This window comes from Malania oleifera, chromosome 2 (assembly GCF_029873635.1).
Source record: "Malania oleifera isolate guangnan ecotype guangnan chromosome 2, ASM2987363v1, whole genome shotgun sequence".
NCBI classification, from domain to species: Eukaryota; Viridiplantae; Streptophyta; class Magnoliopsida; order Santalales; family Ximeniaceae; genus Malania; species Malania oleifera.
The window spans coordinates 15885332-15957420 of NC_080418.1; the positions used below are offsets into that span (position 1 = coordinate 15885332).

Sequence of the window (72089 nt, forward strand, 5' to 3'; positions counted from 1 at the left end):
CGCCGCAATCCTATCCACGAAGCGACGTGTGATCGACCTGTACCACGCGTAATATGGATCCTCCGGACGCATCGGGCCATCTGCCCGGACTCCCTCGACAATGTAGTTGCGCCTATGTACCCACATACTCACATACATGGCGTGCTCCACGCCCAATCTGTGTTCCCCCGACCGCGACCATCAATCTCGTGCAAGTCCTCCCCACGTACATCGACCCCCGAGGTACAGAAGCGACCGGGAATGCCCTGTCGAAAGCCAAACTGGCGCATCACTCGGTCTGGGAGATGCCACTCGACAATATGAAAACATATGAGTGGCACTCGGGCAACCTAGAGGTCCGACCCAACTGCATAACCAGGTGGTAGGTCGGCAACAATGTCATCCGTGTAGGGCGCCCATACGAACTGCGCGTAGACATATAGTAAATGTCAGAGGTGGGACGGGAATATATGAAAATCTTGAAATAGCCCTAAATACACATAACGGAGGCTACCTCATGCTCCCGGTGCATGTCCAACTCGAATCTGTACCAGGGCAGCGTGTGTTGCGCAACATTAGGCGCCAACAACTGATCCCTCCACCTGTACACAATAGAACGTAAGTTAGTAAGGTCTAACCACTACTACGTACTACAACTGAAGCAAATTATTTTCAGTTGAGTTACTAACCTCCTCACGAGTGGAGTTGGGTCAATCGGTCGTCCGTACTCATCCCTCTGAATAAGACGTCGGACACCGCGGCGCGTAGGAGCTAACGACGTGAATCTCTCCCACGCCCAAACCTGTAATAAGCGGAGTGCTCCTCCGATCTGTGAGTGCGACACGTTAGCGGCGCGGCACATCTCCCGGTACAGCCAAGCTAACGTCGCAACACCCCAACTATAATGGCGTATCTCTGCTCGCTCCGCGAGCAGTGGAAGGAACATCAAGTGTGCGTAACTCCCCGATAGGTCGCAGAACAGCGTCCCACATATCAATCGCATCATTTGGGCACGTGCGTGACACGCTATAGTCTGATCATCAGCATCAGCCGGAAGCTGGCGAAACATCTCCCCCTCTAGAAACCGCATGCGAATGCGGGCACCAACAAGCTCACTGTCTGGGGGCACCACTCCTAACAATCTCTCGCACATGCGGCGAAGTCCTCCCCCCTGACCGACGCCTCCATCCTGTACTGGTCCAGCTGTACGACCAGTGACGGGCAACCCATCAATCGGTAGCCCAAACAACACCTCGACATCCTGTAATGTGATAGTCGCCTCCCCGTGCAACAAGTGGAAAGTGCGTGTCTTTGGCCTCCATCGCTCGACCAACGCGGTCACAAGATGCCAATCCAACTGGATATGGCCAATTTGATATATCCCATAAAAACCCGCGTTACGTATCTAATCAATAATGCGAGGGTCTGCGCCTATCCTATCCTGTACGCTCTGACTGCCCCCTCGGCAATATAAGACGTCAGCATGCGAATCGGTCCACGCCCGACTGGACCGGTGCCGATCGCCCATACACAGTACAGTAGTATCGGACGGCTCTAGATCGATCCTGCAAACAAGCCAGAATATTGAAAGCATTAACATAGAAAGCATAAGAATTGAGTATCTGTCCCCGGTGCTTTGTATGGTGGAAACGAACAAAAATCTCAAGGGTTATCCTATATGTGTACAAATGAAAATGTCTCACCAAGTTTTCATCTGAAGATACACTATTCTCGATTGATGGACACAGTGACTCAATTGCTCAGAGACAAATTGAGCATGGAGCATTCGCGTGTTCACCGAGAAATTAAAGCGGTCTGAGGATTTAACATTTGGAAACAAATTTTTCATAAGGAATTAGCAGGTGAAAACTTGTCGTCACGCGAGGAGTAAGAGTACGCAAATCCCAGATCACCTATGAGTTATAGGTCAGTGCGAAGGTCCAGCTGCATCCCCAGGTTGGGTCCTTCTCAGACATCTTGTGCGGTTATGTCCTTCTTGACTGCATATGCTACACGTGATTTGTTTCCGACCTTCCCGAGCATCTATCTCGTTATGTATACGTGAGCTCCTAGGCCGACCTTTATGTCTAGCGTATGCAGGATTTGCCTGCAAGTTTGGCAACGAGCAAGTTGGCCAATATGCCTCATGCATGATTGGATAAAATTCTGCAGCATATGTTGCGTAGTGCTCGGCAGTGCTCCAATATGGTTCAACAAACTGGCTCACATTTAGTCGTGTCTCGACACAAGCTGCAAGAAGGTGCGAGCAGGGATAGTGTAAAGATTGCCACTTCCCGCAGGAGCATTCGCGCCTCTGGATGCTCAAAGTTTGGACATTGTTTCCTTTATGGGGTCCCCGCTGCGCGGTCGTGATGCTAAAAGTACCCCTAGATCGGTTGAACGTCGTGACTCGTTGTCCGGTCGCCTTCAGCTTCCTTCTTTCCATCGCTAGCAATATATGCGGAGTTAACGTATTTCCTCCAGATATTGCATTACGAGCAGACTCCCGTCGGCTATTAAAGTAATGGGCAACGCGATAAAATGTTAGTTGCACGAGAGCCGTAATGGGAAGGCTACGTGCGCCTTTTAGGACGGCGTTGAAACATTAGACCAGGTTGGTGGTCATGTTTCCATACCTCTTTCCACCGTCGTGGCACTGAGTCCACATATGAGGAGGGATCTGATCGAAGAACGACTTGGCTGGCTCTCCACCCTCGTCGAATATCCTCTCCATCCAGGTGTCAAATTTTCTCACCTGATGCTCCCTTCCGGCTCGCTCAGCCATTCGCTTCATATTGACACTCCGCACTTTCGTATTAAAGTTGCTTACGACATGTCGAAGGCAAAATCGGTGGTGCGCACGTGGTGGTTGCCAATCAGGATTGTGCTGCACCGCAGCGATAGTCCCTGGATGTCGATCTGATATGAGGCAAATGCCGTCCCTATCGGTAATCAAACGCAAAGAACACAGAAACCAATTCCATGTGTCGAGGCTTTCCTCTTGCACAATAGCGAATGCAAGGGGAAATATTTGCCTATTTGCATCGGGGCACGTCGCAATAAGGAGTTTGCCCTTGTACTTACCGTACAAGTGTGTCCCGTCCACACATATAACGGGAGGGCAATGACGAAAACCCTGAATAGATGCTGCAAATGACCAAAATACGGATACGAAGGTTGTGCTGTTAGTGCTACCTGGAACCGGAGTTGACTACCACCTAACTGTAGTCCCAAGATTGTATGCGCGCATCGCTTCCATCCACTTCGGTAACGTTTCATACGATTTCTCCCAATCACCGAAGACTTGGGCTATTGCCTTATGTTTGCCCAACCAAACCTTCTTATAAGATATTGAATACCCGAATCGACGATCAATGAACTCCTTCAATGTAGCGATCGACATCGACGCATCTCCCCTGTTCATATTCACTATCTCCCCAGCAATAAGGGACGACGTGATTTGGTTATGGTCCTGCGATATAAGTTCATTCAGACACGTATGCGGACCACTATATTGGGTGATTTCGAAAAAACGGTGTATCATCCGATACATGGCACGCAATCTCCATGTGCAATCGTGGTCCTTACACCTAGCAACCCACAACTCAGGAGTAGATCGCACCACGTGGAAGTCATGGTGGGTGCGAGTGTGATATATTCGCACTGCGGCGATCAACTGATCCTTCGAACCGAAGAGCATCCCCTTACTCAACTCAGAAGATTTTTCCCAACGAGTGACGCGTATGGGAAGCTCATCGACTGCAGTTAAATCTGCAGCAGCTAGGTCAAAATGACCGTACATCGGAAGCTCGCCGATGAATTGCGTGTCAAACGTTGTGTCGTCCGTGTCATGGTGAGGTAAGTTCACATCATTGGGGACATCATTTAACCCTTCACCCATTTCCTGCTCGTGCATGTGTTCGTCTTCAATATGAACATCATTCATAATGTTCATGCCCTCGTCCAATGCGTCTTTCGCAATGGCAAACAACGATGCTGGTACCGCACTCGGGACATCTTTGCAACCTCCCTGCGGAAACATCTGAGGAACAGGTGCTTCGTACTCCGACGGTTGGAATGACGGTCTCGAATATTCATTAAAATCGACCGTGGACGTAGCACGAACCTCCCTACCAACATCGACCTGATGTGTTTGTTCGGTGTCTTCACCGACTGCACCCAATTGCTCCGCGGGCTCATCTGGTTGCCTAACTGCAATTACACCCACTTGAGGAATAGTCTCGACATACAATTGCATCGTCAAATATGTCTCACCGACACAGTGTGTGTCCAATACAATGCGCAACCCATAATCATCTGATATCGGAACAGCCTCGTAGAACGCTGTATTATTTACTCTCGCGCAGGGTATCTTGCGGTCACCCGCAATGCATATTGATCTGGATCAATATGCAAATATTTATATATCTTCGTATATAATTTACTTAATTTACACTTACGACCAATTCGAATAAGTCGAACTGGCCGACTACTATACCTAACACCATCTGTTGCGGTTATAATGTTCCCCACTATATATTAAAATACCGTGATAGATCACTACTTGACGCTTCTGCATTTGGAGCGGCGATAGGGGAAAATAAAAACAAAAACCTAGCAAGAACAAAATTGTATGTATAAGTGATGTGTAAATGAGACGAAAAAAAAGACTAAGAACTATAAACAAATAGAGTATACAAATTCTAATGAATGAATGAACTTAGATTTGGACCTAACTTTCCCACAAAGAAATAAATAGGAGAATTCAGCGTCTATGAAAAACCAACATGAATATGTATTGATTTTCCCATATTTTTTTTTTTTTTTTTTGGGGACATATTCTTCAGATTTTCCCAAAATGTAATTCACTAGAATACCAAAGAACTATGAAATGGTGCTCTTAAGAGTATTTTTTCCAAAAAATGGAATACCGTACTATGCCTCATTATGGGTGGTGTTGCCAGTTAATTGAAGTTCAATTTTGTAAGTAGCCTTCTTGCTTTGCTGGTTTCATTTGCTAATCAAAACACCCATACTCAAAGGAGTTGAAGGATCTTTTGAAAAATGTACTTAGAAGCATAAATCCCGTTCATGAAATGGGAATGTGGATGTCTTATGGCAAGTGCTTAAAAGGTGAACACTGCATTTAGATCATATATTGGTGAAAAATACAATAATTGGGGAGGGAAAAAACTCATTAATACTTCCTTTAATTATGGGACCTTTTAGCTATCATTATCTACCGTGTACCCAGTCAGCGTCATCGACGGTGACTGTTGGCTGGTTCCCATCGTACCGTTGGATCTGAATGGTGCTCTGTCGACTGGGCCTCCTCAGGCACCCCGCACCCTAGGATGTTATACATATGGGGCTTTGTTCAGGAATTTTTTATCTAATTTGATCCCTAGGAATGCATTTTTTAAAATACTGCACCTACCAAATACCGGGGTAATCCAACTAATTGTCTTCGGTACTTCCGGATTCTAAATGATGGTCAGCTGTTCAAGCAACCTTCTATTTTTGGCAGTTATGTGCAGTGTAGGAGTTGCCTCTATTTGCATATTCGTTAAAAAGTCATTGGGTCTTTACATAGGCTGGAATAATGATAAGGATGGGTGAGTAACCTTTCATAGCTAGAGCGTGTTGTGATTCTGGAACATTGCCTTGTGTAGTTGATTTGGCGTGAATGTAGAATTGAGTAGATTGTTGGAAACCACAAGGAGTAGGCTTGTCAGTATGGTGAACAAAATTATAACAGAAATTTAGCTAGGAGGCTTGGAGAACTAAGAAAACTCACTCGAAGAGAACTGCAAACCTTGCCCACATGATCATCTTAGTTCTAGGAGAGGGAGAAATAATTGACGTCCGACGCAATTCACATATATTGGATCTTGATAGGCAGACAAAGAGTATAAAATTTTATTTAATTTTCATAGCCCACCACACACACATTCCCAAAGCAAACTTTTTTTTATAGGCCTACACCACACATACATATATATAAGTATTATGGAAAAAATCCCCCCCGAAAAACTAGTGTCAAAAACAAGTTTAAACCCTTCTCTCGAGATGGTTAAAATTGGCAGTCCGCATGTATGAGAGAGAGATTATTGGAATATGTAAAAGGTACTAATAATCAATTCTTAAGTATTTGGAAAAAGATTTATCCTCTGATGTAGTTTTTGAAATTGAGAAGGAGTAGCATCCAACAATATAGATATCATGAATCATTGTGCTGTGCTCGGCCAAATTTATTTGTTATGAGTTTTTTTGAAGAACCAATTCATAAATTAAAAATAAATAAAACTATGCCGTTAAAGATGAGAATGTGACAAGGAAAACATGATAATATAAGAGTTCGTATGTGGTCTTTTTGTTTTTATTTTCAATTTAACTGTTTATGAAAAAATGAAATAGAATTCAAATTAGATATAATAAGCAATAGAGAATTATTTTTAACAATTTCAATTGCATATAAAAAAATAATTGTTTAAAATAATTTGGATAGTACAACAAATTAATAAAATAATTATAATAAATTGTATTTTTTTTTAATATGTTTATTATATATTATTGGTAACTTTATTTTTTATTATATATTTAAAATATCAATTGATTTTAAAAATAATAAATAAAATTATTTATTAAAAAAATAACATTATAATTAATTTTCATAAATATTAACCAAACATATGTCAAATTTTAATTTTTCAACTAGTCCTAAATTAACTGGTTGAAAGAAAAGAATAAGGGAAGAGAAAAGCCTAAAGAGTGTTCAATGTAGAAAATAATTCTCAACTTCAGATTCTCAAAAAAACATCACCCATATTTTTTTTATTCTTTAACATTAATATAAGAGCAGAATTTTTTTTAAAAATTTTCAACATAATTATTATTAACCCGAAAAATAAGGTATACAGATTCCTAGGATCTATACATATGACAATACAATTGATAATTAGAATGTGCACCTCACATTAACTCAAAGCATCAATTAAAACCATACAAGTTGATGTCATGCTTCACACTTAGTGGATGTGCCCAATTATATTCAAAAACAGTACAAGAAAAATTAAGAATGAATACAAAATTTAAACTTTTATAAAGTAACCCCATATGATCTAATTATAATTGCACAATTAATTCAAAAGAGTAGAAGGAAATTCAACATATTTAGGAAGTGGGGAAACTTCAACAATTATAGTGCAGGAAAAACTAATGCATTTTATAATGAAAATAACAATCGTTATATAATTTATAAAAAAATAAATAAATATTAACAACAGTTTGAATGGAAAAAAATAAAATATTATCAGCAAAAAATTAATTAAAATACCCAACCAATGAAATACAAATAAATATTATCAGCAAAAAAATTCCAATTTAAAACCAAAACAATGAAATACAACCTTAAGTAATGTTTGTCAACGAATCTTTTAACACAAATCACAAACCTTTATGGATTATCAAAGCTTTCGATGAAATCAAAATAATGGAAAAAAATGTAAGCATTGACATGGAACACATGAACTTACCCCATATCCTTATAAATTTTCGATTTGATAAAGCCTGCCAACGGTCACTGTCGGCTCCCTTCAACGGTCACTGCTCGGCTTCCGCAACAGGTACTTGTTCGCGCAACGAAAGAGGAAGAAGGGCGCGGTTTAATTGAAGCAAATCTCGTTATTGGAGAAGCGAGTATAGCGAGATGCCAGCGGCGGAGCCGGGTGGAAGGGTAATTCAAAAGCGCAAGGTGGGAGGCATTAATATCCAAAATAAAAATCTTGCTACTTGGAGTAGCGAGGATTTTCACGCACAAATGGTGGTTGAGAGATTTACCACGCGTCAAAGCGGCTGGCAGAGCATTAATTCTCCCAATTAAATCTCGTTACTTGGAGTAGCGAGATTTGTGCTTTACAAAAATAATCTCCAGTGACACGTGGTAAATCTCGCTACTTGGAGTAGCGAGATTTGATTAAAAATCGCTACGTCAGAGTCATTTTGGGAAATACTTCCCAGAATGAGGTATTATTTAATATATTTTTTTAAAAAAAAGTTAAAATGGGAAAAAACTCATCGTGCTTGATTGCTTGTCAGTTGTAACTCAATAAAAAAACTAAAAAAAAAAACCATTTCCATTGCTTTTCTACTGTTTAGAAATTTATTTTTAATTTTAATATTGTTCATTGTTTCACTGTGGTCTCGCGGCACTCACTCATAAAGAGGTGACCGAATAACCAGAAGCCAACTAAAAGTCTCCCAATCAATTACTTTCATCAATTCTCTGCGTTTTCCGGTTCCTTTTCCCTAAAGTTGTCATCAAGAAAATTCTTCAGATTTGTCACGCTTCGAAGATCTTCACGTGATTGTCGAGGTGAGATTCCAGCTGAAATCTTTTTTTTTTTTTCTCGATAATTTTCACCTCCGTTTGGACATTTGGTTTGATTTTCATTCATCACGTGATTAGTCAAAAAAGTCCGATCGTTCTGCGCTGTTGTGTCAAATTTATTGTTTTGATTTTTGGCAATTTTTGATGTGTGAACCGATACCGATTTGCAGGAAGTTGAATTGTAAATATTTGTGCGGAAATGATGATGCAAAAATAACATTAGCCTCAGAATTTTGATGCGCAACTAAAATGTTATTTTTGGAACATGGAACAGCTCTGCAATTTTGTTCTTTTGATCTCGAGTTAGGCAAAAAACTAATACTGGAGTAGTTTAATTTATAGTTTCAAAACTAACCGTGATTGTTCTTTCTTGTATGTATGTTTACTCAGACAGCGGTTAAGTGTGATCCTATAAAAATGGTATTTAAATATTTCATGCTGGCTTCTGTCTTTATGTTCTCTGAAAGTGTCGTTTGAACAAGTTCACAATTCACGCATTCTTGAAATCGGACTATAATTTCATTTTTATAATATAATAGACAGCTGAAAAATTAGTGAAATATTTAATGTTCTCTTCCATGCTAGAGTTGTAATTTTACCCTGTCTTGAAAGATGTTGTTTGTAGAGAACATTGAGGAGTCCGGTAGTTCTTCATTTCTGTCAGAATATGCACTAATGTATATGGAACTGGAAAGCTTATATTTAAATCTGAAGAACTAGACTGGAACTTCTCTCCCAAATGTCAAATGTGAAAGATGTTATACAGCCTAGATGATTCACTTTTTCAAAAATCTGGTGAATGGTTTTCCTCTGGACTGCTGCCCTAGATAAGCTGGAAGCACATTAGAACACAAATGATAGGAAGCATGTACTTTGTTGACATGTTTGACAAAATGGAGGGAGACCAAAAATGTAAAATTTTTCCTGCCGCTACAAATGTTGCAGTAAAGTTTAATCATGTTCTTCAAGTTAAGATTGGCAATGAGTTGATAGTGAGGTAGACTTAGGGATCTTCTAAAAGGATGGGCTTCTTTGTATGCCAACTTTGGATACTTTTGAGTTTAAAAAATTGACGAGGATTTAAGCTCAGAGTTGATGAGACCTATTTGGGAGCAGGTGAGGGCTTTATGGATTTAAAGGAGCTGAATGGTATAAGGCACAACCTGTTTCTTTCAAAGAACTTTAGGGTGCAATTGAGTTATAAGAGGCTTTTGTATGAAAATGAGAGAAGCCTGAATGATTCTCTCTTGTTTGTCGGAGAGGTCTCTATAAATAAAATATTTATTTTTAATAATTTAACTAAGAGAACATCTAAGATTATTATGAAACTACCTCACACTTTCTCCAAAGTTTAAAAGGCTTGCATTAGGACGTCTGCTGCTCCCATTATAACTGTGTGGGAGGTAGAAAATTTGTGGATGCAGGATTATTGCCTGTAATTAATTGCTTTGTTTTTGGGTTTCAAAGCAGAGAAGTTCAAATTATTGTAAATACGAAAAAGGATATAAAAAGGCAACTAAGGATGGGACTTGGAGAATGATGGAAGATTTGATTGAGGTGTTGGAAGGTCTCGTGTTGACTCTGGGAGGTGAGTGCTGTATGTATTTTCCTGTCTTTATGTGTACGTCCTTGAAATCTTAATGTAATGGTGGGAAAAATAGCGGAATATTTGAATCTGCATAAAATACTTGCAAAGTCTTTCCCACCTTGCACAAATAAAATAGAACAATAGGCTAGAGATATAGCTACTAAATTCCAATTTTAGAAATTTAATCCAGCAACACAACAATTAAATCACCAAATAAATCAACAAATAATCGGCAAGAATAGTAAAGCAATAAAACGCCCAAAAACAAGACACCAAAAATTTACGTGGAAAACCACCAAATTTGGGAAAAATCACAGGACCTCCGGTCTTGGCCAAATCCACTAGATAAGAGAAAAATACAAGGGTCCACAAGTTCTACAAGAGCTCTCAATAACAATGGCTATTGAAACGAATCATAAACAGCAAATCATAAACAGTCTTACTCGGGAGCCGATCTGATAAAAAAGAGCTGGAGATCAATAAAAGACTGTCTCACCAAAAGGTAAAATCCGAAGAAGAATACCATGATCAAAAGTGATCAAGTTGAAGCCTTTGATTTCATGTAATTGGATCTATTTGGCCTTCCGATCAAGTACCCAAGTGAGTTTCTTCTTCCCCACGTCATCTTTTTCATCAAGATGCAGTCAGTCCTCTTTTTCTTCTTTTCTTTTAATTTCCAGCACACCCACTCACACACACAACCCAAGTTTCCTTTTATTATATATTCATTTTTTAAAAAAAAATTTACAAAATTTCCCCACCTCTTAATGCCTTGAGCAGGGACGCCCAACAATCTCCCCCTCCCGACTCATAGGGAGAGGTCTCAAGCTTCCTTTGAAGCAACACCTTTGTCATCATGTCAGCCCCATTCTTAACTCTGAATTTTCTCAAGTTGTAGCAACTTCATCTCTAGTGCATCTTGAATCCAGTGGTACCTCACCTCAATATGCTTCAATCTTAAATGAAATGTCGAGTTATTGCTAAGCTGAATTGCACTTTGATTGTCACAATGCAACACATATTTTTCTTGCATGATGCCTAGCTCCTTTATAAATTTTTTCATCCATAGGAGCTCCTTTGAAGCTTCAGTTATGGCGATATATTCAGCCTTTGTACTTGACTAGGCAACACATTTTTGTAGTTTTGACTGTGATGGGGATCAATATGTCCTGTGTATCCCTTTTACTGATATGATGACACGTGGACGACCTCCTGATGTCCACTCCTTTGCTGACATGGTGACGTATGGACGACCTTCGGATGTCCACTATTGTTATATCTGTTTTACAGAAACACATGAGATCAATTGAAGATCTTTTACTTCTTTGATGGGAGACTTTTTTTTATGTGAAAACTTTGTTATTGTGTTAATTTATATTTTGCTTAAATATGTTATTTCAAGATTATTAGGTGCATGAAGATCATATTTGAAGACCCAAGTAAAGTATTGAAGTAAAGTCCAACTCAAGACCCATGTGGGCCCCACATGGCCCAATGGGTCCCACACGGTTTTTGCCTTCCTTTTGGAATATGTTTGAATTTCAAATTTGAATTGTAATAATGCAAGACAACTAAGCTTGAGTTGTGTGCCTATGAGTTGGAGTTCCTTGTTTTTTAGTAAGTACTAATTGTGTTAAGTTGAGAGTTGTTAAGAGTTATTGAGAATTGTTGAGAGTTGTTGAGAGTGTTTAATGCTTTGTCTCCCAGGCTATGCCTATAAATAGCCTTCTCATAGGAGCATCATGCACCCTTTAAAAATCTCAAAACATGTGAAATGTCCTCTGGTTTGTTGTGTTTATGTTCAGATAATTAAATTCTTAATTTAATGTGTATTGAGTGCATGTGTTTGTGAGGGTTGAACCGTAGGACTAGGCCACCCTTTCCCATCCTACATCAGACTGCCATGACATTGCGCCACTTGCAAAAGTCATTAAATGCCTAGATGTTGATTTTTTGGAGTCAACATCCCTTGCCATGTTAGAGTCAAGTGAAACCATTTAACTCAGGCTTGCCACTACCAAAACTTAAACAAACTCTAGATATATCCCTGGGATATGGAAGTATCCATTTTTCACTGACTCCCAATGTTGTTTACCTGGATTAGAAAGAAATCGACTTACCACTCTAACTGCATGAGCTATATCCAGTCTTGTGCATACCATGGTGTATATCAGACCGCCAATAACAAAAAGTATAAGGAACCTTTTTCATGTAATCCTTCTCTCCATCACTTGTAGGACACTGTTTAGAGCGTAACTTGAAGTGACCTACAAGTGGATAACTTATTGGCTTTGCATTGCTCGTGTTAAACCTTTCCAACATCTTTTCAATATACCTTTCCTTAGAAAGCCAAAGCTTCCTATACTTCTTGTCACGAGATATTTTCATACTAAAAATTTGCTCTGTTGGCCCCAAGTCCTTCATTGCAAATGACTTACTCAATTCTTGCTTTAGGTTAGCTATTTTCTTAGCATTATAACCAACAATCAACATGTCATTCACATAAAGTGAGAATAATAAAATCATCATTAGAAAATTTCTTAATAAAAGCACAATGATCAGAAGTCTTACCATATCCATGTTGTGACATAAAAGATTCATACTTCTTGTACCATTGCCATGGAGCTTGTTTCAGTTTATACAAGTTCTTTTCTAACTTGCACACAAGATGCTCTTTACCTTTCTGTTGGTCTAACAAGGCTTAATATCTTGTTTTGATCCTAACAAACAAGTGAAACTTAGCATATTTGTTGAGTAATGATATTTCAGGACTCACAAGGATTAAGCATGAAAATGAAGCTTAAAGCATGGATTTCAAGATGACATTTTAAAGTTTGAAGTATATGAGAGAGAGCTTGAAAGTATATCAAAGCTTGATGAAAAACTAGAGAGGCAAAAGAAAGCAAAGCAAAAGAAAGATCAAAGAAAAGACAAGCATGAAGATTCAAGCGCAAAAAATATTCAAAGTCTTAGAAGTCTTTATGTAAGTGCTTCATATTTTAAATATCTTTTGAAATATTGTTGAAGCTCTTTAGGAGATATTTATGGACTTAGAGACCTATTTTAAAATCCCAAAAAATGTTTTATGAAAGATCAAAGAGAGCAAAACTAATTTTGAAAAACTAAAAATGAGAAAAACTAGAAAAATGACTGGTCAACCGATTGACCAAATTACACTGAGTTTACTTAGCCGACTGACAGGAAAACACTAGAATGAATAGCTTCCCAATTGACTGACAGTTTGCACTAAAATCAGTCAGGCAACTGACAATGTCCAGCCGACTGACAACTTTTGAACGTGGTTGAACCAGTCGACTGACAATTTACTAAATTTAATTTCTAGTAGACAGAAGGGTCTTAGCCGCCTGTTCAGCCGACTGACCCTGTGAAAAACATTACCCAGTCACCTGTCTAGCCGATTGACTCCACGGGATCTCAAAATTTTAAACTCTAACGGGAAAATTTTAAAAATTAGTTTTTCAATTATGAACGTTATAAAAACTTGGTGGACACTCCAAGTAACTTGGGGAACAAGCAAACTAATCCTAAAAAGCCTATAAATACTACCTTAATCCCAAGAAATTAACACACAAGCAATTACACAACACATTTGCATTAAAACTCTCAATCTCTCTCAAAAGTTCTCTTTTGCTCATACTCTTGCTGGGGGAAATCATCTGAATTACTGCTGAAACATCAACCTACAGTTCTCATACTGAGTTTTCTCAATCAATAAAGAACCCTTGGTGATCTCTACACTTGAGCTTCAATTATATTTCATATTGGTATTTAATTTCTTGAAGTACATAGTATTGAAATTGTACTAACTTACTCTTTGTGAGAGTATATTTGTACGCAGATTGTATCTTGTGTTTCTTGTAGTTCTTTGACGTTCCAAGGTGTTTGGAGCATTGGCTAAGCGAGGGGATATCGCCATGGTTTTAAATAAAGGCCGCGATAGTTACGTAACGCCGTTACGTAAGGGTTTTTTGTGTTGCCAATACCGTTACACACCGCGAAATCGGTGAGAAGAAAAATTGTAGCCGTAGCAGCCATTACGGATTGCGACCATTACGTAAAGGCCGATACAGCTGTTACGTAACCGCTATAGGACTGTTACACCAAAAAAATTATTTTATTTTTTACTTTTTCTTCTCACTTTTTCCCTCTCTTTCATAAATCATTCCCAATATACCATGTGGCGAAAGGGGGAAAAGATTGTAATGAGGATGACAATGATACAAAATTTACTATTTCTTTATACTCACAATAGATGCATTAATTAACAATTTGAAAATACTAGTTAGGAAAATATTTTATTTTGATAATATTAGTAATGTGATATTTATGTTCTATATTTTTCAACTTCAACCATCTTTCTTTTCAAGCTATTTTATATTTGTATTATTTGTATGTCTTATGTGTCTAATAGATTAATGGAGTGTATAATGTATTTTGTTCTATTAATTAATTTAGCACACTTAAGAATTTTTCATAGACAAGGACATTGAGAAGTATAAATCCGCACACACACACTTACACGCATAATTTTTCTATCAATGGTGGTTTAAAACAAATGTAAACTTGTTGCACTTACCAAAGAACTTAGTTACTCGAACTAAATGATCCAAAATACACTAAAACTCTTTCTAAAAAGGGCTAAAAGCTTAAAACATGCAAGTACGCTACTATGCACAAGGCTGTGAGTGTTCCAAAAAAATTCACGGCTGTTACGCTCGCTTCCCATTATGTAACATCTGCTACTCCCGCTTCCCGTTACACCTGTTACCGTTACGTTACGCTACCCACGACCGTGATTTAAAACCATGGATATCGCTTAGAGAAGCGGACTCTAGCCTATTGAAGGAGTGACCAAGTGAGGGGATATCACTTGGAGAGGCGGGCTCTGGCCTACTAAAGGAGTGTGTAAATGGTGTTGTTCTGCCCGACAAAGGAACTAGTTTTAGTGAATCCTTTGGTGGTTTGCCAAAGGCGAGGATGTAGGCTGGGGATAAGCCGAACCTCGTAAAAACCGTGGTCTCACTCTCTCTTTCCTTTACTCTCTTTACTTTCAGCATGTATTAACTGCGTTGATGTTCTTAATTTCTTAATCATATACACTATGTGGATTAGATATTAAATAAACTTAAGCTTAATTTGTTTTTGGGATTGCGAAAACCAAAAGGGAGTACGTTGGTTGATCCACACTTTGCGGAAACTGTAAGGGAGTACATTAATTGGTGAAACACCCAATGACTCTTTAACTGAAAGTTTATTTAACGTCTAAGCTTTTGAAAAGAGTATTGGATTTTATATTGCACTTCATTTTGAAAGAAAATTCATTACCATGGGGCTTGAATCAAACTTTCATATATACAGGGTTGCAAACAAACTAAAACTGAATTTTATATCTTAGTATGGATATTGTTGATTCAATGGTTACTTGATTATACTTAATACTTGTGTTGTGGTTGTGAATTGAATTTTGTTTTGTTTTAAGTATTCATTGTGTATTTGATAAATCAACAAGAAGTTAAAGAATTCTTAAAAAGAGTTAAAAGAAAATTTTTAAATCCAATTCACCCCCTCTTGGGACTACACCTTAGTTTTCACTTTCTCTTTGAATCCTTAAGGTTGTTCCATGTAGATTTCCTCATTCAAGTCACTGTGTAAGAAGGGAGTCTTCACATCATCTTGTTCAACCTCCAAGTTCAAACTTGCAGCCAAGCTAAGAATCACTCTAATAGAAGATATTTTAACTATGAGAGAAAAGATTTCCTCAAAGTCAATGCCTTTCCTTTGACTAAATCCCTTAAGGACCAATCTTGCCTTGTACCTAAGTTGTGAACTATTTCCATCATTATTCAATCTAAACACCCATTTGTTCTTGACTGTTCTCTTGCCCTTAGGCAACCTTACTAGCTTATAGGTCTTTTTGTCACCTAGAGATTTAATCTCTTCTTGCATAGCTTTTAGTCACTCTTTCTTGTGATCACAAGTCTCAATTTCTTTAAAGAACTTAGGTTCTCCCTCATCAGTAAAGTTCACATAGTCCCCAAAGTAATATTCTAGATTTTGGTGATGCTCTCTAGTGGATCTTCTAAATGGAGGTGCTGCTAGTGATTTTGGAATAGGCTGCTCAATCTGGTTTTCTATAACTTCTTCATTCAGTATGGTTCAACTTGGTTTTCTATGACTTCCTCATTCTCTACTGGTTCAACAACATCAATTTCACCATCTTCCTACCTATCTTTCCTGTAATCATCATTCACCGCGGTAGGAGTCTCTAAAATAGGAATAATAGGTTTTATCAAACTGTATTTTGGCTTCTCTACTTTCTTGTCAAAGTCTTTAAAGTTTTTGTCTTCAAGGAGCAAAACATCCTTGCTTCTAATTAGCTTCTTTTCAACAGGATCCCACAACCTGTAACCATGGTCTTAAATTTCCACGAAATTGTTGAAATTTCTGATTTCCGTCACCCTCGAAATCGAAATGGCAGTCGATTTCCTTCTTGCATAATTTCCGTCGAAATCTCAACGAATCATCCGAAATTTATCGAAACCTCGAAATTTTAACTATGCAATGAAATTTTGTCGAAATTCAAATGAGAGATTCAAGAATGAAGTGAAATTTCTCTTTTAATTTATTTTATTGAAACAAAAGGTTATCACAAGTGCTTTTGAAATTATATGAAAAAATAAACTTATAGAAATATTTTATTTAACCATTCATGTCTAAATTATCAATATTTGTATAATAAATAATTTTTAAATGATTTATGAATTTCATTTGCATTAACTGAATATGTTTAATGTACATTATCTTACAAGCATGTTTGATACACATACTATTTTACGACTTTTCCACTTCATACAAAACATAGATGTATTTAATTTGTAATATATTAGTCTTAAAACCATGGTTTTAAATCGCGGTAGCGGGTAGCATAACGTAACCGGTAACAGGTGTAACGGGAAGCAGGAGTAGCGGATGTTACATAACGGGAAGCGGGTGTAACGGCCGTGAATATTTTGAGGCACGCACAACCTTGTGCATATTAGCGTACTTGCATGTTTTAAGCTTTTGGCCATTCTTAGAAAGGGTTTTAGTGTATTTTGGACCCTTTAGTTCGAGTAACTAAGTTATTTGGTAAGGGCAACAAGTTTACATTTGTTTTAAACCATCATTGATAGAAAATTACGTGTGTGCACGTATTTATACTTCTCATTGTTCTTATCTGTGATAAATTCTTATGTGTGCTAAATGAATTAATAAAATAAAATACATTATACACTCCATTAATCTATTAGACACATAAGACATACGAATAATATAAATATAAAATAGTTAGAAAAGAAAGAAGGTTGAAGTTGAAAAATAAAGAACATAAATATCACATTACTAATATTATTAAAAAAAAAAAATTCCTAACAAGTTAGTATTTTGAAATTGTTAATTAATGCATCTATTGTGAGTATTTAAAGAAAAAGTAAATTTTGTATCATTGTCATCCTCATTATAATCTTTTCCCCCTCTTGCCACTTGGAATATTGAGAATGATATATGAAAGAGAGAGAAAAAGTGAGAAGAAAAAGTAAAAAATAAAATATTTTTTTGGTGTAACAGTCCTGTAGCGGTTACGTAACGGCCGTAGTGGCCTTTACGTAATGGTCGCGGTCCGTAACGGCCGCTACGGCCGTCATTTTTCTTCCCACCGATTTCGCGGTGTGTAACGGTATCGGTTACCCAAAAAACCTTTACGTAACAGTGTTACGTAACGGTCGCGGCCTTTATTTAAAACCATGCTTAAAACTTATATTATTATGTTTGTTAACCATTTCTAAAGTTTCACAAATAATTTCATGCTTTACTACTAGTTTCTGTTATTTTTTCAAATCGAAATCGAAATTTCCGTTGAAATTTTTGTACTTTTGGAGTTTCGAAATTTGAGTCGAAATCGAAATTTAAGACCTTACCTGTAACCAAACTCTTTATGACCATAATCCAAGAAGATACATTTTCTTGACTTGCAGTCTAACTCGGATCTCTCATCTTTGGGAATGTGAACAAAGTACAGCAGCCAAAAACTATGAGATGATCATAAGAGACATCCTTCCTTATCCATACTCTTTCTAGTACATCTCCCTGTAGAGGAACCAATGGAGAACGGTTAATCAAATCCATTGCAGTATGCATAGCTTCACCCGTAAATGGCTTAGCCATTTTTGCATGAGAAGTATACATCTAATTCTATCAGTAATGGTCTTGTTCATCCTCTTTGTAATTCCATCATGTTGAGGTGTCTTAGGATCACTCTTTTGAAGCTTGTTGCCATGTTCTCTACCATATGCCTCAAAAGGTCCACTATATTCTCCCCCATTGTCAACTCTAGTACATCTCAATTTCCTTCTTGTTTCTCTTTCAATACTAACATGGAAGTTCTTGAATATTTGAAACACTTGTTCTTCTCTCTCCAAAATATAGGCCCACACTTTCCTGGAACAATCATCAATAAAGGTGATAAAGTACAAGGCACCACTTAATGTCTTGTCACTCATTGAGCAAACATCAGTATGCACAAGATCAAGAATATTAGATTTTCTATGTGAAGGAGATCTATGAAAAGAAACATGATTTTGCTTACCAACCAAGCAATGAGTGCATGCCTTCAATCTCATACCTTTCATTGGAAGAAGCTTTCTTCTAGCAAGTTTCTCTAGGCCTTCCTCACTTAAGTGTCCAAGCCTCTTATGCCAAAGCTCCATGGAGGAATTTTCAATTGCATTCACCTCCACTATGCATACTTTGACATGAGTAAGATAGATAGAACCGAGCTTTTCACCTCTTACCACAACAAGAGATCCTTTGGTGGGCTTCCATTTACTACCACCAAAATGATTAAAGTATCCTTTGCCATCTAGGACACCTATGGACATCAAATGAAGTCTTAATTTGGAATATGTCTGACATTCTTCAATAGTAGCTTGTAACCAACATTTGTCACCAACCAGACATCCCCAATGCCAACAATCTTGGACACAACTTGATTAGCCATCCTCACATAACCATAGTCACCACTAGTGTAGGTCGTAAAGACATCACGTCGTGAAGAAATGTGGAAAAAAGTTCCTGAATCAACAACCCATGTATTGTCCTAACATGCTAAGTTTACATTAGCATCATTGGAGATAATCATGACATCTCCATCAACTGCAGCTGTAACAGGAGTCTCCTTTTCAACTTTTTGCTCACTCTTGTCTACACCTCTTTCTCTTGATTTTTCTTTTCTAAATTTCTTGAAATTTTCCTTACATGCCCAAAACCTCCACACATGAAAACATTTGATATCTTTCCTTGACCTGGACTTAGATCTCCCTTTTGAGTTGCCTTGGTATTCTGAACTATGAAAGTTCCTATTCTAGCTTCTCCCTTGCCTCTTTGTGGGAAGTGCATCTGTCTATGAAGTAAAGTTGAACTCTTTCCTTTTGGTCTTTTCATAAAATAAGCTCTCCTTGACTGTATTCATGTTAAGATTTGGTGTTGAATTATTTAATGCCACAACTAGAGTATCCTAATTATCGGGCAAGTACCCAATAATAGGCTTGCAACTCATCTTCCAAACTAATGTTCATATTAGCCAATTGATTCACAATGTCTTGAAAAACATTTAGATGCTTTGACATGTCGTTCCGGTCTTTATATCTCAAGTTAACCGACGGCTTGACCAGGAAAGCTTTGTTTTGAGAAGTTTTCGTTTCATACAAATTCTCTAATCTCTTCCACAATGCATGAGCATTTGTTTCATTAGCCACATGGTGAAACTCACTGTTGTCAATCTATTGTTGAATAAGACTGACAGTTTTTCTATTTGCTCATGTTAGCATTCCTAAATCAATTGGGATTTCTAACTAATATGATTCCCAAATCAATTAGGATTCTAATTAATGTTTGTTAGGATTCCCTAATGAATTAGGATATCTAATTAATATGAGTCCTAAATTAATTAGGATTCTATTTAATGTTATTATTATTTAATGTTTGTTAGGATTCCCAAATTAGTTAGGATTCGAGGGGATATTTTACAATCCTAATAGGAGACAGTTTCTCTACCCTATATATATGTGAACCCTACGTGGCTTTTGGCATTCAAGCTAGCGATGAAGCAATAAAATAATTCATAGCCTTTAGCTAATTTGGAGGCAAATCCCCTCTAAGTGATCAAACCCTATTTCTCTTAATATTTTCCATTCTTTAAATTTCCCCAATTTTTCTACAATAAAACCCTAGGGTCTTATCAGCTTACACCCACGCTTTATTTGTCTTATCTACTGGGTTGGCCTCATCACTCTCAATTGGATCATACCAATCTTTACAGAATAAAATTTCTAACATTTTTGGAAATAACATACACCATGGAACCTCATTTTGGATACTCATAGTCAGTTCATCCATTAGTAAAGCAAAAAGAAAAGCACTCAATGCAGATGCTTGACGTACACCTATTGTGATTGGAAATTTTCTTTTCTCTTCACCTAAAGTCCTAACAATAGTCATTACTTTATCATACATACTCTTAATGACATCAATCATTACTCCATCATACACATTCGACAATGCAGCAATTAAATCACCAAATAAATCAACAAATAATCAGCAAGAATAGTAAAGCAATAAAATGCCCAAAAACAAGACGCCAAAAATTTACTTGGGAAACCCCAAATTGGGGAAAAACCATGGGACCTCCAGTCTAGGCCAAATCCACTAGATAAGAGAAAAATACAAGGGTTCACACGCTTTACAAGAACTTCAATAACAACAACAATGACAACAAATCATAAACAATCTTACTCGAGAGCCAATCTCACCAACAAGAATTGGAGATCAATAAAGATTGTCTCACCGAAAGACAAAATTCAGAAAAGAATACCATGATCAAAGCTAGTCAAGTCAAAGCCCTTGTCATTGCGATCGCACACCTAAAATTTCAAGTCAATCAGAGTTCGTTTGGCTGTCTGATCAAGTACCCAAGTGAGTTTCTCTTCCCCACGTCTTCTTTTTTCGTCAAGCTGCCGTCAGCTCTCTTTTTCTTCTTTTCTTTTAATTTCCAGCACACCACTCACACACACAACCCTAGTTTCCTTTTATTTATATATTTAATTTCTTTATTTACAAAACTGCCTCTCTTAATGCCGTGAGGGGGGACGCCGAACATGTAAATGTAACAACATCCAAGTGCACAAGGCACCCACACTATCAAATGTCTAGGGAGGAGATGATGTACATAGGCTTACCTCCACAATTGGAGAGTCTATCTCTATGGCATGAATCTTTGATCTACACATTTGGATGTGATCCCCTTACCATTAGGTCGAGGCTTGCCCTCTTAATATTTATGTACCAATATCACAAATTTATCTTGTGATTGCATAGGCTATGTCTGTGTGGAGATTATGTAAATACGTGGAGGATTTTTTATGTTCATTATTCCTATGATGAGATATGGTTATTTTTCCTTTTGGCTTAACATATGTGCTAGTGGATCCTCTGAGTGAGTTGGCTTGTAGCTTTTTGGAAATATTATAAATAAAGATGTTGGTTTGTGGGTGTGTCAAAAGCATAGGGATGGAGGACTATGATGTTCTTTGTGGTTGACTTCTTAAATGGGAGGAATCTTGCGTGAGAATTTCCCCTTCACTCTTGTAAGGCATCATTTTATTTTATTTTAATTATATTTTAAATTTATATGATCATTTTATTTTAATTTTTTAATTAAAATTTATGTATAAAATGGGTGATTTAATTCACAAACATTAATTCTGGATGTTTAAGTATTCTAGTAACTGGTTCTCAAAATAACCGAAAACATCTGATTTTCAAAAAACAATTGAAAATTGACAACAAAAATAGAAAACTAGAAACTGAACAAAGTTGTTATCATAATCTATTTCTTCATTGTACAGATATGAAAATAGAAAACAGAAATGTTACCAAATAGATCCTCAATTGGTTTTTGAAGAATCGGTTTGACTTTATAATTTATAACTAACGTTCTCTACTGATTACTAGTCAATGCTAGTTCAATAACATTATTTACCTTATTTGATTTTTAATAATTAGAAAATGGTTCAAAAGTTTTTTTCTCAATAGCCATATTATTGAATAATAATTAATTACATTAACAACTTCAGAGTTAAACTCTTAAACTACTGTTAAGCTACTACCGAACTACCCTAGAACTATGTTTAATACTCATTGCAGACACACCAAAATAATTAGTTTTTTTTAAGGTCTCTATTAGCATCATAACTTTTATTTTCCCTTTATGTCAAGTTCCCTAAATCTAGAGGCTTTAAGATAAGTAGAAATAAGACAGAATTTATGAAATGTAATTTTAGTAATGATAGGGGGAATATTGGAGATAAAGTTAAACTTGATGATGAAGAAATAAATAATACTTGTAGATTTTGATACCTTGGATCTATTATGCAAGTTAAAGGAGAAATTGAAGATGATATAATGCATAGAGCTAAAGTAGGTTGGGTAAAATGGAGAAGTGCTTCAAGTGTGCTTTGTGATCATAGAATATCCTTAAAATTGTAAGGTTTATAGGATAGCTATAAGACCAACTATGCTTTATGGATCGGATTGTTGGGCGACGAAGAAACATAATATCCAAAAAGTAAAAGTTACTAAGATGAGAATGCTTAGATGGATGAGTGGTATAACATTGAAGGATAAATTAAGGAATGAATATATTTGTAGTAAGTTAGCTGTAGCTCCTATAGAGGATAAGATAAAAGGGGAGGGGGGGGGGGGGACGGTTCAGATGGTATGGACACTTGCAACGTAGGCCACATAGTGCACCAGTGAGGAAAAGTGAGTTAGTTACTATGGGGGGCAGTAGATGGGGTGAGGGTAGACTGAAAATAACTTGGAAGGAGATAGTGAGTCAAGATTTAATAACCCTGAATTTGTCAAAAGAAATGGTCCATGATCGCATAAATTGGCGGAAATGGATTCATATAGCCGACCCCACCTAGTGGGACTTAAGGCTTGATTTTGTTGTTGTTGTTGTAGGTGATGTGCTGCTGAATAAAAATGAGAGGTCTCATTTGTATGGATAAGATGAGTATTCCAAGCCTTCGTTTTAATTTCCTCTGGATTTTGTTTGCAGGTAATGGACTTCGGTTTGCAAGTAATTTGTTTATGTTTGTGTTTGTTTGTTTTTATTTCTCATTAGCTTGTTTAGTTTGTTTTAGTTGGTTAATGGTCCAGGTTTTGATAGGCTTATATTGATTTTGCTGACTAGGCTGGTTTTGTTAGTTTATTTGTAGATGCGTTGTGGCATGTTTTGTAAACACGGTATTCCTCCGCCATAAGTGAGGGCTATCATTAAATTTGGGGTTTTCGTTAAAAAAAAAAGTTATTGTCAAGTTCCCTATTATTTTTTTGGTTGTCAAAATTCTTTCTCTAGTGATAAAATTACTTTATAGGAATTTATTTTGCTTTTGATATGTTATTTTTACTTATTTTGGTATTTGGATCAAAGTTATAATATCAATATTAGAATATGCAAAACTGGGATTCTGATTCTGATGTATGAATTTATGAATGTTATTAAATTGATACATAGTAATTGTTGTTGTAGTTTTTTGGCAAGGTAATTGTTTTTTTTGTCAAATATAAATCTGAATTTAGAGTAAGCTTGTATCAATTAGAAAATATGTTTCCTCAACTTCCCACCTTGCTTATGAGATTTTAGAGAGCCAACTATATATGTAAAGTTTCTCTACCATCATTCTGTACTAAGAGACATGCCATTTTTTTTCTATGCTTTATGCAGGTGATGTTCATATTTGCTTCATTGAGTGTGTTCACTGGTCAGAGCAGCTAGATGGTTAACCATTGAATGACACAACATGTGCAATCATACGTGCGTCAGCCGTCATATGGTCATATGGCATCCACTAGTAGCAGCAATAATTAAATAGTGACATTGACCATATGTTGCCCTTCTTTAGGCCGCCTGGTTAGTTCACTAGTACTGAGAGTGAAAATTCAGAGCTTTTATTAGTTCTTTCCAATGGCAGACTCGACAAGTGCTTCTGGTTCAACTAAGAACTCTGGAATGACCACTGCCATCACTAATAAAAGGATGTCTAAAAGATGTTTAGTTACTTCTATGCCTGAGACTTTCTCAAGGAATGCTTTTTGGCATATGGAAACCCTAAAACATGGTGGATTGGGCAGGAAAACCGCTGGTCATGTAGCATTGTTTTTGCTCGAAGTTGCTGCATTAGAAATGGTACGAAGGCTCTCGAGGGCTAAGTGTCCATTTGCATGGCGTGGTCTCCAGACATTGCAGCTTCTTTGCTATCCTCCATTTAAGTGGATCCAGAGATGGGCTCCATTCAAGGGATTGGTTAAGGGCGTGCAGGTTTGTTCTTACATGTTCCATGGAAATATTATTAGAACTGGTTTACCTTCTCTGCTTGATGTGCAGTCAAAAACAGGGACACATGTGTGCATACAACGGTTGAATTATTGTTTTGTGGTTGATTTATGTGTGCGCATGTGTGCGTGTTGGGAGGGAAGAGCTTGAACTATTTCAAGATGTGGTGTCTCCCCCCCCCCCCAACCTTTTCTCCTCCCCCCCCCCCCCCTTCCTCCTATTTCTCTTGCTGGCCCATGGTCCTTGCTGTCGACTCTCTTGCTTCACGTACCATTCGATTATGGGCCTTGGCTTACATTCTTGTTGTCCTTTGGCCTCTCTTTATTCAATGCCCCATTCTCCATCCCCAGTGGCAAGCCTTTCTTTTTGGGGGTGGAATGGGAGGTTTTCCCTTTCCCATTTACTTTTCAAGGCAGGCTATATCTGTATGTATGTTGTATGAAGTTTGACATTTGAAATTCCAGTTTTCCCATAATGCTTCACCAGGCTTTTCCACTCCAAATTTTTCCCTCTATTAGTGTTTGTGGGTTTTTGCACCATTTTTATTGTGATGTACTTTCTCTTATAACTTTTATTTTTTTTAATGACTTCATAATATTGATTGCAGCAAAAAATTTTGGGTGTCATACAACTTTCATGTGCATGTTGCCCCGCCCTTTTTTTTTTTTGAAGAATTAATTTGATGTAATTCTGAAGCAACTTTGATGGAAATAAAAAGAAGAGAGCACGAGACACTTGTTACATATTTATAGAATCCAATGTTTTGCTTCCTGCCTTTGCTTTTTGAAACAAAGCTGTAATTAATGTTTTATAAATTATTTTTTAATAGTTTTTCTCTATGAGATAATACATTCTTAATATTTTTTTTTAGCACATAATTAGCAGAAATAGCCAACCCCACCTAGTGGGACTTAAGGCTTGGTTATTGTTGTTGTTTGATGTTATAGAAAATAAGTAGTGATTTTTGCATATTTGAATGTCTGAATCTCATCTGTTAAACTTTTTTCACGGGCAAGCTGGAGAATTTGGATGATTTTTCTCCTTTTTGTAAACTGGCACAATTTCTTTTTGATTCCTATTAATACTTTTTGTCACTTTAAGCAGTACCAAGCTCTAATTGAATGCCTATAAAGATTTCTGACTCACATGACCTGCATTATTTCATTTTGAGGAATGCGTCTGATGTAATTATCTTGTACATTTGTTTGTGATTCCGTGAATGTCTTTTAATTTCTTGCATGTCTTATTGGGGCACTTGATAGTCATAATAATTTTTTTTTTTTTGTGTTGGCAGATTCTATCAAGGCCATTATTAGTTCTTTCTATTGCAACAGCTTTCTCTGACAAGTCGGAGCATAATAATGGAACTTCAGATGGTTTTGATGATACTGATGTTGTGGGTGATTCTCATGCGTATTCAGAATCACATTCAGAGCTGCCTTCTGAACAATCCACCCTAGATATAAGGTATATAATAGGGATAAATCTTTCAAGATTAATATTTTGTAATGTTATTTTGCGGATTATGCAGCACTAAATGCAACTAAAAAGAGCACACCTTGATGCTAGAAGTTAATTTCCTGTAGGACTTGAGTTTATAATTATGTACTTATGGATATAGTGGAATGGACGGGAGAAACATGTGATTTGTGTAATATCAGATGCCCTAAGATCTTGAAATCATGACATTCTCATATATTGTCTACCATAAATGTTACTGATTAAAAGAAAAAAAGTTATACCATAAATCTTATGATATATTAGGATTCATATCTGGATGGTGGCTCTAGAAATGGTTGATGTTGTGACCGTATTTATTTATTTTGTTGTGCAATGAAAGAGCTTCATTTTGACTTTTTTTTTTTTGGTTTGTGATTGAACCATAGTTTTTAAAATTGATGTGCAATGGTATTGTGGCCATTATGCAACGGTATTGGTGGATTCTGTGAATGTTGGAGACCGATATCTTACAGGTCCCCCAATAAGATGATTCCCATTGGCCGTACTGTAATGGCTGTTTCAGACTGCTGCCAAGCTGCTGCAGACGGCTACATTATCAGACTGGCTATGAATGACTAGAATAGGTTTTTGAGTCCTTATTTGCATTCTTTCACTCTTTTTTCCTATATTGCTTGGAAAGTCATTCTAAAATCGATTTATTTTTTACTTAGTATATATATTTTTTTTAAATCATTTTTAGGCTCATTTACATTGATATTTAGTGTGTTTTGCTTACTAGCACTCAAATATTCTTAACTTTTTCTTTTATTAAAATAATATAATATACACATTTGCATATTGTAAGTTCTTTCCATTTTATTTTTTTGTATTTTTATTGCACCTGATTTGGAGACAAAAAGTACATTCTATTGCTTATCGACATTCTATATTTATGATTTCTTAGATTAGATTTCACTTATAATCAATAAAGTAATGACATCCTTCTTCTCACCAGTAGCAAGTAAAAAAACCAATATAACATGCAATACTTGTAGTATATCAACATATATTATATTAAGATTGATGAAAATTTATTAAAAATCATTTAAAGCATTAGTATGTATGATTTGGGATGGAAACACGTGAATCTATGTGTTTTTAGTAAGTCTTCTAATGCAAAAAATTATTTCACAGATGCAGTGTTTGTCACCTGTTGTGTAACATCCATAATGGTTGCAATCATTACACTACAACCATTATTGCTATGCTGACTCCCAGTTTTTGAAACCATGAATTGTGACATTCTTATGTTTTATATTTGTTTTTGACTACTGGCATTTCTTGCAATTCATCTTGTTTCATGGTGGCTGAGTTGGACACCTGTTACGCAAACAGTTTTATTGATGTAGGTGTGATTTATCAAGAAAAGTTTAAATGAACGATTATATGGTGTTGTAGCCTATATCTTAAGCTTTAGATCTACTCTTTTTCCTTTTTATGTCTAATGCTATAAAAGAACCATCCAAATTTGAGATTTTTGGGTGTAATCGAGACCTATGAGCATGTTAGAGGACATGTTTTTTTTGGTTTTCTCTTACACATCTTCCTGTTTTTCATAGAATTTTGTGCATTTTCTTTCTTGATTTGCTTTCTTAGCTGAATACTTTCTGCCATTTTGTTGTACTTTGCAGGATCCATGATGATGATGGTGCTCTTCAAAGTTCGGCATCTGAGAATTGGTTGCTACAACTTTACAAAGAGCTGGAAAATCAGGGGATAAGTTTACCAGAAAGGTAATTCGACAATTACCATGTTTAAAGAGTTGTAAGTTGAAGAGAAAGTTGCAGCATGTTTAGAATATCAATGCATAATTTATCTTATGTAAAACTATGATTGTCTTCATATCTTGGTTTTAAATCGCAGTAGTGGGTAGCATAACATAATAGTAATGGGTGTAACGGGAAGCTGGAGTAGCGGATGCTACATAATGGGAAGTGGGTGTAACGGCCGTGATAACCTTGTGCACATTAGCGTACTTGCATGTTTTAAGCTTTTAGCCCTTCTTAGAAAGAGTTTGTGTATTTTGGATCCTTTAGTTTGAGTAACTAAGTTTTTTGGTAAGGGCAACAACTTTACATTTGTTTTAAACCACCTTTAATAGAAAAATTACGCTTGTGTACGTATTTATACTTCTCATTGTTCTTATCTGTGATAAATTATTATGTGCGCTAAATTAACTAATAAAACAAAATGCATTATACACTCCATTGATCTATTAGACAAATAAGACATACGAATAATACAAATATGAAATAGCTAGAAAAGAAAGAAGGTTGAAGTTGAAAAATATAGAACATAAATATCACATTACTAATATTGTCAAAATAAAATATTTTCCTAAGTATTTTTCAAATTGTTAATTAATGCATCTCTTGTGACTATTTAAAGAAATAGTAAATTTTGTAGTCATCCTCATTATAATCTTTTCCCCCTCTCGCCATATGGTATATTGAGAATGATTTATGAATGAGGGAAAAAGTGAGAAGAAAAAGTAAAAAATAAAATAAATTTTTTGATGTAGCAGTCCTATAATGGTTACGTAACGGCCGTAGCGGCCTTTACGCAATGGTCGTGATCTGTAACAGCCGCTACAACCGTGATTTTTCTTCCCACCAATTTTGCGGTGTGTAATGGTTTCAGTAACCCAAAAAACCGTTACGTAACGGTTGCGGCTTTTATTTAAAACCATGCTTCATATGTTCAAAATATTTTATTTTTTGTTATATTTGTTATGATGTCTTTTAGTTCAGGTTAAGCATACAGTCTAGGGGTGAGGAAGAAAAACTGAAAAGTCAAACCACATCACAAAACTGAACCAAAAAATTGGTTAGCCTTTTTTTCAGTCCACTTTCGGTTCAGAATTTTTGATTTTTTCAATTACTGGGTCAACTTTGGTCCAGTCCATTCAGTAGCTGCGGTTAACTGAACTGAAACAGTATATTATAAGTACATAAAAGTACATAATATATAATATTTAATAATTTAAATAGAACATTTGTTTTTGAACAATTTAGTTCATGGATTGGTTAACCATTCGATATTAGCCTAAAAACTGGTTAACCGTTTGAAGTGATTCAGTTTTGGTCTGTATTTTCTTGAGAACCAAAACTTCGGGTCTGTTAGCAGTTCAAGGGAATAACCCAACCCTAATATAGTCTTCTTGATGTGGTTCTTTACAGTGTCCTTGAAAATTTGACAAACTATGGTTCATTAATTATTGCTTTTATCTTATTCAATGAAATGAACTTTTTATCTTGTCAATTTTATAAGTTTATCGATTATATTTGTAAAACTTGATATATATCGCTGGCCACAACCTAATAGCTTAAGCTTTTAGGTAAAGTTGTAATCTAACATGGTATTAGAGCTATGATCACCAGGAGGTCACGGGTTCTAGTCTTGTTGCACATTGGTTGTTAAAAATTATCTTACTCCATGAATGGTTGTTATTTATGTTTGTTTATCTCTCCATGGGAATATGTCAATAGGCATCCATTATTAAATTCACTTGATGAGATAGTGCCAATTTTGGGAACGCTCAGTGCCAATGTCACTCAATGGGTAAGTTGCCAACCCCTAAAACAGACTATGTACTTTATCTGCTTAGTTACGGGAGGCATTTTACCAGGGGGTACATTGTAGCCTAACAGCTTAAGCTTTTAGGTAAAGTGATAATCAAACAATATTAAAAAAAAAAATTTTGGTGGCACTATTTGCTAGGACTTCAGTGTTTCCTCTTTTGCATAGATGAGTTATACAGGCATATTTTAAGAGAGACTATGTAAACTTGCTTTTTAACATTCTGTATGAATCATCTAGTTGTTACTGCAACTCAGTTCAATTCTGAACATCAGATGTTCTCTATTATGCGCACACAGCAATGTTCTGTCTTCTATAATATGTTTCGTTTCATACCTTTACCATCTTGTTAAACTGTTTAGAGAATGAAAGCTCTTATTGTCCTTAACCTTCAGCTGGAATACTATGATGTCAGGACGAACAATACTACTTTCTTTGGGCTTGTTTGATTATAGTTTTCTGATTTGGTACAAAACACACCAGGGATATGCATTTGGTTAAGGTGTTTTCAGAAAACTGCTTCTGAGAATGTATCCAAAAACACCCCTCAAGAATACTGAACTCTGGATACAATTAAGCCCGTGGGGAACATTTTTAAAAAATAACTGCTTATATTATTAGAAGTACTTGAATTAATTACTTGTCTAAGTAGTGTTTGGTTTACACTTAAATAAGTAATTATTTCAAAAAGTACTTTTCCAAACTATTTTTAAAAAAAAAATTTATGAAAATGAATATTTTTTTTGAAGAAGAAAAGTAATTATCTAAAAAAGCACTTAAAATAAGTAGTCCAGACTACTTTTAGTACTTTTTTTAGGTAAGTACTTTTTGCAGAAAACCATGTTTTGTGTTTGATTAGTGAATGCATTCTTGAATTTGAGTTTGGGCATGATGTTCTTCAATGTGCAAAGGCCGTGGCTCGAGGATATTATCATTAGGTCACATATCCCATATTTTTTAAGGGAAATTATGTGAGGGATTTGTGTTATGATTTGAGTACAAATTGAGGCATGTACTGATGATATGATCATTAGATGATTCGTCACAAATCTTTACCCTGGCCAAACACAGATCTGAGATTAGCATTATTTTGAGTAACTCCCAATTCCTTGATCATTCCAATTCCCTTAACGAAACATGTATTTACTGCTTTCTTTATGTTCTTTGAATTTGGATCAACCTTAACCAAATGTAATTCCACGATTTTCATTTCTATAAACAATTCTAAAAACAGCTAACCAAACTCTTTTTTGTGTATTAAAAATGCACAACACAATCCCTTGTTTTCATTTTCAAAAACCACAATACAAAACTCCTTTTTGGATCCTTAACCAAATGGGCCCGAATATGTCTTCAGTGTTATCGGGTATTATATCTTAATTCTTCAGAAACACTTTTAATTTTTAATATTACAATTATCTTCATATTACAATTTATAAAATTATTGATTCTTGACTTTCTAGTGCTTACCTGGTTATCACCAATTATTTTAGGATGTTAGTAATCAACTATCTTAGTTTTTTCATTGTTCACTTGACCTCTTGCTTTCTCATCATTGGTGTACTTAACATGATCAAATTTCCTACTTCCCTTTTCTTTGGGCGAGCTTGTTTGCATGTGTGTTTCCACAAATGTTTGCAATCCAGATATCATGAAAATAAACTTATTTCTGCTTTGTGTATCATCACTGCCCTTTATAGTCCATTATATGTCTGGAACTTCTATCATTTGAAGTACAAGGAATTTTTATTCATTATATTTGTAGTCCTTTATGGTCCTTTTGTGGCACAAGGTTTCTTAAGATCGTGACAAAGATGGTGATTTGGGTGCGATTATAGGGGTGAGGGCATCTATTTTGTCATTTATATAACTAAATAAATTATGCCATCCTGCTACAGTTTTTCCTCGTGTAGTCCATTTTGTGTCTTTTTGTTCATCAACAGGCTTTGCTCAAATCATTTTAAGCCCATACATTCTAAAAGATCATTGGATGCCTGACAATATTATCTCTATTTATATAATGTCAATAGTTTAAGAGATAAGGATATCATGGGTTGTTTTTAATGAGATTACAATTTTCTATTAATCCATGAGGACCATGGATCATGGATTACCTTTATTATGATAATCTCATTAATCTGATAATTCAGAGCATCTTATGCTTTTTAATTCACAATTATCTCATGGATTAATGTTCTGATGAGCTTTTCTTTTTTCTTTATCTCTTTTTCCTCAAAATTATTATGGGTATCCTGATACTAATTTGGCAGCTTGGTAAAGAGCCCTGCTTGCTGTTTTTATTTTTTTAATTTCATGGTTTCTTGTGCTACAGCGGACTTTGACATACTAATGCTTATGTGGAATTGATGAGAATGATTCTCGTGGATTTACACCCAATGCTTTGTATAATACAATTATCTCATGGATTATTATTGTTCAGATATTTTTCTTTTTTTTCTGTTCTCTCTCTTTTTCCTCCAAATTATTATGGCTATCCTGATACTAAACTGGCAGTTCGGTGAAAAGCTCTACTAGCTTTTAAAATTTTTGTATTTCAGGGATTATTGTGCCACAACTGAGCCTGACATAATAATGCTTATGCAGAATTGATGAGAATGAGCTCCACAGATTTTATACTGCTGCAAATGGAGACTTTTCATGCTTGCTGTCATCAATAAAGAAAACAATCCATTGGAGGGATACTTATAATATTCTTTCTGGACAAGAACTTGAGATGTGGTCGAATATGCTCTTCTGGCATGGTTTTGATGTGAAACAGCGACCTTGCCTTATTGTACGGCTTGGGCTAGTTTGCTTGAGCCTCCCATATCATGATAGACCTCGCTTTGCTCAAGCAGTTGGTAATCTACTTTTAGCCCTTTTATATATTTTTTGAGCTTCTTATCATATGTCCCGGCCATTTGAAAAATAATCTTTGCCCACTTGAATTCACATGATATGCATGCAAATTTTCTTCTTTTATTTTGGGCACACCTGATTTGATAAAATTTCTGTACAACATTTGCCAATGTCTTCAAGCCTCTCTGCCCATAATCCATATCCCTCTGTTTATTGGAGATCTGTTTTGCACTGAACAGCTGAAGCCCAGCCACCAGCTTCCTTCACTGTGAGTACTAAGAACGCAAATCATCCAAAACTTTAAGAGATAATTGAAACCTGCAAGCATGATGTATGTTTAGCCAAAATAGATTGGAAAGTTGCAACATTGGACTTTTGGCTGCCATGTAATCGGGTGCAAGGGATGATGCTTTGCACCATGGAACTTACAGAGTTTTAAGTGTCAAATGATGATTTATTTGCTGAATCTGTAAGCTTTTGAATGAAAACCTGAATCAGTTTGGTTTTTTACTACCTGACAGTAAACCTTGAACTTCTTCAGAACACCACTTCAGGAAGAATTTATCCTCTAAAAATGATTATGTGATGCAGCCACATTGTGAGGAATTTGGTGTTATGAAATTGTAGAAGTGAAGGCAGGCTGTAAAGTATAATCATGACTTATTTAAACTCTATAGAAAACCAGTATGAATTCAATATAGCTAGGAAAAGACCATTTTTGTTGTTGTTGCTGTTGGGGATATTGACTGGACATATAGATGCTATTTAATTGGAAGGATGGATTTATAGGTTTGTGTCAGATTATGATCACAGAACTGAACAAGACTAGAGAGGTCCTTTATGTGTTGTGGAGTATGCTAGTATGTAAAACATAGACATGTACACTTGCGCACACACAAATGCAAGCAAACCTGCTTCTATGTATTGAGAGAGAGAGAGAGAGAGAGAGGGGGGGGGGGGGGGAGAGAGCAGATCTCTAACTAAAAATTGCTTTGGTGCTGCATGAGGAGGAATGCACACCATTCAGACACAATATCTTCTGTAGTGTGACTTCAGACGTTAAAGCAATTTATCCACTTTATAGCCTTGAGCAGGGTTTTATTTCTATTGTTTTTTTTTTGCGTACTCTACCCTTCAACTCATCCTTCCATCTGACATTCTGAAGCATGGTTAAACAATGGATGGTTGCCATTGCAGTATCTCAGATAGATCATGGGGTGCTGCATTTAGTTGATGCTGAAAATCCTCAAATTACAGTTTTGGTGGATTGTGAAGGGTTATCTCCATTGAAAATTCCCATGCAAATGATGAGATCCTGTTCTGCTCTTCTGCAAGATCACTTCCCAAACCGTCTTGGATGTTTGTTTGTTATACGACTTCCTCCAGTCGTTCGAGTTATTGCTCAAACTTTTATACAGGTAAGCTACTTATTCTGATAAGGACTTGAATGTTCCATCTTCTTATTTTCCCGCTTCTTTTCTGTCAAAGTTTTTTATATGACCACACTAGGTTTTGCTGTTTTTGAAGCCTGCCTCTCATAGATGTGCTGATTTGGTGTGTGGCTCTTCATCAGGTTCTGAAACCCATCACCCGGAAGAAGTTGAGAATTGAGGGGGAGATGTATCAAAAGGTCATCTCTGAGCACCTTCAGGTGCTTCCATCATATCTTGGTGGCAACTGCACTTGTACAAGATGCTCAACACTTGGTTCCTGTAAAATGCAACAGCTTCTTATGAATAAGGACAACAGTATAGAGCCAACCTCAGATACTAGTGATGATGAGGATCTATCATCGCCCTATCCTGCTACTGATATGCAGACCAACGGAGACTGCAACCAGATCTTGAGAAGCGCTATGATTGGCATACTCATGTTATGGGTTTTCGTTGCAATCATTGCAGGAATGTATGATGCTGAAAGTCGTCAGTTTTTTCCCTCCTGAGGTAAGAGTGATGCCCTCTCCAAAGGCCCTATATTTGTTTATTTATTTATTTATTTTTGTTTAAGATAGCTATGTTTATATCTGACAGAATCAGTTATTGACAATATTTTGGTCCCTAGTAGTGATCAAATATAAATATAATTAAAGTATATATATATTTTTTGGCAATACTAGAAGCTGTGTTAGGTTTGTAATATTATCTGCATTAGAATTGGATTTTCATTGTAAAAATTAGAGGAAAAAATACACTCATAGAACTTAAATTGCCATTTGTTTCTGCTGCAATGGAAGTACAATGTATACTTTTGACCACTCTAATAAGGCACAGTGGTGTGGACACCGTGATGTGACATCTTTAGAAAGAAAAAAACAGAGAACTATCAAAACAACCCATAAAAAAAACCATCACACGAGGTGGGAGCCGAAGGAGGATTGAATGGCCATCAATCATGTCTCAATGTCTCATATAGAAACTTTATTCTTGTCTGAAAAATACAGCAAAATTTGTTGAACATATGTTAAAGTGAGAGTAACACAAATAAGTGTGAATATCCTTAATGCCCCTCAAGTAATGCCAAGGTGTCACGAGCTAAGCTTGTTCAGGATATTATGCTTGCCTGTGACCGCTTGTCTCGTGTACTTGGGATGAGTTTTCATCATCTAAATACTAGTATAGGATTATTTTCTGCTAATAGTGTCTTTGTATATCAAATAAGGCAGTATGACTCCTCGGTCAATTTGATGTTTCCTAGTGTCAGGATGATAATTACATAAAAACCTCTTTAGGGGAGGGTGAGTGTTCATCAGTCATTGTAAAAGTCACTAGCTATTGTCATCGTGTTTAGCCTACTTGTCTCCCTCGCTAAACACACATTGTCAACAGAGGTGTTGTTAATGAATTGCATAGATTCAATGTTTACTGCTTGCTTGCCACTGCTTTCATGATTGCTTACTGTTTCCGTTGCCATTTGATTGAATGCTAATGAAAGTGTTTAGTGGATGAATGTTGGTAAACGATATGCTGACTAGTTAAGCAAAAGTGCTTTAGCTAGCGCCGCACGGCCCTTTCACAAATGTGTGAAAATAATGGGACCGTGACACTTGGTATCAGAGCCAACGCTTAGTTGCTACAAGAATTCAGTTAGCTTCATTGTGGGATTTGGAATGCTTTGGTAAGTCACCATGGCACCAAACATTGCTGAGAGGATCAGCGTGCTGGAAGCACAAGCTGAGGCAACAGCCAACACTGTGGCCACAGAGGTGGCCTAGATAAGGGAACTTGTTGATGAAGTGATGGGATCACAAAAGCATCAAGCAAGTTTGTTAGGTGAAATGTCAGAAGACTTTCGTCATACAGTTGAAACTTTGAAGTTATGGACGGTTGATCTGGATGCAAAGATGAATCTGATGGTTCTTGCTATGGGGAACTCAAAACACTTCGGGAGTTAGTAAGACCAAGGTACTAGAACCCAGGACGTATGGGGGGTGCCCATGATGCCAAGGAGTTAGAGAACTTCTTGTTTGATGTGGAGCAGTATTTTCGCACTGTGAGGATGACCTCAGAATAGGTAAAAGTGGATACTACGACCATGTACTTGGTTGGTGATGCCAAACTGTGGTGGCATACCATACAAAGAAATTGAAAATAGAAGCTATGTAATTGATAGTTTGGCAGACTTGAAGAGAGAGCTCAAGACCCAATTCTTTTCTGAGAATGTTAAGTATAATGCAAGGAGAAAACTGAGATATTTCAAGCATATGGGGTCAATCAGGGAATATGTGAACAATTTTCTGCTTTAATGTTAGATATTCGGGATATGTCGAAGAAGGACAAGTTGTTCTATTTTCTATAGGGGATGAAATCGTGGGCAAGAACTGAACTTCATAGGCAAAGAGTTCAAGACCTGTCTACTGCATAAGCTGCTGCAGAACGCTTGACTGACTATATTGGTGATAATACGGCTTCGTCCAAAGGGTTTGGCGAAGAGGGAAACAGTGGAAAGTCTTTCAAAAAAGGAAAACCCAAGAGTGGGGGAAGCCAACTATAAAGCATCGACTTCTAAGGAAGCTTCGTCGTCTCGAGGGTTCAACACACCCAATGGAAAGGCGAAGAGTAAAATTTCGTGCTACTTGTGTGGAGGACCTCATAGAGTGAGTGAGTGTCAACACAAGAGATTATTCAATGCCTTACAAACTTGCACTTCGAGACAAGTGGTGGAAAGCGAGGAGGAAGAGGATGATGCCCCGAGGGTAGGTGCAATGCGGCGGGTGAACGCATTGGAAAAGTAGGCGAAAGCACCAAAAGTTACACGAGCAAAAGAGTTAATGTTTGTGGACTTGAGGATCAATGGGAAGAGTACCCATGCTATGGTGGATATGGGGGCTACTCATAATTTTGTTTCGCAGTTGGAAACAGGGAGACTCAACTTATCCTTAGAGAAGGATATAGGACGCATGAAAGCAGTTAACTCTGTAGCCCAGCCTACTCTAGGAGTTGCCAAGCAAGTCACTGTGAAGTTTGGACAGTGGGAAGGTCATGCGAATTTCATAGCAATGTCATTGGATGACTTTCTAGTCATTTTGGGAATGGGGTTCCTAAGGGGGACGAGGGCAGCGTTGATGCCTTTGGCTGGTTCCCTGTGTCTGATGGGAGATCGCTCATGCATGCTGCAAGTTGTGGTAATGAAAGGAGACGACGGGAAGTTCCTTTCAACCATATAACTCAATGAGAAATTAAGAAAGGGTGAGCAGACATGTCTACCCATGGTGGTGGTATACAAAGAAGTAGGCCAAGAGCTGGTTCCTACGACCTTCCAAGCGGTGTTGGATGAGTATAGAGAGGTGAAGCTGGATAAGCTACCTCACAATTTGCCTTCACGATGAACTTTGGAGCGTGGGATCAAGTTGTTGCAAGGAGTGAAACCACCTACTAAAGGGCTATGTCAGATGGCGCCTCCAGAGATAGTAGAGTTGGGGAAACAGCTTGATGAATTGGAAGCAGGATGTGGTCGCCCTTCCAAAGCACCATTGGGAGCATCGGTGCTGTTTCAGAGGAAACATGAAGAGCATCTATGGAAGGTGTTCAACGGGCTGAGGGGAAACAATTTGTATGTAAAGAAAGAGAAGTGCTCTTTCGCTCAGTGGAGCAACAAATTCCTTGGTCATGTGGTTGAACAAGGTCGTATCTGGAAGGGTATGGAGAAGGTAAGGATGATTCAAGAACGGAAGATCCCCATGACAGTGAAGGAGTTTTGTTCCTTTCTTGGCCTTACTAGATATTGCAGGAAGTTCGATGAGGGGTATTCGCAGAAAATGACTCCAATGACAGGACTACTGGGGAGGTATTATTGGCCGCACCTGCGTATGATATGGTTGATTATACCCGGACTTGTCTCGCTTGCTAACAAGACAAGGGGGAGCGGAGGAAGTTTTGTATGTTCATAGCCGCACCAAAGTACTATTCGGCAAAGGATACGACACAATTGTTCCTTGTGACTGTTGTGAAATATTAGGGTGTTCCCCAAGTTATTATTTGTGACCGAGACTCAATGTTCACTGACAACTTTTTGACAGAATTTTTCAGGATATTCAGGTCACATCTTGACATCTCTTCAAGTTATCTCCAATAGACAGACAGGCAGATGAAGAGAGTCAGAGAGCTACTAGAAGAGTACTTGTGCCATTTTGTCAACGACAACTAGAATTGGGTGCAACTACTTGATGTGGCTTCGTTCTGTTGCAATACCCAAAGGAGCTCAACAACCAACAAGAGTTGTTTTGAGCTTGTTATAGGCCAACAGCTGCTATTGCCTCACACAGTGGGCGAGCCGTACAGAGGAAAGATTCTCAGGGGGTTCATCTTCACCAGAGAATGGAGACAGAATGCAGAGTTTGCCTGAGCCTATCTGGAGAAAGATTCTAAGCAGATGAAGAAGTGGGCAGATCAGGGAAGAAGACCACAGTTTCATGTCTGCTGCTTCAAGCCTTTCAACGCCGACACCGATGACCTGAGTAGAAGTCAGTCCAACAGAGCAGAGTTGAAGATAGTGCAACCTGACAGGACGTGAAGTTGAAGAGATCCTTGCAAACAGAAAGTTCATATCCTCAAGGAAGAAGCGACATAAGTTCCTAGTGAAGTGGAAATGCCTTGATGACAAAGAAATCAGCTGGATTTCTGCAGAAGATATTTAACCGTTCGTGGACAAACTTAAAGTGTACCTACCACCAAAGTCTACGAGGACGTCGACTGCATAAGTGGGGGAGTGTCATGAGTTAAGCTTGTTCGAGGCATTATGCTTTGCTGTGACCGTTTGTCTCGTGTACTTGGGATGGGTTTCCATCATGTAAATACTAGTGTAGGATTATTTTTTGCTAGTAGTGTCTTTGTATGCCAAATAAGGAAGTATGACTCCTTGGTTACTTTGATGTTTCCTAGTGTTAGGATGATAATTACATAAAAACCTCTTTAGGGGAGGGTGAGTGTTCATCAGTCATTGTAAAACTCACTAGTTATTGTCAATGTGTTTAGCCTACTTGCCTCCCTCGCTAAACACACATTGTCAATGGAAGTGTTGTTAATGAATTGTGTAGATTTAATGTTTACTGCTTTGCTTGCCACTGCTTTCATGATTGCTTACTGTTTTCGCTGCCATTTGATTGAATGCTAATGAAAATGTTTCATGGATGAATGTTGGTAAACGATAGGCTGGCTAGTTAAGCAAGAGTGCTTTAGCTAGCGCCGCACGGCCCTTTCACAAAGGTATGAAAATAGTCAAACCGTGACTCTAACTTCCTGTGTTATAACTTTCTTGCCTAGAAGATGAAAGTGCAAAAACTGGCTTTGTGCCATAAGATTTGTGAATTTTTGTTGTTTGCCTATCTAATGCCAACCAAGAGTATACATATCAGTCTTACCAAACCTGATGTTCACAAGGTGGGAAATCGTGAATCATACTGTCATTAGGATCCCTAAAAATGACTTATTCATTTGTTTTTCCTTTTTGTTTAGTGAGGCAGCATTTCAAAGATAATGACTTGTTAATCATTCTCTTCCAGGATTACGTTTGGAATTAATATATAACTTATCACTTGAACAATTAGATAAAATCTGTCCTATCACGTCATATTTAAAACAAGTATTTTATACCCCTTACTGAATTTATAGTGATATGCACTTAATTACTAATTACTCATTAAAAAGAGGAAATAACATTATTTGGGTAAGCAAAGGCTTGTCACATTTGTATTTAGGCTGCAAGAATGTGTTGGAGCCTGCAGGGCACGGTCAATCCAACTGGTTCAGTTGTGTAAAAAGTTATCATTTATTTGGTCAATGGAACAGGAAAAGGCGATTCATGAGAACTCTTATCTTGCATTGCTTGTAATGCATGAGTAGCAGGTTCTATAGTTCCATACTCCCACATAATAGCATTTTCAAGTTTCTCATATATACAAATTTAAATACACATTCCATGAATGACGCTAGTACAGGAAATGGAGCCAACACTATTTATCACACGTTCCCACATCATCATGGACCATTATAATGCACCACTTACATGGCACAGTGTGGGTTAACCATATAATGGCAACAGGATGATTAAGAGTTTTGAAGTTACAAGTCCACACTTGGATGTCCCAAAAAAATGTGATAGTTTCGTTCTGTCCTCTCTCCATGGCATCTGCCTGCCACCCATTTATCAATTTGTAGTTTCTCATTGTTGAGAATGGAAAAGCTTGAACTGAATTAAGAGTAAACCAAATCTGAAATCAAAATCTTTAAGAGCAATGAAAATAAGATTCATTGCTTGTTCTTGTTGGTTTTGTGAAGTTGCCACTGGATATGTGCCTGTTTGTTTTGTTGGTTATTTGGTTTGCCCAGGAGTTTTTTTTTTTCTTAAATATATATATTTTTAGTGTTTTTCGGGTGGGAGCGCGTTCTTTGTTATCTCATTGTGTCTTGTATTACTTGTTTTCTGATTAAACTTTCAACCAAAAAAAAATTAATAAAAACGTTTATTGCAAATGCAACGAAGTATTAAATGGACTCATTTCCAAGTCTGTGAAGTGAAACAGAATTAAATCATTTACCATTTATACAAGGCATATATACAGATCTCAAGAAAGGGAAAAATGGTTCAATGTGAGTACTTATCATTCTCAAGTGGTTCAATGTTGCTCCTGATCATCCTCTTTGGTGGATCTATTGAAAAGATGTCATGTTTATTCCGAGTAGTCTATCTGCTATGCATTTCAAATGTGCTGCTGGCAAATTAAAACACATAGGCCCTGTTTGGCACTGCTTAAAAATAAGTACTTAGGACACCTATTATTTATAAATATTTGTATGAAATAGCAGATGCTATACCTTTTGTTAATTCTCCAGTTGCTGAAGGATGCTCCCGGTTTGCTTCCAGCCCCTCACAGATGCCATCAAATGACAATAGATTTTAGTAAAGTTTGTGTGCAAAGAAGGTAGGACCAATTGTCCAAGGCACACTAGGTAATCTTAAGTGGATGCTCTAAATTTTTTAAGAAATAAATATTCCTTAAAGTGAAGTATTAAAAATAATAAAATATTCCTTGTAATTTACACGTGTACATAGGCACGGCATAATAATAATAATACTAATAATAATAATAAATACTCTTATGTGCAAGCAAAGCAGGTATTTTTTTTTTTTTAAAATTTGATAAAAATTGGGGTTTATCGTATGATATATGGCACTGAAACTTTGACTATTCATGCCTTGGAGTTTTTTTTTCCCAAGTGCCTAGAGGATATCTTATTCTTGCCTTATGTGTCTGAATTTTTTAATTTCAGCTACTTAAAACATTTGGAATGTTCTAAATTTTTGAGTGTTATTGGATATGACACTGGTTGTGCCAAGCAAGCACATTGAACGTAAGTCCTGTGTGCAGCTTGGAATTGTTTGGGGTTTCTAAAGAAATTCCAATGGACTGCCACCTATTTCTTGGTTGGAAACCTCATTGGATATCTTTTCATTGATATTACTCCTACCTTTATATGCCTTTTCTTTTCCCAATGAAGCCAAGTAATGGTGGCGTTTCAGATACTGAAGGTATAGGACAGCTGACATGGATGAGTGAGAAGTGTTCAATAGATTATAACATTTTGACAAATTAGCTATATGATATACAAGTCTTCTGATAATTATCAGAAACCATCCAGGTTCACTGACCACACAGCTATGCTTCTCCACTTTTGATGTTGACAAACATAATTAATCTCTGGTTTACTATATTTTTTCCCTTCTGAAGACATTACTTTCGCTACATGGCTGCCAAATTTAAAGTGAAAGAAATTTTGTCGATATTGTCGGAATCATCTAGGGAATTAGTATTCCCTCCTATTTCTGTCAAATTATTTTGTTGCATGCCAAATGTAGTGAAGTTTTAGAGTATGCACCAAAATTGTGCAATAACATGGAGCTTAATTCACCCATTTGAATAAATTGTTGAAATTTTTGTGGAAGGCTCAAAAACTATTTGGCAATTAATTTAGATAATTTGGAATCTATGATTTGGTTCTCAAATGATAGAAATAATATTTGAGTGTAACCAAGAGTAGTATGTGCTACACATTACCTTGAAATGATTATTGAGATGATTTTGGGACTACAAAGTTGTTAATAATTGGCACGGTTTGAAATTCAGGAGATCCGTAGGAACTAGGAAGACCTTTTGGATTTATTCGAAGAATGTTGAAGAATTAAATCAATTGTGATAGAGAATTAATGCATGTGAAGAAAATAAGAGCAAATGAGATAATCAAGACTTCAAAAGCAACTGCACATGTGGCTAGAAGGATGTGTTTTCATTGCTGAATTAGCACCCTACATTCTTGTAAGTTACAATTGTTAAATTCTAGGGTGTTTTTGACGGAAAACTTGAATACTCCCTTCTTGAACTTTGTGCTTACCATTGTTGAATTCCAACTTCTCCTGATTGTTCACTGTAGGAAAATTGCCCTTTGAAGTTGAGGACTTGATATTCTCAAAGCTCAACTATCAATGTAAAAATTTTCTAAAATTGGTAAATGACTATCCATAGCATGCATTTGTTAGTTAACCAAGGCAAGATTATAAGCCAAGCTAATATTTCCCTTGTGTGTAGAACTAAATGAATTTATCAGCCTCTCACTCTCTCAGGTATGAGAAATCTAACTTTATTGACAGAACTGTGTCTGGTATTGCCTCATCTTTTTAACCAGAATGGGCTCATATTTCTCTGATAAAATAGTTTGCTCCTCAATTAACTGTGGAATAATTTGGTTTGTCCTTTTAGAGTGCTCCTCTTGGTTTTGAAAGCAGAAGTGTATTTATTTTTTCGAAAGGGGGTATATTGTTAACTGTTTTTGTAGGTAACATACTTTTAAATGTTGGTAGCAGCAAGACTTTGTTGAAAGGAAGAAGTCAGGGTAATATTTACTTTTAACTCAAACAGGCCTTGTGACAACTATTTAGATTAAGATGAACTTAGTGTCATAATCCTGCGCTGACTCTGAGGCCATGCTTTTTTCTTAGAATGCATACTATAATGTCTTTTTTTTTGGATAGAAAAAGAAGATGAATTTAATAAAACAGGACCGTAGTGTCTTTTCTTTACACCAAAGGCTTCTACCTTCTTGATCTATACCTCCTATCCTTTTCACTAGTTCTTCATTTCACCAAAAACTTCTACCTTCCTGGTCCTCTTTTTTTGTACTAGCACAATTGCGGTTGGTTGCTTAGTTGGTTGTTTATTTAGGCATCTGCATATAGATTTTTGTTCAGTAGGTCAACCAATTTATTAAGTTGGAACATTTAAAGAAAGTGAGTCACTGACGTAGCTGGTTATATAAAATGCGCCATTTAGAAAGCAGGTTTGAGGACCCAAGCAGATGCCGACAGTGTCTGCATAGGATCCCACAATGAATGGCCATAGAAGGCTGCTATTTTCAGTCTCAAACTCTTTTACTTGCCTTTAATGTCAGAACGCACTGGGTGGGCTTGGGCTGTGTGACTGTGCCCACCAAATTAGAAGCGCACTTTGGGCTCTCCGTCTCTGCATTCCCTTGCGCAAGCAAATATGAGCACTAACGGGATGGCTGAGAATGAAAGTCTGTCTCCCTCCCTACAGCCAACTTTGGGATATAAAATTAGGTGAGCAGCGCTGCTAGAAACTTTACTTTAGCTGTGGATTAAATATTATTTATGTGATAAGTGCATCCCTCTGTGCCTTTCTTGAATGACCCTTCTCCCTCCCCAAGGACCAGGAGCTAGTACAAGCATCACAGGAAAATGGGCCAAGTGGATATCTAGAGGAATCCCACTTTTAATTTCATTATTATATTATGTGATAACCTTTTTAATTGTTAGATTGTGTTTCAGAGTGGATTTTAAGTGTCAGGCATTAGATTTGTATGAATTTAATGTTGAATAAATTAATAGCAGCAAATGTGTTTTATTTTCTGCTTAGTTTGTAGGAGTTAGTTAGCATGATGTTAGTGGTTTCTAGGAGTTGTTTAACATAACATGATGTTAGTGGTGCCTATTTTTGTGCTTGTAACCGTTTGTTTTTAGCCTATATAATGACCATTTCCTTATCAATGAAGTAGTAGAGTTTTCAATCCAACTTTGTTTCCCCTTATTTTTAAATTTATCGTTTTCTTCTTCTATTTTACATCATTTAAATGATATTTAGTAAATTAATATAGTTTTATGTTGCATTTTATTCAAGTTTGTACAGCTCCCAGATATGAGGTTAATTTTATTTTTAGCGTTCTTCATCCTCAAACTTGTAATTCTTCTTACATTTGGTTTTCAGGCTTCTGCACCAAGCTTTGGCTTGCCTTGTTAGCAGGTTGGCTGAAACCGAGGTCAATGTTAATAGTTCATTTTGAATAATGTTCACAATAAAACTGTGTCGAAGTTTCTGGTCGTAGTTGGTGTGGCCCGAACGACTACACTGCTAAAAAAAACCTGGCAAGATCACTTTGCAACGGCCGGGTAATTTGAATGAGGTTAGGTGTTCTGTTCTGTATACGTATGTTTTGTTTTGTTTTTTTTTTTCTTAAATAATTTCTAGTACCAAATTATTAAATAAGGTCTTAATCATCCTCAAAGATTGATTTTTGAGTTTGCTTCATAATTTTGCTTCGGATAATAAAATTTCAATAGTAAATATGTTGCCATATATATATATGGACTGTCAGATGTTGTGAACTATGGTTCTTGATTTAGACTAAACTATATGTTTGCAGAAGAATTTTAATACAAAACTACCAATATGCACGTACCATCTATTTTTAAAAATTTTTAAAAATATAAAGAAAATATCAAAAAATTTTAGGGTAGTTGTAAATAACATTGAGGTATTTTGAGATTACTATAAGTAGTTATAAGGATAAATTTGACATATAAATAAGGGTATTTTGAGATAATTATATTTTAAAATAATCATTGATAGTTATAAGATTTGACATTTTTAAAAGAAGACGCCGAAGGGAGAATTCCCTTTATAATATTAGAGATTAGTGATATTAGAGATGAGACTACAATGAATTGGTCTGGCTTACCCATTTCAGCTATTGGCTGTTTCGAGAAACTTTTAGGGTTGTTTGGATTAAGAATTTTACTTGAGAAAGGAAAGGAAAGGAATGAAAAAGAAGGAAAAAAAAATTCATTTACTGTATTTTCGTTTTATATTAAATTCTATTAAAAATAAATGTCTTTATATAATTAAAAATTAAGAAAAATTAAATATTAATAGTGTGTAAAATTAAAATTTTTTCACAATATATTTTTTTTTTACTTTTCTCGATAACCAAATATGGTTATTAAACATTGATTTGTTGATTTCTTTCCACTCCGAGCTCCAAGCAAGGCTTCAGGTCTCATACGAATGCATCCCACATTGATAAGCTTCTGTTTTTAAGGACAGCCCTTGACGAAGCACATTGCACATTTAAAATTTGGGTAGATTTAATAATTTTCTGGTTTGTTTATAGTGGATTTTACTAATATTAAATTCAAAAAGTACGATAAAAAGATGTGGTAGAATGAATTTTCACTATCTGACAGTGTTGCTTATCAAAATTCCTATGTAGGGATGAGTTTGCCCTGTAATTGTTAGGACCGGAGGAGCTTATGAATGGCTTGATACACATGGGTGAACATTAACTTGACCCAAAAGCTTAAAACTATTGGGTTTTGGGCCTAATCATGTATATAAAAGCACTCATTATTCACTCTAATTTTTCAATGTGGGACAAGCTCACAAGTGAAATTCTCAATAATCTCCCACTCATTTGTGAGTTCCAACTACCCCCTTGAATGGAAACCGTCTCCCTTTTTGGTAGTAAGTCCAATTCCTCAATAGTTGGTCAAGTGAGCCTTACTACTGGCGTCTTAAGTGTCTCGGATTACATTCCACGTGCCTCCGTACCAATCTTACCTCTCACGTCTTGACCTTATTCGAATCCATCACAGGCCTCGATGATCCTTATTGGCCTCAGTCACATGCTTGGTCCTCCAACTGTTAGCACGTCAGGAGAATTAGTTTCACGTCTCGACTTTTAAGATATCGCTCATCTAGAGTTATGAACCGTCGGCTCTGATACCACTTATTAGGATCAGAGGAGTTCATGGGTGAGCTTGATACACATGAGTGAATATCAACTTGACCTAAAAGCTTAAGCCTATTGGGTCTTGGACCCAACCATGTATATAAGCACCCATCATTCACTCTAATTTTTTAATGTGAGACAAGCTCACAAGTGAAATTTTCAACAGTAATTCATTTTAGATTTTGCCAATGTCTCGTCTGATTGGTTCAAATTATTTTAATTCTATTTTAGAATTACTTTTTTAGGTTGAAAATAAGATTATTACTAATATATATATATATATATATATATTTAGGAATTCCTCATCAGGATTTTGGAGAATATCTCTAAAAATTATTATGATTTTTTACATTTTTATATATTTTAATATATGTCTAAAATATTTAGAAAGTGTTGATTTAGTTTAGTTAATTGAAGTTATTGAGATTATCAAATCAAAACGAGCCAATCTAACAAATATTGTACAAAACAAAATCGAAGCTGAATTGAAACATATGATTAATCAGCTTTTTGGTTTGATTTGGTTGACTTGTAGTTTAGAATGAATTTTTAATTTTACTCGCACACCAATTATACAAAATTACAAACAACATACCGACAAAATGGGTGAAGCCAAAAATAGTTATAACAATGACAAAATTTAAAATTTTTAAAAGTGTGATTTTAACTTAAAATCAAAGAAATTTGAGGGACCAATTTTATATACACATACACGGAACACGGTAATGTTTTACAGCTATCACCTTTTCTCCAAAAGCATTCTTGATTATTGGATACATAATTTATTTGTGTCCTACCATGGCCAATTAAACAGGAATTGCGAATTTACATCCAATATTGGATGACACTGCATCTAAAATAAGGTAGTAAAATTTCTTGTCAGGTAAGTTTTGCACGAAAGGGGATTCAAAGGATTAGTGCATAATGGTCCTAAGGTAGCGAAATTTCTTGTTAGGTAAATTTCGCACGAAAGATAGTAGGGAATTTTTCGCTATAGGCGAAAGCTTGATAAAGTAATACCACGTGGGATAGAAGACCCTCACAATTCACAGGGCTCAACAAGCAATCGATATTTCACGATCAAGGGTAAGTGGATTTCTAATCGTAACTAAATCTTTAATTCTTGATTTGTAGAGAAGAAATTGAAACAAAATAGTTTTAATGATGACTTTGATTTACTAGAAACACATTTGGCACCAACCAAATGAAATGATGGTATCATTTTCCCATACGGTATTCTTCTCATGAATTCTTCTTATTAATTTGGTCCATGTTCATGTTAGTTCTAAACTATGTACAAAATTCATTTTTTCATCCCATATCTCTTTTAACACATTTTTGAAATTAAAAGATGAAACTTTTAATATTTAAATTTTAAATTTTAATTATTAAAAAATTTCTTAATTGGGAGGCAGATTTGTTTTTTGTTTTTTGATGATATACAATCTCATGTTTTTAATTTCTTATGCTTGTCAAATATAGTCAAAGTCGTAATTTGGGCACGGTAAATGTGTTGCATTCATTGAGTGCTCCAACTATCTAATTGTTAGTGTGCACCTATATGGTAAGATTTAACAAGCTAGATTAAATTTTATTGGGTTAATACTGATGAGAAATTATATAGGGGATCTCCTTCTTCATATATTCATGTGTCTATTTTCTTAATTATGCACATAGTGAAAATGAGTCCCTCTTTAATATTAATGAATGTAGAATTAATTTGTCACATGAGTATTAAAATATAATATATATATATATATATATATATCTTTCCAGATAGTAACGTAAGGGAATGAAATTGACTTTAATACCCTTTTTTATTTTTTATTTAAACTTTATTTAATGTAAATATAATCATAAACTAATAATTTGTTTAGAAATTCAAAATATAAAGTAGAAATTTATGTCCCAAAAAATCTCCATCTTCCTTATAAACTATAATTTTTCCCAAAAATTAAAATTTGAGTAACACTTTCTCCATGATTTTAGTAAATTATCAACCTTAAATTTAATCTCTAATTGTTAACCTTTCATTTTCTATTACAATTCCTTTAAAAGCTTGATGACTTTTAAGATTTTGATTTAAACTTTTGTGAATTCAATAAAATGAAATGCAATTGTTTATAATACATTTTGTATTGAATTTTACTTAAATTTATAGAAATATATTTAAATTTAAGATTCAAATTTCAAGCTTTCAAAATATACATACTTTTTTTTTGCATGCTTATTTTTTAATTTATTATTATACATCAAACACCAAATTTCTCTATAAATGCAAATTTCAAGTTTCCCATTATTTTTTTTCTTAATCAAAGGACAAACTACACATGTGATTCATAAAAATGAAAAAAAAAATATCACAAAATAAAATTGAATTGAATTTATTTTCTTTTCATACTTTTACATATTCAAATTTTTATTCCATTTCATTTCCAACTCATTTCATTCTATATAAAAAAATATGAAATTGACAAAAATGTATATATTCAAATGATTAGAATCACATTTAAAAAATAGCTACATTTGTCATCTAAATATTTTACTGTATTCGTACATAAGAAAAAGGCTTAAAGGGCAAATTTTAAAATGTGGCTCGTGTCATCATCAACCCGCGTTGTATAGCATTACTGTTTATATAATTATAAAACACATAATATATAAATATATATATATATATAACACATAATTACAAAATTAAACAATATATTTATATATATATATATATATAAATCAAACAAAAAATGACCCCCCATATATATATATATATATATAAACCATGCATGCAGTGTGCACCACTCCCACTCTTCACCTCTGCCTAATCAAAACCTACCAATAGCCTTTTTCCTGATAACTTATCAAACACACGCACCCTTCACTCTATCCATCATTCCCTCCCACAATGCCAACCCCAATCACTGATACTGCCTCCTCCGAAACCGACCGAGCTCGCCACCTATGGCGCTCCTGCCTCGCCTCCGCATTCCGAACAGCGCTAGCCTGCGCCATCGTGGGCTGCGCCACCCTCTACGCCCCCTCTCCCCTCCGCCGCACCTTAGCCTTCCCCGCCTTTTCCTACGTCACCGTCATTCTTCTCGTCACTACCAACGCGGCGCTCGGTGACGCCCTCCGCGGCTGCTGGCACGCCTTCTACGCCACCGTCCAGGGCGCGGGTCTCGCCGCGCTCAGCCTTTGGGTCATCGGACCGACGCGGCTCTCGAACGGCACCGTCGCGCTCGCGGCGGCGGTCAGCGCGTTTGCAGTGGCGCTGCCCGAGTGGAACCACCTGGTGTCGAAGCGCATAGCGCTGGGTCAGATCGTTATAGTGTATGTTGTGGCTTTCATCGACGGCGGCGAGAGCACGGAGGGTGTGCTGCACTCCGTGCATGTGGCGGCGAGTACGGCGGTTGGGGTGGCGGCTTGTGTGCTGGCTTTATTATTTCCGTACCCAAGGCTGGCTTGTTACGAGGTATGTACTATCCATGTGAAGTAAAATGAAAATCCAGAGTTTGTCTCCTTGGTAAATGGTAGCTTGTAACCGACAACCGGTAACCGACACATACTCACATGCATTAAGACTTAGCAGCATTTAGTTTGCAGCGTGTGTGTTCCTAAAAATCAATTAGTTTTAGCAGGTTAATTGTAGTTAATTATATAAAAAATTATATTATTATTATAAAATAAATAATAATATGAAATTTTTTATGAGTTCATAATAAAGATTAGATAAGAAATGATTATTCCTAAATTTCATCGTGGGAATGTATTCCTTTTTTATTACATGTTAAATAAAATGATTAGGAAATTAATAATTGATCTCTTGATTCCTAAAATTTAAACTATATTTCATCTTATTCTAATTAATAGTTGTTCTACAGCGCCAAACGAACTATTAATTTGTGAGTTTTTAAAAGTTTTAAAAGAAACTTTTTTAAAAGTAAATAATGAAAAGAAACTTTTTAAATAACCATGAAAATTGTTTGACATCTCTTTTAAAAATGAGTGGTGTTGAGTCTTTATGAGTGTTTTTGCTAAATTATTTATCAAAAATTAAATTTAATATTAATAACATAAATTTTAGAAATTAATATATATGAATAATATGATTTAAAATAGTTATTAAATATTTATAAAAAAAACTATTTTTATAAACAATAGTATTACCAAAAAATGGGTTCTAAATTTTTTATTTGAGTTATGAAAAAAAGGGCTAAAAATATGGATGGGAGAGGGTGGGAGAAATGAGTAAGTAATTTTGTAATATTAAAATGAGAAGGAAATTCATTTTTCATTGTATTTTTTTTCTTTATATTGAAATACTACTAAAAATAAAAGTATGTTCTGATTAAAAATGAAGAAAAATTATTTGCATACAAATAAAATTTTTATTTATTGATTTGATATATATATATATTTAATTTCTTTAATAACTAAATATTAGAAATTGGGTTGTTTTATGTTTTTCTTTCCTTTCCCTCAGATTTTACAAGTTTTTGAACCCTGAGACTTGTACTTTGGAAGTCCCAAATTAACTTATTTTTCATATTATACCCTTTTTCACTCCTTCAAAGATTGAATAAGAGAGTTCTAGCATTGAAGTCCCGAGTTCTAATGGATGAGTTCATGTTTTAAGTGCAGGTAAAAGAGATCTGCAAACAATTTGCAGGGAATGCTTCGGAGAGGCTAAAGCTCTTCGTGAAAGCATTCTGTGCAAAAAACCACGCTGCCGCACTTGAATCCCTCTCCCACGCCAAGTCCCTGGCTGTTATCGGAAGCAAACTCCTCCAACGCATCAAACTCAAGCAAGTAAGCAACTTATAATTTAGTCTCATTTGGTTTACGACATAAAATGAAGTATATAATTGAAACATAATGGAAACAAAAAAGTTCAATGAGAAAAATGCATGTAAAAATTAAGAGGCAAAGTCAATTTATCCATTTGATTTCATTACATGTCTACTTTCTGGGTAATCAATTTAGGTGTAAACGAAGTTGGGCATAGTAAAACTGTTGGCCCAAGAACACACAAGAGTGCTCTGCAATCTGTTTCATTTTTATCAATTTATCATCTTATTTACATTTGTTTAATTTGAATTCCCAAAAATGCTCATTTATCAGATGGTAATATGCATGCTTGGCTTCATTGTGTACAGGAAGGCATGCAGTGGGAGAGAGTTCCATTCAAAATTTCAAGACCCCATTGCAGGGACCCAGGAGATCGGCTGGAGGAGGAAGTTGAAATGCTTCTCAGAGGAATGGAAATTGCTCTCACCAGTTCTTCTTTTCCTGTTGAATTGAAAAATCAAGATCTTAAAAATGCTTTGCTTGAACTAGAGAACGACCTTCATGACCTAACCCTAAAACAAGTCAAAAGCTACATTCTTCCTAATTCACAAACACCAACGGTCCCAGAGTTCTCATATGCACAAAATGTAACACAGTTCCTCCAGAGCCTTCAAACCTTCTCTCCAACCCCCAAGGACTTACCCTCACTTTTCTTCTTGTTTTGCTTCAAACTCCTTCACTGCAGATCAAAGGCTGCTGCACAGGATGACAACTCTCTTCAAAAAATTGAAGCATCAACTGGCAGCTCACATAAACATGATCACCAGGAACACTCCTTCAAATGGGATTGGAGCATTTGCAACATGGAAGGGAGGAGAAAGAGGTTAATGCCAGCATTCAAGTGCTCACTGTCTTTAGGCCTTGCAGTACTACTTGGGTTAATGTATAGCAAGGAAAATGGGTACTGGTCTGGACTCCCCCTTGCCATAGGCCTAACTTCGGCTAGAGAAGCAACATTTAAGATTGCAAATGTTAAGGCACAGGGGACAGTGATTGGAACTGTGTATGGAGAATTGGGTTGCTTTCTCTTCGGAAAGTTTTCGCAACTCAGGTTCCTGTCTCTTCTTCCTTGGTTCATTTTTACCAGTTTTCTCCAGCGCAGCCGGATGTACGGGCAAGCCGGGGGGTTTTCTGCAGTTATAGGGGCAGTACAAATACTGGGAAGGAAAAATTTTGGTGGCCCAAGTGAATTTGCTATCGCAAGAATCACCGAAACCTTCATTGGGTTATCCTGTTCAATCATTGTAGAGGTTCTTTTGCAGCCTACCAGAGCTTCCACTTTATCCAAAATTCAGCTCTCTGCTAGTCTCGGGGCATTGCACGAATGTGTCCGATCGATAAGTCTTTCCACCCGAAAATCCAGCTTGGGAGAAAACCAAAAGAAACTGAGAATGCAAGTAAATGAGCTAAAGCAGTTAATTGGAGAAGCTCAAGAAGAACCCAACTTCTGGTTTTTGCCTTTTCATGGTGCTTGCTATGGTAAGCTCTTGAGGTCCTTGTCGAAGATGGCGGATCTCTTGCATTTTGGGGATAATGCAATAGGATTCCTCGAAAAGGGATCGGATATATTCCAGGTTGCTTGGGAGGAAGTTGGAAGCAAGCTAGATGGTGATCTTGAGCTTTTTAAGGAAATGGTATGCTCTTCAATGAAATGCTTTGAGGAGGTGACTCTTGTCAAGTCACTCAAGGTACTTGAAAAGGAGCTTGAGAGGCAGAGCATTGACAGTGATATCGAGTTTGGAAAATCTTCAAACACGTGTCGTGTATCGGGTTTGGACGAAGATCATGAGATGGAGAAGATCATAACTTCTTATCTTCACCATTCAAAAGAGCTTGTTGATAAAAAAGATGCTGTTGTTGAAAGTGATGATCATGATGAAGAGCAAAAGAGCCAAGTCGTTTTAAGCCTGGGTGCGCTGGGGTTTTGCCTGTGGAGTTCAATGAAGGAATGCAGAGAAATTGAGAAGGGAATCAAAGAACTTGTTGAATGGGAGAATCCTTCAGTCCATAATATAAACTTGTATGAGATCTCATGTAAGCTGCGTGCTTCGCAGAGTTAAATGTTCAGTGTAATTGTATCAATAAATTGGAATTTTTGATCTTCCCAGCTTGGAAAATTATATTCCACCCTTCATGTGGAAAGGAGGCACATGTTGGGTTTTCCCTCCTTGTGGGGCGATGCATTGAAAATGGGAGAGTTCTAATTGGGTTTGTTGGCTTCCGTGGAGCAAAATTTGGTGCATGTCTGCGCATGCCCAGGAATTCCGGGTGAGTCTTTCTCCAGCCGCAGCATTGAATACAAAAGCAAGTGGCCGCCCCCAATTTTTACCTCCACTCTCTGATTTTCCACAAACAGCCGCGCAGCCCCTCCACTCGGATTTTTCGGCCAAGAGCAGCAAGGCGCTGCTCTGTTTTTTTTTCTCCATTTTTCTTTTTTCACTCACAGCTAGGGGTGAACATAATTCAAGAAAAACCGAATCAACCGATTTAACCCGCCAAAATTGGTCAGCTCGGTTCGGATAAAAAATCTAGTTTGGTCAGTTCGGTTGGGTTTCACCAAAATTCGGTGAAATGGGTTTCGATTCGGTTAACAATAAATATCAATCGATTTATTAATTAATTTAAATTTAAATATAAATTATTATATGTTAATTTGTTAGGGTTGGGGCTTGGCTTGGGGGGAAAAAAGGCAAAGCAGACTGCAGAGGGCTAGGGTTTAATTTGTTCCTCTACGCCGCAAGCTTGCAGCGAAGCTTTGGGTCTCCATGACTCCATCTGACCATCTCCATTCTCCAAAATCTCCACTTCTCAGTTCTCACTCTCAGACAGCCTGTACCGACCTGATTTAATAAAGATTTTTTTTTTCCTTACATATAAACTATGAAATATCATTGCTTTGGTACCTATTATTATAAGTCAACCAACATCTCGATCCAGATAGGACCCATGAAAACTGTGCTACAACAAACCACCTAAGCAGCGAGAAACTGTATACATAAAAACATATCCACATATATATTTACAATACCAGAGTGTCAGAATATTTCTCAAGTTGTACATACACGACTATCCCCAAAATACCCCAACTGAACTAGGGTCAAACAACAATAATCTCCCCAAAGTACTCACCCTTAAATTGGGTAGTATCGTAGTCCATTCTATCTGCGAGTCTGATCTACTCGTCTAGTTGGATCACTTGAAAAATATTAAATCACAGGGATAAGTCAACGCTCAGTAAGACGAAATATGCTATCGCTAGTGTGTGGCAAATGAGTTACATATTTATAATAATCTGACTTAGAAAATACCATAGATAACTAGATCTGAGAAAACATGTATAAGTAATGTATAGTATAAATTATACCTATGTTTCTTACCATAACTATTCTTATAAATTTTCTATTCATAATACTTCTAATATCCATAGTTACATTTACTGTTTCTGTAAATTTGAGTATACATATAGTAACTGAGAATACTTCCCCAGATGGATAACTGTATGTCCTAATTTAACCCCTCATGACAGGGTTGTGCGGCCCGTAGGAGGGACCTATCCTGGCTGACCGACCAGAATAAGTCAACTGAACTCCGACAGTCAAATCAGCCTCCTCAACCCTTATCTAAAGGGGAGTCTGTCCACAATGTAGGCACGATCGACGATTGAATACCACATACTATCTGAGTAATGTGGTTGCACTCTGAAGTTAATATAGTTACGATACCGTGCTTTGTAAACTGATCTGTAATGGTCCATCAAGGTTTGATACTATATAATACATTTCTATATAAAATTCATCTATTTTATCATGATTCTGTATTAACTGTATTAACCATGACGCTGTAGTAAAACTGTATTTTTGTATCAACTGTAATTCTGTATCAACTGTATTCCTATATATCATGGTTTCTGTAAAACTGTATAATCATGGTACTATAACAAAAACTGTAAAACATCCTCCTGTCTACTGATACTGTAAATCATACTCCTGAAAATACTGTAAAGCATCTTTCTATATATAACTGTAATTACAATAAAACCATAACTTGTAATTAAAACTGCATAAACTGTATATCATGATACTGTAGAGACCACATAATCGTAATTCTAGAAAAAACTGTGTAAAACTCTGTACTATATCAATATTCTCATGCCACACAACTAAAACTCGTTAAACATAATTTATAAAATCATGTAAATTCCTGCTATCATCAAAATGAGACTAAGCCTTGTTAGGCCAACAATATGTATTTTGAATATATATATATAGAAAATAAAAATATTAATATTTTTATATTTAAAATTTTAAATGATAATTATATTATTTTTTAATTAAAATTTTAATATTTTTATTAAGTAAAATAATATAATATTATTAATTAATAATAATCTTATTATTAATGTATATTTATAACATATGATTATCACATTAATTTATGTTTAAAATAGTATTAATAACTAAATTAAAATTTTTAGTTTATTTAATATTAATTTAAATTTATAGGTAGTTCTTTCTATTCTTTCCATAATTTAATTATATTCTATTAATAAGTTATAATGCAGAATAAAATAATATATGATTAGCTTTTAATTAAAAATTAATTAATAATCATTTTAACTATTAATTTTAATTAATAATTAAATATTTTCATTAAGTAAACAAATAAAATATTTCTTATTAATAATAATATTTTTCTTAATATATATTTATAACATATGATTATCATATTAATTTATATTAAAATAATATTATTAATTAAATTTATATTTTCAATTTTAATATTATTTTAAATTAATGGATGGTTTTTCTTCTTTATTCCAAAATTTAATTATGTTTCATTAATAATTAATATATATAACTCTTAATAAATAATATATGATTATCTTCTAATATGTTTTTTTGAATTATAAAGTAATTACTAAATTTTATTATATTTACAAAATCAACCCTGTCTATGAATAGTATCCCTTATAAATGATCAAAAGTTTTCTTGGATTGCTTTTCAAAATTCACTAAAGTCTAAAATAGTTCTAAAAAAAGTAGCCCCTGTTTGGGAGCACTTAAAAAAAGTGTTTATAGCACTTATGACTTAAAATTAGTACTTTTACAAAAACAAAAAAATAAAAATAAAAACAAAAAAAGCATTTGACTTGCACTATAATAAACACTTATTACAACAAGTGTTTTATCAAAATCATTTTTTTTTAGAACTATTTAAGTGAATTTTGAGAAGTAATGCAGTATAACTTTTGACAATTTATAAGTGAAGTATCCACCTTACTTTAGTATTAGTGATGTGAATTTGGACTTGTCTCCCATCATGTGTCTTAAGCATCTATTGTCTAAGTCCCACTTGTCTTTAGAAGGGATGGACCTAAAACATACCTACAAAAGGATTCAAGTTAATACTTCAGGTACCTAAACCTTCTTTGGTCCTTTTAGGTTAGTTTTAGAGTTTCTTTGACTTTCCACATCTTTTTCTTTCTAACATGCTTACTTTTAAATGGGCACTCAAATTTTATATGACCATTCTTCTTACATAAGAAACATGTAGTATGGGTGTAGGCATTGTTTGAGGAAATGTTTGCATAGTTTTTAGATTCTTTTACAAAAAAACCCATGTAGAGATTTTTTTTCTCCTATTTTCTATTCCATTAAATCCAGTGCCTTCTTTATCTAGCAACATCTTCTGACACCCAACTAATTTGTCAAAATTTTCTTTTCCTCTTGTGAAGCTATATATTATCTAAGACTGATCTTCTATCTTACTTTCTAGACTAGTGATCTTTAAATCTTTCTTATTTTCACAAGTGGGCTTGTAATTTCAAGTCCTCTAGTTCTTTTGAAAGTTTTTCATTCTTTTTCTCAAGTGCAGCAATGTGCAAGTCTTTTCCTTTTCAACAGTGAGATTTGACTCTAATTTGTTCATTAACAATTCATTCTCATTTTTTAGTATGGTGTTTCTTTTGGACACCCTAACAAAGCTTTTATGCAATTTAAATAATTTGATTTGCAATTCAATGTATGATGGCATGCTTTCACAAGATTCATTGCTAGAATCAATGAATGAGTTAGAATAAGAGTTTACCTCATCGTTCAATGTCATAAGGTAGAAGTTTGCCACTTCTTGATCGCTCGATTCGCTTTTTGAGCTGCTTGAGTTAGAGTCATCCCATATTGTGGCCTTCATAGCCTTCTACTTCTTCTTTTTAGACTCCTTTTTAAGTTGTGGACAATTAGGTTTAACGTGACTTACCTTTTTGCAGTTATAAGATGTTGGAGGCTCTGATTTTGTTTCTTTCCTGCTTGTTTCTCCTTTATCCATTTTGGATCCTCGAAATTTTTTATTAAATTTCTTATTCTTTCTAAAGAATCTACCTAATCGTCTAGTGATTAAAGCTAGGTCTTTTTCATCCATCTCTCCATCTTCCTCATCACTCAAGATTTCTTTGGAAGCTTTGAGTGCGATGGATTTCTCAGCTTTGCCAGCTTCAGTTATTCTTTCATTAATGGCCGTCTCGTACGTGAGAAGTCACCCAATGAGCTCGTCTAAGGTTATGTCTTTTAGGTTTCTACCTTTAGTTATAGTCATGGCCTTGGGTTCCCAACTAGATGGAAGTCCTCTAAGGATTTTCCTAATCATTTCATATGTAGGGTAGTTTTTCCTAAGTGCGTTTAGGGAATTTACTATATGGGTGAACCTAGTGTACATACTAGATATGGATTCTTTTGGGTTCATCCTGGAAGTTTCATACTCACTAGTAAGCATGTCTATTATGTTATCCCTAACGTCTTTGGTTCCCTCATAGGTTATTTCTAACTTCTCCCATATTTTCTTAGCACTCTTGTAGCCCATTATCCTATTAAACTCATTTGCGTGTAATGCACAATATAGGGCATTCATTGCACTAGAGTTGTTTTGCAATAGTTTCATATATGCATCAGTCATCTTACTTTCATTCTTAGGAATTTCATAATTTCCTTGGACTGCTACTCTCCAAACCCTCTAGTCCATGGTTTGTAAAAATATTGTCATCTGTTGTTTTTAGAAGGTGTAATTTACACCGAGGAATATTAGGGGTCTAGTGGAGGATCGTCCTTCACCAAATGGGGACACACTTAGGATTTCAATGTAGATCTATATGCAACTACTTATTAAGATTTATTACAGCCTATGCTCTGATACCAATTGAAAGTAACGGTGTAATCCCAAGAGGGGCTGAATTGGGTATTTTAAAATTTTTTATGTGGAAACTTAATTAATTTTAAAACTTATTTTTCACGTGCTCTAAATATTTTAATCACAATGGAAATCTATTCAACGAACAACTATACCAATCAACAGTCCTAAATATGAAATCAAATCCCAAGATTAACAATATTCTCAACAGACTAATATTAACAACAATATGTTTAACAACACAAATATTTTTGCTAGTAATTTAATAATAAATCAAGCAATTTCAAGCAATCCTAACAAATTAATTCAAGTATGAATTTGTAGCTACAGTAGTGTTTGAACACAACAGATATTTAGATCATTCAAGACATCCACAAATCAAACTAAACATTTATACCACTCCCAAATCAAAATATATCATTCAGAGCAAATGAATATCAATATATAAGAATGACAAAGTAAATAGATAAGGGATAAAAATGACACCGAGATTGTTTAAAAGGTTTGGCAACGTGCCTACGTCATTGCCTCAAACAACCTGTTGTGAGGATTTTACTAACTCTCTCTGTTCAATAGGTGGAGTACCTCTCTCCTTTCAGTAGGTGGAGCACTTGTAATGACCCGAGGAATAATGGTATTTAAATAATAAAGAAAAAAGTAAAATGGAATTCAAACAAAAGGAGGCAGCAGCCTTCGTCAATGAGGTGACGTGGCTCGTCGACGAGAAGATACCGAGAGAGGTTTTTGGGCAACTCTGAATTTCGTCGACGAAGGGGAGAGTTCGTCTACGAGGAGCCTTCTTGACCTCGTCGACGAGGTGACGTGACTCATCGACAAAGGCTAGTGTATAAATAGCCCGAACTTCATTTTTAAGCTTAATTTTCGGCGCAGAACTCTCTCTCTCTCCTCCCTTCGGTTCCCCTCCCTTCTCTCTTCGAATTCGGGTCGGATTTCTACCGGTTCGAGGATCTGAAACCATTACAACACTCCTGGAGAAGTTCTCTGCATATCTACCAGAGCGGATCGTCGATGCAACTCCGTTGAAATTCATCCCTGAGTTGAGGTAAGACTTTTTATGCCAAATTTGGTCTTTTCATAGTTATAAGAAATGATATTCACATGAAAATACTAAAGTTTAGTTCTGAGAGTTGTTGGTTTCAGGGTGTTGCTCGGGAAACCCTGCTAGTGCAGGACCAGTATTTTAGGGGGTTTCTTTTCAGTTGTCAGGTAAGGGAATAAACTAAAGCAGTTATTTTTCCACGCAAATTAGTATTATTTATCAGCAAATTAATTTTCAGAAAAGTATGTGTTATATTTGAATATTATTGAGAAAATGCATATTTAGGAAAATACTGTTGTTATACAGGAAATGTAATTTTAGAATCAAATGTATGATTTTACTCAGTAATGTGTGGCATGAATATTATTTTACGTGATAAGTATTATGTTATGACAAATTTTACGAGTAAAGCATGTTTTCAAGAATTATGCAATAGTACATTATGATTTTGATAATACATGATAATTGATTTATTTTCAGAATGATATGTATGAGATATTCGACACAAGGCCGTGTTTTACGCATGATTTTGGCGCGAGGCCGTATTTATGAAAATGTCCGGCGCGAGGCCATATTTATGAAATTATAGAAAATGCTATCAATTTATTTATGTTAAACACTATATTATTATGTATTATACGTTATCAGAATCCGGATGTTAGTTTAGTTCAGTTTCAAGAGCACGGTACCATAGCTATATAGATCAGATATCTATGTTCAGATTGATGCTAACCACCCCACGAGGGGGTGGGAGATGGATAGTCGATGTGCCTTTCAGTGTAGAGTTGTAGATGTCCACCTAGCAGTCTGGACCAGGGTGTGGCGGGCCCATCGTACTTACAGACATTCTTGACTCGGCAGTGGTTGGCCATGTAACGACCCGAAGAATAATGGTATTTAAATAACAAGAAGAAAGGGAAATGGATAGGATAATCCTAAGAAATTTTTCAGGCCTCGTCAACGAACACAGGGGTTTAGTCAACAAGGGTTCTTCAGGATCTCATCGACGAAGTTCCGTCTCATCAACGAGAAGATACCGAGAGAGGATTTTTGGAAGCCTGAAATTCATTGACGAGGGTTGAGGTTCATCGACAAACTTTCTACATGACTCGTCGACGAGGTGACGTGACTCGTCAACGAATCCCACAGTATAAATAGGGTTAAGTGTGATTTTTTAGTTCATTTTCTATACAGAACCTCTCTCTCTCTCTCATCCTTCGGCTCTGTAACGTCCTCAAAATTCTTATCTTTATATATATATATATATATATATCTGTGTATCTACATCCATACCTAAGCAGCGAGAACATCATATAACCATTCACATATATACTATACAATACCAGAATCCAGTATATACAGACCATAGCCATACAAAAATACCTCTCCAACATCATCTACCCAGAAATATACACAACTCTGTCAAAAACTCACCCTATAACCAGGGTGATCCAAAATACTCTCTATCCGCGAGCCTGGTCTGCTCGCCTAATTGGCTCACCTGAAAAATGTTAAAATAAAGGGGTAAGTCGACGCTCAGTAAGTAGAAATATGCTATTACTAGTGTGTGGCAACTAAGTTAAGAGTATTTATAAATAGTAACTGAACTGTAATGCAATAAATAATCTATAAAGCATATTTTTCTTTCACAATTTAAAATATACTGTATCGTCTGCATTTTCTACTTTTCATACTGATAATATCATACTATACTCATCATATACTATAAAATTGTATACGTATATATAACTGTGCTTTATCCCTGGGACTCTATACGTCATGATTTGACCCCTCATGACAGGGTTGTGCGGCCCGTAGGCGGGATTTCACCTGATCGGCCCTCCAAATAAGTCAATATACTCTACACTACCTAACCCGGCCAAACTGCATCCTCTCCTAAGCTCGGGACTGGCTACTACCTCGTTAAATCGGCTCCCTCCACCCAGTGAACTAGGGAGCTGCATACTCTTCGAGCACGATTGACGGTACCCACACACTATCTGAGATATGTGGTAGCACTCTATCTGTATCTAGCAATGGTACCGTGCTCTGTAATCTTTTTCTGTATTTGTCTGTAATCTTTTCTCAGCGATCTGATACTATATATATACATATATACTCTTTTACTGTTTTCATCATGTTTCCAAAATTACCATAACGCTATCTTTCTGTACTATAAATACTGTAATCTCTATATACTGGATCTGTAGCATCTTGATGCTACCTCTGTATTTCTATCTGTATACTCTGTCTATATATTCTGTCTATATACTCTGTATGTTATGGTAAGGGGAAACATGGCATACTATAACTCTGTATATACTGTTCTGTATAAAGCTGTGATATATATACTGATCTGAATAAAACTGTATACATGTATATGTATATGTATATGTGTATATATATATATATATATATATATATATATATATATATATATATATATCTGTTTCATGAAACTATTCATATAAAAGCTGTATATGCATGTACATTTCTCTGTATACTCTCTGTGAATATAAATCTATATATGTATATTCTGTGTAATCTTATATACGGAAAAAACTATATAAACTGTATATATTGTCTATATCTATGTATTCAGTATAGTATGACACATTATAAAAGCTATATAAATTTCTTCATCTCATGAAAATCTACTCAGGCCACACAAGCATTTAAACCCATATGCTGTAAATACTGTATAATAAACTTATATAAATATTTGTCTATGAAATCTCTAATAGCATTATGAAAAATCCTAGCATAGCAAATTTCTCTTACCTTAACTCTGAAAAGCCCCTATAAAATTCTGGCTCTCTACCCGCAGGGTTCCTAGCTCAACCTCCTGAAAACACAATTTCCCAGAACAAAATATCAGTATTTTCTTACCTACAATGTTTCTCATAACTAAGGGAAAGGCAAATACTGAATAAAATATCTTACCCTAAGATTGGGACGAAATCCAACCCAACTTTTCCAATGATCAACTCCGGTAGACTTGCAAAGAACTTCGCCAAGAGCGTAGTGGTAGCCTCAGATCTTCGATCTGGAGAAAAACAGGCCAAGAAACGAAGAGAGAAGGAGATAGAGTCGTAGGAGAGAGAGAGGGGCGCTGAAATGAGATAAAAATCCTATTTTTCCTTATTTATAGGGCCAGATTCGTCGACAAGACACGTCATCTCGTTGACGAGTCCTTCAGTAAATTTGTCGACGAATCCCTGTATTCGTCGACGAAATTCAGAGTAGCCTAAATTCGCCTCAGCATTTTCTCGTCGACAAACCCCTATATTCGTCGACAAATTCTGGTAATTTCTTGAAATTATTATTATTATTATTATTATCTCCAAAATGCGATCCACATTCGTCAACGAAGTCTACTGCCTCCTTCTGTTCCTGTTTCTATTTTCCTCTCTCTTTAATATTTAAATATCAGTATTTTCCTGGTCGTTACAGGTTCCCTACCCTTCTCTTTAAGATCTCGGGCCGATTTTCTATCGGTTCGACGATCTGAAGCCACCACGACGCTTATAGGAAAGTTCTTTGTAAGTCTACCAGAGCGGATCATTGATGGGGTTGAGTTGGAAACCATCCCAATTCCAGGGTAAGGTTTTTTACTTAATATTTGCCTATTTGACAGTTGTAGAAAGTGTAATACGAGTAGAAATACCGAACTTTAGTTATGTAAAATGTCGTTTTCAAGGTGTTGAACAGGGAACCCTACGGGTGCAGGAGTGTTTGATTTAGGGGCTTTTCAGGACACAGGTAAGGGGATAAATTAAGCTAGTTATTTTATGAAAATATATGTATGTTATTACAGCATCTGATTTCAAAAAAATAAATATATTTATATATGTTTATATTTGGGAAATACTATTGAAAATGATGGTATGTTAAATATATGAAAAACCTGTTTCGTGTGGCATGAGTTGAAACTAATACTGTTTTTTGGGAATATGATAAAGATATGAGTTTTATAATGGAAAACCGACGTACGGGCCGAGATTTTTATATGTTTGTCGGCATACGGGCTGTGCTATGTATATGGTTTGCCAGCGTACGGGTCGAGCTATGGAAATGATTTCCCAGCATACAGGCAATGCTATGGATATGATTTTCCGGCGTACGGGCCGAGCTATGGAAATGATTTGCTAGTGTACGGGCTGTTCTACGGATATAAATTGCCGGTGTATGGGTCGAGTTATGGTAAAATGTGAAATACCGACGTACAGGCTGATGATTTTCATGATATTCGTATATATGCAAAATGATATGATTGATTTGATAATTAATGGTATGAAATATCCATGTATCACAGTTTCAGCATATGTTATATATTATTAGAATCTGGTTGGCTTGGTTTAGACTAGCACTTGCACGGTACCGCTACTATGTGTTCATGGTCATTATGATCATAATATTTGTGTTAACGCCGCTGTACAAAGTGGTATGAGATTGGATGGTCGATGTGATTTTTAAGAAGTGTATGAATGTCCCTGGTGTACGGACCAGGTCTAGCAGACCCATCAGACTTACAGACTGTACTTTTGACTTGGCAGTGGTCGGCCAACCATTGTTAAGTCCCGCATTCGGGCCACACAACCCAGTCATGTGGGGGTAATACATGACAACAACCAGCTAACCTACCAGGATTGTTTTATATTATGTTATACGAGATGAATTATATTTATGAAAATCATGTATGTTTTGCAATGATTTGAAAATATATGTTTCCCAGATATGATACAGACAGTTATACTGATATGTTTATGTATGATTTTATATAGAACAAGGAAATACTCATGTTGCCACACACTAGTATTAGTTTATTTCCCTTGCTAAGAGGTGTCTCACCCTAAATTTTATAAACATTTCAGGAGCCCCTGATAGGAGAGCGGGTAAAGTCCCGCTGATCTAGTACTGTTGATCTGCCCTTCCAAAAAGGTAAGTGTTTTGATAGGGTCGGATTTATTTTGTTGGATGGCCCTAAGATATTTTTTGGGTTGTGTACTGTGTGTATATAAATATAGTGGTTGTAATAACTCTGGTATTGTGATGGATGATTCTGTATTTATGATATTATGATTGCATGTTTCCTGCTGCTTAGGCTTTCGTTATGTGTTCTGATGTATCCTTGGTACCCACGGGTCCAGGTGGATTATGATCTACTGGGTTTTGTGATATTGATTTTATTATATTATGGAAAAAAAATGTGAAAATTAAGCAAGTCGTCACAGGCCAGCCATTGTCGGGTCCCGCCTTCAGGCTGCATAACCCGTCATGGAGGGTAATACATGACATCAGCTAGCTATTCATCTTGGGTATGTTTTCAATATTATTATTTGTACTAGACAGTTATGATTAGTATGATTTATTAAATTATGAAGGTATACATTTATGCAGTTACTAAATGATTAATATTTTCTGTTATGGAAAATGTACTGTATATCTATATTATCATTAAATATTCATGTTGCCACACAACTGTATTTAGTTTATTTTCCCTTACTGAGAAGTGTCTCACCCCCGAATATTAAATGATTTTCAAGAAACCCAGGAGGACTGGCAGATCGAGACTGCCGTTGAGTTTATTGAGTTATCCCGCTAGGAGGGTAAGACTTGTACTAGGATCAGGAGGTTTTTGGTGTTGGATCCTAGTTGTATTTTTGGTATTTTGAGAGATTGTACATAAACACAATATTTTGAGATATACTTGACTTTGGTATTATGTATTTTGTGGTTATGTGTTTGTGATTTACATTTACTGTTCCCTAGGTTCCACTGTGTATGACAGGTGTCCCCGCTATCCACAAGTTCAGGTTGACTATTTTATTTATTATATTTTATTAAATGAGTAGATAAGTAGGTCGTTACAGAACCTCTCTCCTTTTAATAGGTGGAACACCTCTCAAGCAAGAACACCCTCTTGCTTGGCAACAATTTGTACCTGAATCGTCCAATTACAAGTAAATCAGTAGCATATTTTCGTACAATAAGAAACTCTCACAAAGAGTAGATTTGTACAAGTTAAAATCACTATAATACTCTCAACAACAAATTTGCTATGAAGCTCAAAAGGTTTGCTAGGATTCCTAGATTGAAAGATAAGAAATCGATCAACAAACACCAGAAAATACTTTTAGCAAAGATGAACGGTGCATAGCAAAATTTTGAGAATGAATTCTATTAATTTTCGAGCTATCAAGTTTGCCCTAACAAGATTAGGGTTAGCCTTAAATTGTAACGACCTGCTTAATTTTCACATATATTTTTTTCCCTTAAATGATACAGATCAATATAATAAATCCAGAAGATCATAATCAACCTGAACCTGTGGGTACCAGGGATAAAACAGAAACACATAACGGAAGCCTAAGTAGCAGGAAACATAAAATCATAAACACAAAACCATTCATCTCAACACCAGAGTTACTACATCCACTATATTTATATATATATATAAAATACACAACCCAAAAGAAACCTAGGGTCACTTTCCACAAAGTCCATCTGACCTAACCAAAACTTACCCTTCAAAGAGGGCTGATCAGCAGTACTATATCAACAGAGCTTTATCCGCTCTCCTACCGGGGTTCCTGAAAATTTCATGTAATTCGGGGTGAGACACCTCTCAGTGAGGGAAATAAACTAATACTAGTGTATGGCAACATGAGTATTTCTGTGTTCTATATAAAATTATACATAAACATATCAGTATAACTGTCTGTATCATATATGGGAAACATATATTCTCATATCATGGCAGAACATACAAAATTTCATAAGCATAACTCATCTCATATAACTATGATACGAAAACAACCCTAGTAGGTTAGCTGGTTGTTGTCATGTATTACCCCCGCATGACTGAGTTGTGTGGCCCAAAGGCAAGACCTGACAATAGTTGGCCGACCACTGCCAAGTCAAAAGTACAATCTGTAAGTCTGATGGGTCTGCCAGACCTGGTCCATACACCAGGGGCTCTCACACTTCTTAAAACAACATCGACTATCTGTCCTCATGCTACTCTGTACAGTAGCGTTAACACAATATTGTGATATCACAAACACATAGCAGCGGTACCGTACAAGTGCTAGCCTAAACCAAGCCAACCAGGTTCTGATATCATATAGCATATAATGAAACTGTGATACATGGATATTTCATACCATTAATTACCAAATCAATATCATCATATCTTTTTGCATATATATGTATATCATAAAGATCATCAGCCTGTACTCCGGTATTTCACATTTTACCATAGCTCGGCCCGCACGCCGGCAAATCATATCCATAAATCGGCTTGTATGCTGGCAAACATATCCATAGCTCAGCCCATATGCCAATAAATCATATCCATAGCTTGGCCTATACGCCAGTAAATCATATCCATAGCATGGCCTGTACGTCAGCAATTCATGTAAAAATTCTCTGCCCATACGCTGATTTTTCATTATAAAAACCCATATTTTATCATATTCTCAGAAAATAGTATTTCATTATAAATTCTGCTCATGCCACACAAAATAGGTTTTATACATATTTAAACATATCATCTTTTACAGCAATATTTCTCAATATAAAGCATATATAAATATATTTATTCTCCTGAAATCAAATGCTGTAATGACATACATACATTTTCATAAAATATTAGTTTAGTTTATCCCCTTACCTGATTCCTGAGAAGCTCCTAAAATAAGCAGTCTCGCACCCGCAGGGTTTCTCGATCAACACCTTAAAAATGACATTTCCCATAACTAAACTTCTGTATTTCTACACATACTACGCTTTCTACAACTGTCAAGAAGCCAAATGCTGAGTAGAAAGTCTTACCCTGAATTTTGGATGGTTTCCAACTCAGCCCCTCCGATGATCCATCTAGCAGATTTGAAGAGAACTCTCCCAAGAGTGTCGTGGTGGCTTTAGATCGTCGAACCGGCAGAAATTCGGCCCAGAAATTAAGAGAGAAGAGAGGGAAACCAAAGGGAGTGAGAGAGAGAGAGTTTCTGCAGCCAAATTAAGCTGAAAAATCGCGTTTAACACTATTTAAACTGTGACCCTCATCGACGAGCCATGTCACCTCGTCGATGAGGTCATGAAGACAACTCGTTGACGAACTCTCTCCTCGTCGATGAAATTCAGAATCCCCCAAAGCCCTCTCTTAGTATTTTTCTCATCGACGAAACGTGCCCTCGTCGACGAGCCCAATTGTAACTAATGCCTCTTTCTTTTCTTTTCCCATTTCTATTTCCTCCCTCTCTATTATTATTTAAATATTATAATTATTCGGGTCACTACATTCTCCCCTCCTTATAAAATTTTGTCCTCGAAATTTACTATCCATATAATTCATTCTCCCATAAAGAAAAATTGTCTACTTATTTTATTACTTTCCCTCACTTATGGCGGAGGAATACCGTGGTTATATTCCAAGTCTTAGGAGATTACATATATATATAAAAGAAAATTCTCTCAAAACTAAAATGCTACTTACTAACTAAACCTTTACATGTACCTGCAAAAGAAAACTCACTTGTTTCTTACATTTTACTTGTCAAATTCCTTAGAATAAATGCGGATGCTTTTGCTTCATCTGCTCTTTGGACTCCCAAGAAGCTTCCTCCATTGTATGATTCCTTCACAAAACTTTTACTAGAGGAATCTTCTTATTACGTAGTTCCTACACTTTCCTATCCAAAATCTGTATTGGGACCTCCTCATAAACTAGCGAATCACTAAGCTCCAATTCTTCATAGCTAATTACATGAGAAGGATCGGGGACGTACTTCCTCAACATGGAAACGTGGGATATGTCGTGCATCCTGGATAATGTAGGTGGCAAAGCGAGCCTGTAGGCAACCGGCCCCACTTTATCTAGAATCTCAAATGGACCGATAAACCTAGGGCTATGTTTACCTTTCTTTCCAAATTGCATAACCCTTTTCAGCGGAGCTATCTTCAAAAATACATGATCACCAACTTTAAATTTCAGATTCTTGTAGCGATTATCAATATAACTCTTCTGTCGGCTCTGGGCTGCACTGATCCTATCTCAGATAAGTCGAACCTTATCACACGTTTACTAAATAAGCTCTCGTCCCACTACTCGCCGCTCACCCACTTCATCCCAAAATAAAGGGGAACGACATCTCCTACCATATCATGCTTCAAATGGTGCCATGTCAATGTTGGCCTGATAACTGTTATTATACGCAAATTCCACCAACGGCATGAACTGAGTTCAACTACCCCTGAAATCTAACACATGCTCGAAGCATATCTTCCAATATATGTATCATCCTCTCAGTCTGTCCATCTGACTGAGGATGGAATGTCGTGCTAAAAGACAACTGAGACCCTAGAGCTTCCTGCAAACTCTTCCAAAAATGTGATGTAAAGCGTGGGTCTCGATCTGATACAATAGATACTGGCACCCCGTGAGAACGAACTATCTTCTGAATATAAATCTCTACATACCTGTTAAGAGAGTAGCTGATCTTGATAGGTAAAAAGTGAACGGTCTTAGTCAAAAGGTCAACAATCACCCAGATGGCATTCTGACCGTGCAACACCGTCGGCAGTCCTGACACAAATTCCATAAGTATATGATCTCACTTCCACTCTAGGATAAATAATGGTTGTAACTGCCCTGCTAGCCTCTGGTGCTCAGCTTTTACCTACTGGCACATCAAATACTGGGCTACATATTCAGCAACCTCTTTCTTCATACCACTCCACCAGTACGACTATCGCAGATCTCTATACATTTTCGTGTTACCCAGATGAACTGTGTATAAAGATCTGTGAGCCTCCTCTAAAATAGTCTTTATGATCTCAGTACCGGCAGGAACGTATAATCTAGAACGGAACCACAAAGCTCCGTCATCTGCAACACTGAATTCCTCCCCCTAACCACTCTGCACTCTATCCATCACCTCTGTTAATTCTGGGTCTTCCTTCTGAGCAGCTTTAATCATTTCCTGCAAAGTAGGTTGCACTACTAAACTAGCAATACAAGCCTGAGAACCACTCTTGACCAACTCTATACCAAATCTCTCCAGATCCATCATGATCGAATGCTGGATCTCCATAGCCGCCAACACTGATTCCCTAGATTTCCTGCTTAACGCATTAGCCACCACGTTTGCTTTTCCTGGGTGATAGCTGATGTTGCAATCAAAATCCTTAATTAGCTCCAACCACCTTCTTTGCTTCATATTCAATTCCTTCTGCGTGAAAAAGTACTTCAAACTCTTGTGGTCGAAAAAGATCTCATACCGCTCGCCATACAGGTAATGCCTTCAAATCTTCAATGTGTGTACTACTGCAGCCAATTCAAAATCATAGGTAGGGTAGTTATTTTCATATTCTTTCAATTGTCTGGACGCATACGCCACCACCCTACCATGCTGTATCAATACACAGCCCAATCCTTTCAAGGACGCATCATTGTAAATGACATAACCCTCAACCCTTAACGGGATGATCAATACTGGTACTGTGACTAGCCTCTGTTTTCAATTCCTGAAAACTCTACTCACAGCTGTCGTCCTACTCAAACCTGAATTTTTCCTCGTCATTCGTGTCGTAGAACCTGATAATGCTGAGAATCCCTCAACAAAACGACGGTAATACTCCTGATCTCTTGGATATTCCTCGGTCTGACCCAATTCATAACCGCTTCAATCTTACTAGGATCCATAGAAATACCGTCTCAGAAATTACATGCCCTAAAAACATGACCTTCTTAAACCAGAATTCGCATTTACTGAATTTGGCGTACAACTTCTTTTCCCAAAGCGTCTGCAGAACCTGCCTCAAGTGTAACGACCTGCTTATTCAATTGATTTTTTTTTTCCACTGTAATAATTATCATACTCTGATACCATAACATTATCCTAAGCAGCGAGAAGCATAATACAAATAAACATTTCCATACATAATGATATACCATACTGTACAATACCAGAGTGCTATCATGTTTCCCAAAAGAATATATACATGTGATACTAAATCCCCAAAATTGCCTTTAGCTAGCTAGGGCAAATACAAAAACCCTCCACTGTACTCACTTTGCTGTCAGGGCAACACAGATGCCCCTCTACCTGCGAGCCTGATCTGCTCGCCTACTTGGATCACCTGAAAAAGGTTTCAACACTGGGATGAGCCAACGCTCAGTAAAATGATATATGCTATTACTAGTGTGTGGCAAATGAGTCATCATATCATAAAAATTCGTTTCCATATAATCATGTATATCTAGATCTATAAATACAGTACAAATCATAATATTCATTACCATTTTCATGTCATTTAACACATCTGTATTTAAGTTACTATTCAAAATACTTCTAACATACATAAATAACTCCCTGGTCTCTGTAAATCATAATATACATACTAAATAACTGTAAACTTTCCCTTGTGGATATCTGTATGTCATGATTTAACCCCTCATGACAGGGTTGTGCGGCCCTAGGCGGGATTTATACTAGCTGGCTGACCAGGTAAATCACTATACTCTCTCGGTCGATCTGCCCACCTCTACCCATATCTGATGGGGAGCCTGTCCACGTCAAGGGCACTATACGATCGACCTACAGCCTATTATCTGAATAGGCGGTTGCACTCTGTAAACTGTATACTGCATATAGCTACGGTATCGTGCTCTGTAAACTGTATGGTCCAACAAGGTCTGATACTATATACATATTCATATATAAACTCTTTCACTGTTTTCATCATGTTTTTAAAATTACCATAACGCTATCTTTCTGTCCTGTACATACTATAACTGTAGCATCTCGATGCTATCTCTGTATAACTGTCTATATATTCTGTAAATGCTCTATTTGTATACTTTGAATGTTATGGTAATAGAAAACATGACATACTTTAAACTCTGTAAATTATAATACTGGATCTATGTAATCATAATACTACATTCGTAATTCATATAATCATGGTGTTAAAACCCGTAAAATCAGGGTATTGTAATTCACATAATCATAACACTGAAATACATAAAATCATGAAACTACAATTCATAAAACATACTCCCATACTACATACATATTCTCAAGCCATACCATACTTGCGTACATAATTTTCATAAATAAATACACTACATAATATTTAGAAATTTTCTAGCATAACATATATCTCTTACCTTATCTCTGAAAAACTCCTACTGTACTCTAGCCCGATACCCGCAGGGCCTCCTACAAAACACCCTGAAACCAATATTTGTCAGAACTAAATATCAGTATTTTTCTGCCTGTATCATTTCCTATAACTACCACAAGGCCAAAAGGAGACTAAAAGGTCTTACCCTGAATTTGGGATGATTTCCAACTCCGATTTCCCGATAATCCGCTCCGGTAGATGCTTAGAGAACTCTACCAGGAGCATCGTGGTAGCTTTGGATCGTCGATCCGGCAACTGGTGGGGCCGAAAATGAAGAGAGAAGGGAGAGAGAGAGCGGCGAGAGAACTGATAAAAAATCCCGATTTTCCTCCTTTTATAGAGCCAGGTTCGTCGACGAGACACGTCACCTCGTCGACGAGCCCTTCACAAATTTTGTCGACGACGCCCTGTGTTCGTCGACAAAATTCAGAGCAACCTGAACCGTCTCTCGATATTTTTTCGTTGACGAAACCTTGTGTTCATCAACGAAATTTTGAAGACCTTCGTCAACGAGACCCTATGTTCGTCGACGAAGTTAGGCGATTTCCTGAATTTATGATTATTTAATATAATCTCCAAATTGCAATGTCGTCGACGAAGTCTACAACCTCCTTCTGATTCTGGTTCTATTCTCTCCCTCTTATTATTACTAACATGCTATTGTTGTTCGGGTCACTACATCAAGTGCATCCCATGCTCCTCATAGCTTGTGACGACCTGCTTAATTTTCACATTTTTTTTTCGTAATACAATAAAACCTAGAAGATCATAATCCACCTGGACCTGTGGGTACTAGGGATATATCAAAAGTACAATACAGAAGCCTAAGCAACAGGAAAACATAAAATCATACACATAAATACAAAATCATCCATCACAATACCAGAGTTACTACAACC

The 72089-nt window shown here is 36.3% G+C and overlaps 2 protein-coding genes across 5 annotated transcripts; both read left to right on the top strand.

The window, feature by feature from the left end:
- Window positions 1-8168: 8168 nt before the first annotated feature.
- LOC131149553 (uncharacterized) lies at window positions 8169-44489 on the top strand. 4 transcript variants are annotated; one of them, XR_009135247.1, is made up of 9 exons: window positions 8178-8353; window positions 23800-24393; window positions 25703-25875; window positions 27540-27641; window positions 32092-32348; window positions 33544-33764; window positions 33920-34289; window positions 43284-43452; window positions 44117-44489. XR_009135247.1 is itself a non-coding variant. In XM_058100098.1 (8 exons), exons 2-7 carry the CDS (start codon window positions 24040-24042, stop codon window positions 34286-34288), a joined length of 1476 nt encoding a protein of 491 aa, XP_057956081.1. In that variant the 5' UTR covers window positions 8169-8353; window positions 23800-24039; the 3' UTR covers window position 34289; window positions 44117-44489. The 4 variants fall into 4 exon arrangements, 3 of the variants coding, with proteins under 3 accessions (XP_057956081.1, XP_057956083.1, XP_057956082.1); XM_058100098.1 differs by lacking the exon at window positions 43284-43452 and having other exon boundaries at window positions 8169-8353; XM_058100100.1 differs by having other exon boundaries at window positions 8198-8353; window positions 41966-44489.
- Window positions 44490-48819: 4330 nt separating this feature from the next.
- LOC131148061 (uncharacterized) lies at window positions 48820-53111 on the top strand. Its single transcript, XM_058097798.1, has 3 exons — window positions 48820-49386; window positions 50556-50723; window positions 51071-53111. The coding sequence occupies exons 1-3, from the start codon at window positions 48820-48822 to the stop codon at window positions 52820-52822; spliced, it is 2487 nt and encodes an 828-aa protein (XP_057953781.1). The 3' UTR covers window positions 52823-53111.
- Window positions 53112-72089: the final 18978 nt, after the last annotated feature.

Bases quoted from the DNA above. Each gene is read 5' to 3' on its own strand.
- LOC131148061 (XM_058097798.1), top strand. From the start codon at position 48,820: ATGCCAACCCCAATCACTGATACTGCCTCCTCCGAAACCGACCGAGCT. The intron at 49,387-50,555 runs GTATGTACTATC...TTTTAAGTGCAG, and splicing joins CAAGGCTGGCTTGTTACGAG to GTAAAAGAGATCTGCAAACA. The intron at 50,724-51,070 runs GTAAGCAACTTA...CATTGTGTACAG, and splicing joins AACGCATCAAACTCAAGCAA to GAAGGCATGCAGTGGGAGAG.
- LOC131149553 (XM_058100098.1), top strand. From the start codon at position 24,040: ATGGCAGACTCGACAAGTGCTTCTGGTTCAACTAAGAACTCTGGAATG. The intron at 27,642-32,091 runs GTAATTCGACAA...ATGCTTATGCAG, and splicing joins GGGATAAGTTTACCAGAAAG to AATTGATGAGAATGAGCTCC. The intron at 33,765-33,919 runs GTAAGCTACTTA...GCTCTTCATCAG, and splicing joins TTGCTCAAACTTTTATACAG to GTTCTGAAACCCATCACCCG.